At 33.7% G+C, this 72,089-nt stretch overlaps 2 long non-coding RNA genes across 5 annotated transcripts; both read right to left on the minus strand.

Moving 5' to 3' along the window:
* Nucleotides 1–408: 408 nt before the first annotated feature.
* LOC111095395 lies at nucleotides 409–9,774 on the minus strand. Its single transcript, XR_005356428.1, has 3 exons — nucleotides 9,685–9,774; nucleotides 7,788–7,983; nucleotides 409–534 (listed from the first exon to the last, which is right to left on the minus strand). It is a non-coding gene; the product is annotated as an uncharacterized LOC111095395 (long non-coding RNA).
* A 14,940-nt stretch (nucleotides 9,775–24,714) lies between these two features.
* On the minus strand, nucleotides 24,715–60,322 carry LOC111095396. Of its 4 annotated transcripts, XR_005356430.1 has the most exons (5): nucleotides 60,246–60,322; nucleotides 50,322–50,612; nucleotides 47,668–47,890; nucleotides 27,368–27,543; nucleotides 24,715–24,801 (listed from the first exon to the last, which is right to left on the minus strand). It is a non-coding gene; the product is annotated as an uncharacterized LOC111095396 (long non-coding RNA). The 4 variants fall into 4 exon arrangements; XR_005356432.1 differs by lacking the exons at nucleotides 24,715–24,801; nucleotides 27,368–27,543 and adding an exon at nucleotides 34,021–34,106; XR_005356431.1 differs by lacking the exons at nucleotides 24,715–24,801; nucleotides 27,368–27,543 and adding an exon at nucleotides 46,386–47,018.
* Between the last annotated feature and the right edge of the window lie 11,767 nt (nucleotides 60,323–72,089).

The following is a 72,089-nucleotide window of genomic DNA, read 5'->3' on the forward strand; positions in this document are numbered from 1 at the left end:
TCTTATCAAGAATGAATGTTGAATTTCATCAAACACTGTTCCTGAGTCTATTGAGATTATCATATGAAAATTCTCTTTTAATTTTTATTTGATGGACTGCATATAATAATTTCTCAAAGTTAAGATAGTGTTAAATAGTTGATACAAATTTAACTTGATTATTGTAATATATACATGATATGCAGGTTGTAATTTTCTTGGGATTACTTTCTTGGTTAATTAATAATAAATTCATTATTTTTGTATTTCGTGCTTATGAAGGTAACTGCTTTGTAATGTTCATTTCTCATCCTATTCAGGTAATACAATATGCTAAATTCTCCATAATTTTGGGATAAATATTGGGAAGAAATTTTATATGTTTGGAGGTATTAATTAGAAGTTTGTGTGTACTGACCAGTAAATCCATCTGTATCAGTTTTATATTTGAGAAATTATTTGATTGTTGCTATAAATCTTCGGTACTTTAGAATATTCGTGTGTTCTATTTCTTTTCTATTTCTTCTTGTGTCATCTTTGTCAAGTTTCATTGTTCTGTAATGTTAAATATTTCAAATTAGGTATGTTATATATATTTAATATTATTTTTAATACAGTTGCTTATGGTATCTATTTTTGTATTTTTTGTATTATTGAAATAATAGTATAGTAAAATGCACAAGTTTAAATATACAGGTTGATTATCTTAAAAGTTAGGTATAAAAACTTGTACCATCACAAAGATCAAAATATATAGTTTCTTTTATCTCAACAAGCTCATTCATGACCCTTCTTAGGAAAAAAAATTCTGATATCTAGCAAGACAGATTAACTTTTCATGATTCTGAATTTCATATAATGAACTCATCAAACATGACCTTTTGAGCCTTTTACTCTTTTACTTATTTTTCTTTTACTCAATATCATGTCTAAAGGCTATTTATGTTTTGTATATAGTAGTCATTTGCACTTTTTATTGTTCTATAATTTTACATAGATAACCAAACTTACCCTAATATATGTCAGTTTTAAAGAACTTATCTGAGGGGCACCTGGGTGACTCAGTCAGTTAAGTGTCTACCTTGGCCCAAGTCATGATCTCATGGGTCCTGGGATTAGCTGCTACTTGGCTCCCCTCTCAGTGGGGAACTGGCTTCTCCTTCCCTCCCTGCTCTGTTCCTTCCCATTGTTTATGCTCACAGGTACCCACATGCATGTACCTGTACTCCCTCTCTCTCAAATAAACAGACTCTTAGAAAAAAAAAAAAGAGCTTATTAGAAACCTCTGTTTACTAAATTGTTGTAGGAGTGTTTCTTTTTATTTTTTTTAAGATTTTATTTATTTATTCATAAGAGACACAGAGAGAGAGAGAGAGGCAGAGACACAGGCAGAGGGAGAAGCAGGCTCCATGCAGGGAGCCAGATGTGGGACTCGATTCAGGGCTGCCCTGTATGAGTGTTTCTATGGACTATTTCTAGTCACTTAACTTTTGCACACATTGTCTAATTTCCTGCCTCTGCATGGTTATATTTGAGAGACAGCCTAAGCATTTATATAAAATTTGTTCTCAGTGTGATGTGAACTAAGTAACTATAGTCCTTATTTTTTTTCCTCTCTCACTTCCTTCTTATCCTTTTTCCATCCTACCTTTTTTTTTGTCAGATTCCAAATGCAATTTCAAATACCTGATAAAATGCATATAAATAGGAAGATTATAAATACATATGGACAAGAAAGGAAATAAAATTAACAATGAAGGACTATAATAAATACAAAGATTATGTTTATAATTAAAGTGAAATTAGGGTTTCATTTGATGAGTATGTGTCAAGGACCCAGGAATAATTTACCTAAAATCAAGGCAACCCTATCCAAGAAATCAACAAGATTTAAAAAAAAACATATAAAATGTAGAGAATTGTTGCTGTAACCTAATCTTATATGTTACCATTTTTCTCTGGAAAGCTAATCTAATGCACAATCCTACAAATCAGTACAAAAGAAAATGAAATCACATACATTGATTGAAACAAAATGTTTTAAAAATCAATATAATGTGATCCAGTAATTCTATTGGAATTTTGGATGTCAAGCTACATTTATTACTTATTAAAATACATCTGGTTGTATGTAGGACTAGACCTAACATACTTTTACTGTGCTCATCTTTGGCTTATTTGAATTTCCAGAACATTAAAAATGCATTATAATCTTAGCTTTGCTCATATTGTCCACTACGCTGCTCTTACATGGTTATATTTGATAATGAGCCTAAACATTTGTATGAAATCCATTCCCAGTTTGAAACTGAATTAAGTAAACATAAACCCACCTGGCTATAAGGAAAACTTTTGCATCACATAAAGACACTATAAAAAATAAATAATACATAAAATGGTGTTTTTTCCCATTAGCAATATATATGTGAAAAATGTTTTCTACTGCAGGGAGTTTAAAGTTGTATTTGCGATCTACTAATCACTGTCCTTCTCCAGGGTAAAAAATCCTACGAGAAATTTAAATATTCATACACAATCATGACATTTTCATATGCAAATTTGATATTATCACAGGGCAAAAAATGGTTCTTCATTTGCTAACGCTCATCCCTCAGATCTCAGGTAAAAATCATTTTTTTGAAAGAGCCTTTCCTTGTAACCTCCTCTTAAGGATGTTTGCCATTTTAACTTTCCACATCCTGAGTGTTTTTCTCTGTACTTTATTTTCTCAATAGCATATAGCAAGTACTTTAAATATTTACTTATTTTCTTGATCATTGTCTCTTTTATATCCATGAGTTTGGGACTATCTTTGTCACTTTTATCTTGATAGCTCCCATGCTTAAATAATGTGTCACATATTTTAGTTGTTCCATAAATAATCATAAACTAATATATACACTTTTAAACATCCTTATTAAAATACTCAAACATTCAAGTGATCACTGTATAGTCTTTAAAAAATGGACTTAAATACAGCTTAATGGAAGGATAAAACTTAATTGACAAAACAGAGAAAAGGAAATTTAAGTATGAAGAACACATGTGTTCTAATTTTAAAGAAAATATAGGAATAACTCATGGCAATTATGGCATATAGGAAGCATGTCCATGGGACATTTAAAAACCCCAAAATAATCAGTTTGGAGATAGTTAGATTTTAGTAGCCTTATGAATATATTCAATGCTATGCTGAATGGAAACTTAAATAATTATTCATCTTAATCTAAAAATGAATTTGTTTTGGAGTGCCTGACTGGAGCAGTTCATTGAACACCAGATGCTTGGTTTCAGTTCAGGTTGTGCTCTCAGGGTCCTGAGATGGAGTTCCATGTGGGACTCCATGCTCAGCATGGAATCTTCTTGTCCTCCACTCCTCTTCCTACCCATGCTATCTCTCTAAAATAAATAAATAAATAAATTCTTTAAAAAAATAAAAATAAAAATGAATTTGTGGTTAGCTCTTTTAGTATTTGATTATAGATTATTGTATCATATCTATTGCATGACCAAAATAGGAGCCAATTTTTCCTCATACATCCTGTATCAGCATTGTGTATAAGGTAAATTAATTGATAGATGCCTATTCTGGCTTGGAAAATTTTGTGTGACTTCAGTGTCCCATATAATGTAATATACACACATGGAATCTAGCATTTACATTTCAGTTAGGCTGTGAGATGCCATTCTTAGTTTTTTTTGTATCCAAGACAGCATGTTTTCATATAAAAATCAGGTTCAGGGGCACCTGAGTGGCTCAGTGGTTGAGCATCTACCTTTGGCTTAGAGTGTGACCGTCCTCTGGGGATCCTGTTTGAGTCCCACATGGGACTCCCCACAGGGGGCCTACTTCTCTTTCTGCCTATGTCTCTGCCTCTCTCTGTGTCTCTCATGAAAAATAAATAAATAAATAAATAAATAAATAAATAAATAAATAAATCTTAAAAAAAACAAAAAACAAAAAAACCCAAAATGAGTTTCAGATTTTGGTGCATGGTGTAGAATTACCTTTATATAAACACGGTATTTATATAATAACATCAGTCCATTAAATTAATAAATTACTTAGGTATGGATATGTATATCCTTATTTCTATGTGTACTTCCTTGTTTTAATTTTATGTTAATATTAATTAAATATTGAAAATAATATTAATTAAAGGTTAACAGTGTAAAGGAAAGAGCATTTCATAGAGTATATGACTTGAATAAACTTAGATGAGATTGCAATATTTAACTTTCTAATCTAATTTTTCAGAAATAAAATAACATTAAGTCATGCAAAAGGACAATTTGGGCTTGGTGAAACATGCAAAAAAGAGTTTATGTTTAAAAGATTCTTTAAAATATTGACCTTTAAGCTAAATAAACCTGAGGACAAAACTCTGTTTTTTAATTTGCTAATTGTCTGACTTTGGCCAAAGGCCTTTCTGACTCAGATTCCCAACGTGGAAAAAGGTGATACAACTCTTCACAGCATAGAACTGTGAAGAGAATTAAAAGGAATAATATATGCAAAAAGCTTTGTCCAATGCCTGGTATACAGAGGGCCTTAGTGAATGGTCTTTATTATTATTCATAAAAATCACCTCAATATAGTATTACATTTGTTGAAGTTATTTTACTCATCTAAGATCTTCCATCATCTGGGGGAAATTTTGAATGTGCTTTAGAGCAAGACTATAAATATTATTATATTAAAAAGCATTTTCATTACTGAAAGTCATAAATTTCAGAGAAATAGAGTATAATCGTCAATTTTCTGGAAGCAAAGTTGCTAACTTCAGTGAAAATTTAAGCATTTGGAAATGTAGGCTATGAGTAACCAGCTTTGCCCTAGCAAGATATATCAAGTTGATTAACCTTGTTTGCATTGACCCAGTGCCCTTGTGTTTCTTTTTCACTCTCTCTTCCATCAAATTGACAAACTTATTCATGCTTAATATATTTTCCTGGGGATTTATATATAATTATTATATCAAATATAGGTAAATTCTATTAGAATAAGAACTTTAAAAAAAAAGCATAACTTGACAGAACTGTGGAAAAATAATAAACTGTGGGAAAATACATCAGATAAAGAGAATAGTCTTCTCAGTCTTCCTCAAATATTATTTTATAAGAGGCTGCTAGCTGCAAGAACAAATGACATAAAACTAGAAAGAGCTTTTGCATTAATATCAAAATTATTTGCTTAATTGTATAACTATTAACCCACTTCAACCATAACATTAGCCTCTCTTAATTCTTTCCTATTTAGATTGGATACTATAGATCTAATATTCTCTTGTTAGAGTCTTGAATTGCAAGTGCTTAATATTCAAGAATGTTATTGGAAGAAACAAAAACAGAAAACAGTTGTCTTTGATAGTTTTTCTCCAATATGATAGTTTCTTTGATAGTTTTTCTCCAATATGATAGTTTCTTTGATAGTTTTTCTCCATAATTACCATGCAATGGTAATTATGATCTTCGTGAAATCAAGTACTTTTTATGAGACACCCAAAGTAATCAAGGCTTACGTACCTTTAGTATTTTGCTTTTTTGTTGACCCTGGTTTTTAAGAATGAAATGTGGCTACCTTGCATCACTCATCATGTATGTACTTCATTCTTAATATTACATTTCAATAACATGTGGCAGAGACTTTTATTATATTTCTTTTCTAGCAACAACTGTGTCTTTTTGCATTTATCAGAACATGCTGAAATTATTAAAAATGATGATGCTTATTCAGCCTGTGTCTTCAATCATGTGTGAAGACTGTCATGGGGGAATGAACAAATTACTTAATTAAACTTGTTTTATGTAAACCACTTTTATAAATGACTTTTAATTCCTGAAAATAATAAAAGTTGTGTGTATTTGCAAAAATATTGCATACTAAATTAACTTATAATGGCCTTGTCAGATCCTAGAATGTTGGAAATATTTTACAAAGGTTTAATGGGCATGAGCTCATGACAGGTCACTAATGGAGTCTACTTAATGTAAGTCTTAGGAAGGTTTTTTTTTTTTTTTTTTTTTTTTTTTTTTTTTTACATTTCATATAGATCAACCCCAAAATAGATACTTTTTCCTATGATTAATCATGTGTAGTGAATACAACTAAATTAAATTGGAAAAAAAAAAAACAGGTTATACTTACTCTCACTTAACATTATCTATGCATAAATATAAAATTGATATATCCCAGAATCCTGTACTTTTGTGAAGAAAAAATTATAAAAAGGCTCTCTCCATTCTTAACTTCATCTTTCCCACTCTTAGCTTATAAGCTAGTTATTTTTAGAGGCAGAGGGAAGAACGATTGAGCAATTAAATGTTGACGGGAAACCAGAATTTAAAGATATACTATTGGACATGCAACTTTACAGAGAACATTGAATTATTTATTAAACATCAATGTCTTATTTGACGAGGTTCAAAATATTAGCAAGATAGCAAATAATATGCAAAGAATGAGTTGCTGTTTGGAGAAGTATTTTAGCTTCATTTTTAAATAATTACCTTGATTTTGTATACTAGTTAGATTGACTCTTAAGTTTGAGATAGCATACCCACGATTCATATGGCATACGTTTTTTTCTTTTACTTTGGAAAGATATCACTTCTATCATGTAATTCTGTCATATGAAGTCAAGGTAGGTTCCAGTCTTCTCAAAATAATGCTTCCAGAAAATGTTGCCAATGCATTAGGATTGGAATATGAAGTATATTTACCTAGGACCGTATAAAATAGATCATCAATTTCAAGAAGGGAAACAAATACTTTTACTAATTATTTTATCTAATAAACTACAATTAATATTTTTTTAAATTCGAGTTTGTGTGTTAGTGAACATTATTACTATGTATCCTGTAAGAGGTAGGGTGTTAATTATCAGGAGGTGGTGTAGACTAGAGAGAAAAAATTATTTAAGTTGCTGATTAATTATCTCCCTCCACCATGGAAAATTGTGCTGCCTCTAAGATTACTCTTACTATGTGAATCATTAATTTATTTTCTGCAATATAGATCACTTTAATTGTTTAAAAGTAGGTTTGGAAAACAATATTTGAATATTAAATGAGAATAAACTTATTAGATAAAAATTCAGGTGTTGCTTTACCCAAACTGGAGAAATTTATTTACTTATGAGAAGTACTTAATTGTGTCTTGTATGATTGATTAATATGTCCCTGTATTCTGAAATTAGAAGTGATCATGAAAATAATAAATTAAATCATCATGATGCCCTCAGAAGACATTTCAGAATGGAATTCTTTGCTATGCAGTCATTTCAGTGTAAATAAATTTCCAACAGAGAGTATGACTCTTTTTAGAGTCAAACAGTCTACACTTGGCCTCTTTTCTAATCTAAAATCATATGTATTTTAGACATACATATAATGAACATTCTAAAAGGTAGAAATAGAAAACCATTTAATTGTAAAATGATCTATGTTCCCTCACTTCACATTTCTAGTCAGAATTAAGTTTCAGAATACCAGTTTTTACAGTAAATGTCAGTAATTTAAAAGGGGGTTATACTTTTTTAAAGATTTTATTGATTTATTTGAGAGACAGAGATAACAACAGAGATAGGGAGAGAGAGCACAAGTGGGGAATAGAGGGAAAAGCAGGCTCCCCACTGAGCAGGGAGTCTCAGGGAGGTGGAGCTCAATCCCAGGACCTTGGGATGATGACTTGAGTCAAAGGGAAATGCTTAATGGACTGAGCCACCCAGGCATCCCAGATTTTTACTTTTTAAAAACGATCACTAAGTAAGAGTTATAAAGTTAGTATTATATGGTTCTTCACATACCTGAATTTGAAGGTGCCTATAAAGGTCATCTAGAAATCCAACCAAAGGTCAGGATAGAACTGAGTTGTTTTTCTTTGCAAATCATAATAAATTTCCTTTGGGCAAATATTTCTTTTCAAACTTTGTCTCTTTCAATTTGAAATTTTATTTCTCTACTCTTCTAAGATTCATCTTCATGTAATAAGCTGATAGAAGCCTAGAGATAAAAAAAAAAAGCAATAGTGCAAGAATAACATTCTAGCTAGAAAAAAAAATCCAAATACCCTTTAAAGTGAAATAGGAACAATCTGAATCTGAGGCAAAAGCAATAAAGCAAATAAGGCTGTCACTCGTTTTAACACGTTTTCTGTAACTAAGAAGATAAAGTTCTCCTTTAGCTTTAAAAGCTCAGACAATACCAGCAACGCCTGCTCTTAAACCTTTGCACATGAGTACAATTAATATATTATCATAATCTAAATATTCCCAGAGTCACCAGTAGAGAGGCAAATGTTTATGTCTCAGAAACATAGGAGATTTAGAAATGGAAGAAAAATAATTTTTTCCGAAAATTTTAATCCAAAAGCTCTGCTTAAATTTTATATTCTCTATTTTTTTTAAGTTTTTTCTTTTAATTCTACTTAATTAACAGATAGTTTGATATTAGTTTCAGGTGTACAAAGATATTTCATATTCTCTTACAGCCAAGATTCCTTCATCCCCTGCCTCTTCACTTACATAGGGGGAAAAAGGGATGATTTTGTGTGAGACAATTTAATAGGCATTTTCAGACCACCTGAAATTTGAAATCCAGCCCCTTTTTGTTACCCTTTTGTTGTTGTTGTTCTCTGTATTAGAATCTTTATTCTTCATCAGCTATATGAAGTATGAAAAAAGATAAATGCTTTCTAGACTTCTGGTTTCTATAAGAGCTTCTCATTTAAAGTACTTCTTTCATCTACTTAAGACAGAATCAAGTAAGATGTTTTTGAAATGAATTTTATATTATCAAGAATTTTTTCTTCCTATAACCATAGCTCTATTGAATAGAAATAAAATAATTTTTGTAAGAAAACTTGTCCCTTTCAACTACAAAAATTGGTATATCATAGTATATGTTTTATTTTATTACTTGTATGAGCTTTACTTAAGTAATTCAAATTACAACTGTGAATACAAAAAAAAATATGAATTATGGAATGTGAAACTCAGTGAAATGTGAAACTCAAGCTCAAAAATCACATATTCATGCCAAAACCACGTGGATAGAGTAGAATGTAGCTTATGGTTTGTGTCATCTACTAACACAATTTACCTATGTTCCAATTCCTTCAAAAAGACAATTTTACTTACCAACTTATAACAAAGTACAAGATATCATCCTCTCAAGAAGTCTGAGCATATTAATTGCAAATAATAACCTATAATCCTTCTAAAAGACTAGTTTCAACATCTGCAAATCTGCGTTTGCACTACAAATTCTCATCCTAGACCTGACAAGCATTTTATCTAATGCATTTGGCAAGTAACTTTAAGATTCTGTTCTCATATCCCTGGTTATGAAGTGAGAATATTAAACATTGCTTTGAGTGTTGTGAGAATTAATTATTTAATGTTTATAAAGTTCCTTCCGGCTCTAAGGTAGAAAAGTCACAGAAGCATTTCTTATACTCACAATGGATATTCTCATAAATACAAATCATGGAGTAATTGTTATTATTAACTATAATCAATATATAAAAGTCAGAATTATAAATGGGGTCAAAGATAGAGATGATATAATACACAATGTATATTTTAATTGTTTGTTGGAGAAGTGAGTTTCCATGTTCTATATTTCTTTTCTCTAACCATGCTAAATAACACAAAGTTAAGGTAAAGGTCAAGATGGCCTAATACAGAAAAGATGAGCACTTACTTCTGTGAACCCAAATGTATTCAATGAAAACAAAATTTTACATCAATAGGCTTACATAATATAACTTCACAATGGACACCTGTGCAAGTTGGAATCTGTAAAAAGGAAACAATGAGGAGAATGCTTATCTGAATCAGGCTTTGATTATATTCTTAAAACCATCATCAGAAGGTACATTTATATGTCCATTTGCTGGTCTAAATCTATTGCTAATCAATGGCAATTTGTTAATTTGTTCCTTTGTTTTTGCTGATTTGTTTTAGTATGTGGAGAAAGAAGTAGGATAAGGACAATCAGGTGGATCTTAAAGAAAAATTACTTTTCCCCCTAAGATTATATTTTCCCCACTTTTTCAGTTTAAATTCCCTTTTTAATTATTTTTTTCTGGTTTACTGAAACAGGATTAACATTTAATATTGTGTAAGTTTGAGATGCACAAAATGATGAGTTGATACAAGTATATATATTGTAAAATGGTTACCATGATAAGGACAGTTAACAAATCCAGCACTCTATATTTTGTGATGAAAACATTTAAGATCTCCTTTCTTAGAAACTTTCAAGTGTATAAAGAGTATTGATAACTATAGTCACCAGGCTGTACATTAGATTCCCCAGAACTTATTTGTCTAGGGACACCTGGGTGGCTCAGCGGTTGAGTGTCAGCCTTTGGCTCAGGGCATGATCCTGGGACTCCAGGATCCTGGAGTCCCACGTCGGGCTCCCTGCATGGAGCCGGCCTCTCCCTTTGCCTGTGTCTCTGACCCTCTCTCTGTGTCTCTCATGAACAAATAAATAAAATCTTTAAAAAAATTATCTGTCTTATAACTGGAAGTTTGTATCCCTTGGCCAGCCTTTCCCTATTGTTTTCAATCACACAATAGTAATAAAATATACAGTAATATTCTGTTGTATGTTTTATGTCCTTTCCAAAATCTTGAAAGATAAAATAGCAACTTATGGCAGTCTTTTACAGTTTTCATGTTTTGATATCCAAATGTCTAAATAATAACCTTGAACATACATATAAGTGTTCAAGGATTCTTCTATTTAAGTGGACAACACAGCACTATTATGGTTAGAGAACATTAAAATTTTATTACTAAAAATGAAGATACCTGAGAATTGGCTCTATGGATTTTGCATCACATGTGTAAATGGACTGTGGTAGAGAGAAAGGACAACATAATTCATTTATTATGAGACTAATTCAAATATTTTTGGAGACCATGTCTTAGAAGTCTAAAATTTAATTTTGTAGGAATCATTTTGAGTATCTTATACCAATTAAAATAAAGTAGCACTATGATGTTTTTTCTTATTGCTGCACTGTATAGAGAAACTTATTTAAAAAAGAAAATTAAATACAATTCATATTCCAGTATTTTTCAAATCCCAAAATACATTTGAAAAAAAAATTAGAAGCAATATATTGAATTGACATATGCAGTTTGGTTATGCCAAAGATTTCTTTGGTGAGTTGATAAAAGTGTTAACCTTTCTCCTTCAACCTTTTGATTGGTAAAATAGGGTTATGTTATCACGTTGAACTTTTAGAGTTATAACTTTAAGAATAATCAATAATGGGAAGCCGGCAGTGCTTATGCCATTGCTATTTCAAAAATGATTGATGGAAAGGGCTGGCTCTAAAATACTAAGCTGTCTAGTTTTGCTCCATGACAAATAGCATCAACATGATTATATCTTGAATAAGAAAATAAAATTCCTCCCCAAAGCTTAAGGTCCGTGCTAAATAAAACACTGGGAGCCATTCAGTATTTTGTGTTCCTTAATGACCAAAATTCATAAAAGCAAAATTGATGAAAAAAGGGAAAAATGGCTATTTTAAAAATCAGATTCAATTTAAAAGGCTTTTTATCAAATATCCAGCTTTGAGCAACAAATATTCCCTACTTGGAGAGTTTGTCAAATATCTTGCTTTGTATTTGGCCACTGAAACATGAAAGTGCTTATGTTGGCATTAAAACTAAAGAAGATTAATTAAGTTGTATAAACTAATGTAAACATTCTATTGTCCAAGAAAATCAAATTTGGTTTAGTTTTATTTTCCCCAACTACTATGGTCTCCAAAATGCTTACTAGTTACAGATGTTTTATATAAATTAAAAACTGAGTAAGCTCCAATTAACTAATGATACATACCGCTCTTTTATTTTTAAAACAAGCTATCTACTTGAAGACCAGTCCATTTGTCTCATCTTTCTTTTATGAAGTCCAATAAAAACATAAGTAAAATTATATTTATGTTTTAGATACTAATGCTAGAAGTGTAATTGAAACAATCTGAAAACTCCTAAAGTGTCCTGCTAAATTGATTAAATTCTTATCACTATATAAGAGATTTTCTTTGATAAAATTTGTTTAAATATTAAATATTTTGCCATTTTTTATTGAGTTTTTTTTGTTGCTGTTGTTATTGAGTCTTAAAATTTTATTGCACATTCTGGATAAAATGTGTTTATCCAACATATGCTTTTAAAAAAAAAATTATTCGTGAGAGACATAGAGAGAGAGAGAGGCATAGACACAGGCAGAGGGAGAAGCAGGCTCCATGATGGGAGCCCAGTGTGGGACTCGATCCTGGGTCTCCAGGATCATGCCCTGGACTGAAGGTGGCCTAAACTGCTGAGCCACCCGGGCCGCCCCCAATATATGCTTTCTATTTTCCTTCAGTTTATTTTATTATTTTATTTTATTTTATTTTATTTTATTTTATTTTATTTTATTTTTATTTTTTATTTATTTTATATTTTATTTATTTATTTATAAAATATATTATTTATTTATTCCTGAGAGACACAGAGAGAAGCAGAGACATAGGCAGAGGGAGAAGCAGGTTCCTCATAGGGAGCCCGATGTGGGGCTGAATCCCCAGATGAGGATCACGCCCTGAGCCAAAGGCAGACCTCAACTGCTGAGCCACCCAGATGTCACTGGATGTTTTTTATTTAAATTTTTGTTTAGTAAATCTATATGGTAAATTGGCTTTGAGTGTAGAATTTAGTGATTCATCACTAACATATAATACCCAGTGCTCATCACAAGTGGCCTCCTTAGTATCCATCATCCATACCCTGCTGACCTCCCTCCATCAACCCTCAGTTTCTTCTCCGTAGTTGAGTCTCTTTTTTTTTCTTTTTTCAGATTTTATTTATTTATTCATAAAAGGCATACAGAGAGGGAGAGAGAGGCAGAGACACAGGCAGAGGGAGAAGCAGGCTCCATGCAGGGAGTGCAACTTGGGACTCGACCCCGGGTCTCCCGGATCACACCCTGGGCTGAAGACAGCGCTAAACTGCTGAGCCATTGGGGATGCCCATGTAGTTGAGTCTCTGATGGTTATTTCCTTTTCCCTCATTTTTCCCCCTTCCCAACTATGTTATTCTGTTTTGTTTCTTAAGTTCCACATATAAGTGAAATCATATGGTATTTGTCTTCCTCTGACTTATTTCACTTAGCTTAATATACTCTAACTCCCTCTACATTGCTGCAGATGGCAAGATTTCATTCTTTTTGATGGCTCACTAATATTCCATTAATCAGTTGTTGGACAGTTGGGATCTTTCCATACTTTGGCTATTGTTGATAATGCTGTTATAAACATCAGGGTGCATATGACCCTTCAAATCAATATTTTGCATCCTTTGGGTAAATACCTAATAGCACAATTGCCAGGTGGAAAGATAGTTATATTTTTATTTTATTTATTCATTCATTCATTCATTCATTCATTCATTCATTCATTCGAGACACAGAGAGAGAGAGAGAGAGAGGCAGAGACATAGGCAGAGGGAGAAGCAGGCTCCATGAAGGGACCCTGACATGGCACTGATCCCAGGACCCCAGGATCATGCCCTGGGCAAAAGGCAGGCACTAAACTGCTGAACCACCCAGGTACCCCTGGTAATTCTATTTTTAACTTTTTGAGAAAACCTGCTATTTTTCGGAGCAGCTGCACCAATTTGCATTCCTACCAACAGTGTTAGAGGATTCCCTTTTTCTCTGTATCCTCACCAACACTTGTTTCCTGTTTTGTTAGTTTTAGCCATTCTACAGGTATGATGTGGTATCTCATTGTGATTTTGATATGGAATTACCTGATTATGAGTGATGTTGAGCATCTTTTCGTGTATCTGTTAACCATCTGTATTTCTTCTTTGGGAAAATGTCTGTTCATGTCTTCTGCCCATTTCTTAACTGGATTATTTACTTTTTGGGTGTTGAGTTTGTTATTTATAGATTTTGGAGATAAACCCTTTATCAGATATGTCATTTATATCAGATACATATATATACACATATATGTATATATATTATGTCATAATATCTTCTTGCATTCTCAAAGTTGCCTTTTAGCTTTCTTGATTGTTTCTTTCATTGTGCAGAAGTTTTCTATCTTGACAAAGTCTCCGTTCATTTTTACTTTTGTTTCCATTGCGTCAGGAGACATGTCTCATAGAAGTTGCTATGGCCATTGTCAAAGAGGTTTCTACCTGTGTTCTTCTTTAGGATTTTAATGGTGCCCTGTCTAACATTTAGGTCTTTCACCCATTTTGAATTTATTTTTGCGGATGGTGTAAGGAAGTAGTCCAGGTTCGTTCTTCTGCACGTTGCTGTCCAGTTTTCTTGGCACTATTTGTTGAAGAGACTATCTCTTTTCCATTGGATGTTCTTTACTATTTTATGAAATATTACTTAACCATAGCATTCTGGAGCCATTTCTGGGCTTTTTATTCTGGTCCATTGATCTATGTATCTGTTTCTGTGTCAGTACCGTACTGTCTTGATCACAACAACTTTGTAACACAATTTGAAGTCCAGAATTGTGATGCCTCCAGCTTTGCTTCTCTTTTTCAATATTGTTTTGACTATTCAGGGTCTTTCACGGTCTCATACAAATTTTAGAATTACTTGCTTTATAGCTCTGTTTAAAATGTTGGTGATATTTCAATGGGGATTATATTTAATGTGTAGACTGCTTTGGGTAGTATCGACATTTTAACTATATTTGTTCTTCCAATCCGTGAGCATGGGACGTTTTTCCATTTCTTTGTGTCCTCTTCAATTTCTTCCATCACTATTCTAGTTTTTAGAGTACAGATATTTTAGTCCTTTGGTTAGGTTTGTTCCTAAGTATCTTATGGTTTCTGGTGCAATTGGAAATTGAATTAATTCCTCGATTTCTCTTTCAGTTGTTTCATTATTGGTGTATGGAAATGCCACAGATTTCTGCCATTGATTTTGTTTCTTGCCACTTCGCTGAATTTGTGTATCAGTTCTAGCAATTTTTGGTGGAGTCTCTGAGATTTTCTATATAAAGTATCATATCGTGTGTGAATAGTGAATTTGACTTTTTCCTTACCAATTTGGATGCTTTTAATTTCCTATTGCTGTCTGATTGCTGAGGTTAGGACTTTCAGTACTACGTTAAATAACAGTGGTCAGAGCGGACATCCTTGCTTTTTTTCCAGACCTTAGAGGAAAAGCTTTCAGTTTTTCCCCATTAAAGATGATATTAGCTTTTGGGCGTTTTGTATATGGCCTTTATGATGTTGAGGTACATTCCCTCTATCCCTACTTTGTTGAGGGCTTTTATTAAGAATAGATGCTGTTATTGTCAAATGTGTTGAGAGAAGCATATGGTTCTTATCTTTTCTTTTATTAATGTAATGTGTCACATTGATTTATGAATATTGAACCAAAACTGCAGCCCAGGAATAAATCCCACTTGATAGTGGTGAATAATTCCTTTAATGTATTGTTGGATTCAATTTGCTAGTAACTTGTTCAGAATTTTTCCATCCATGTTCATCAGGGATATTGGTCTGCAATTCTCCTTTTTAGCGAGGTCTTTGTCTGGTTTTGAAATCAAGGTAATGCTGGCCTCATAGAAGAAGTTTGAAAGTTTTTCCTCCATTTCTATTTTTTTGGAACAGTTTGAGAATAGAATTAACTCTTCTTTAAATGTCTGTTATAATTCCCCTGGGAAGCCATCTGGGCCTGGACTTTTGTTTGTTGGAAGAATTTTGATATTGATTCAATTTCTTTGCTGGTTATTGATCTGTTCAAATTTTCTATGTTTTCCTGTTTCAGTTTTGGTAATTGGTATGTTTCTAGGAATTTATCCATTTCTTTCAGATTGCCCAGTTTGTTGGCATATAATTTTTCATAATCCTCTCCTATAATTGTTTTTCTCTTATGTTCTTTTATTCATGATTTTATGTATTTGGGCCATTTTTCCTTTCTCTTTTCTTTTTGATAAGTCTGGCTGGGGGGTTTACAAATTTTGTTAATTCTTCCAAAGAACTGCTCTTAGTTTCATTGATCTATTCTATGTTTGTTATTGTTGTTGTTGTTTGTTTCTATATCATCTGTTTCTGCTCTAATCTTCATGATTTCTCTTCTTATTCTGGCTTTAAGCTTTATTTGCTATTCCTTTTCTATCTCCTTTAGGTGGAAGGTTGGTTGTGTATTTGAGACTTTTCTTGCTTCTTGAGGTAGGTGTCTTTCTATGTAGTTACCTCTTAGGACTGTCTTTGCTACATCACACAGGATTTGGACTGCCATGTTTTCATTTTCATTTGTTTCCATGTATTTTTAAATTTCTTGTTTATTTCCTGGTTAACTCATTCATTGTTTAGTAGGATGTTCTCTAACTTCCATGTATTCATGGTCTTTCCAAATTTTATCTTGTGGTTGATTTCAAGTGTCATAGCATTTTGGTCTGAAAATATGGTTTGTATGATCTCAATCTTTTGTACTTGGTGAAGATTGATTTGTGACCCAATATGTATGATCTACTCTGAGGAATGTTCTGTGTGCACTCAAAAAGAATGTGTATTCTGCTTCTTTAGGATGAAATGTTCTGAATATATCTATTATGTCCTTCTGGCCTAGTGTGTCATTCAAAGTCATTATTTCTTATTAATTTTCTGTTTACATGATCTGTCCATTGCTATAAATAGGGAGTTAAATTCCCCTACTATTATTGTATTATTATCAATGAGTTTCTTTATGTTTGTTGTGAACTGATTTATATATGTATGTGCTCCCAAGTTGGGGACATAAATATTTATAATTGTTAAATATTCTTGTTTGATGGACCCCTTGATTATGATATAGTGTCTTTCTTCATTTCCTGTTAAAGTCTGGCTTAAAATCTAGGTTGTCTGATATAAGTATGGCTACTCCATACTTCTTATGTCCATTAGCATGATAGATAGTTCTCCATCCTCTTACTTTCAATTTGGACGTGTTTTTTGGTCTAACATGCTTATAAACAGCATATAGATGGGTCTTGTTTGTTTTTTGTTTTTTGTTTTTGTTTTGTTTTGTTTTGTTTTACCCATTTTGATATTCTGTGTCTTTGGATTGCAGCATTTAGCTCGTTTACATACAGAGTAATTATTGGTAGGTAAGAATTTAGTGACATTGTATTACTTGTAAAGTCTCTGTTTCTGAAAAAAAAAAAAGTCTCTGTTTCTGGATATTTTCTCTGCTCCTTTCCAGTCTTTGTTGCTTTTGTTTCTTCTTTCCCACTGGAAGTTTCCCCTTTAAAATTTCTTGCAGAGTTCATTTAATGGTCACAAACATGTTTAGTTTTTATCTGTCTGGGAAACTCTATCTCTCCTTCTATACTGAATGACGATAACACTGGATAAAGTATTCTTGCTGCATATTTTTCCCCTTCAGCTTGTTAAATATACCATGCCAGTCTCTTTTGGCCTGCCAGGTTTCTGTGGATAGATCTGCTGCAAACCTGATCTGTTGTTCCTTGTAGGTTAGAGATTTATTTCCCCTGCTGCTTTCAGGAGTCTTTCCTTATCTCTAAATTTTGCAAAACTTTCTATTATATGCTCTGGTGATAGCTGGCTTTTGTTCAATTTGATGAGAGTTCTCGGTGCTTCCTGGATTTGGATGATTGTTTCCTTCCCCAGATGAGGGAGACTTTTAGCTATGATTCACTGAAATAAACCTTCTGACCCCTTTTCCCTCTCTTCTTCTTCTGGGACTCCTATGATACCAATGTTATCACACTTTGTGGAGTCACTGTGTTCCCTAAGTCTACATTTGTGACCCAATACTTTTTTTTTCTACTCTTCTTTTCAGCTTCATTATTTTCCATAATTTTATCTTCTATACCACTGATTCTTTCCTCTGCTTCATCCATCTTCATTGTTATTGCAACCATCAATTTTGTATTTCTGTTATAACAATTTTTATTTAAACCTGACTAGTTTTTAGTTCTTTTATCTCTGCAGTTAGGGATTCTCTAGTGTCTTCTATGCTTTTCTCAAGCCCAGCTAGTATCCTTATGATTGTTATTTTAAAATCTGCTTCAGGCATCATTCTTATATCTGTTTTCATTAAATCCCTGGTTGTATGCCTCCCTGTTCTTTCTTTTGAGGTGAATTCCTCTGTCTTGGCATTTTGTTTAGGTCACTATTGTGTGTGTGTATGTGTGTGTGTGTGTGTGTGTTAGGAAAGCCTGTTATATTCCTGCTTCTGAAAGTAATGGCTATACTAAGAAGACATCCTGTTCTGTCTTGGGCTTGGTGCTTCAGGAAGTGTTTCAGAGTGTGTGCTCTTCTGTTGTGTCTTGGCTGTCCTTTCCCTCAGGTCAGTCCTCTGCAGAGTTTCTCCTTGCCTGCAGTGCAGAGTGTTCAGCTTTTTGTCCATTGTCTGACAAGTTTTAACCAAGTCTGTTTTGGTCTGCTTGTTAAAAGAGGCTAGATCCTATTTCCCCTAGAGCTGAAGCTTTGCAGCATTCTGTGATCAGTGTACTTGGTGTACTAGTGGGGTTGGTGCTGGTCTTCTGGGGAAGGAGCCTGATGCACTGGGTCTCAGGCCTACTTGCCCTAGTAAAGATGCACCTGTAGGGTACAGTAGGGGAGGAAAGTAGTGTTAGCAGCTCCAACCTCCACTGAGGATGCTGTGGTGCCCATTGATGCTGGTTAGTGCTAATGAGTGGGGGAGAAAATGGCCTTGCCCATTGTTTCCTCCCAAAAGCAGGGAGTTTGTGCCTGCTACTCTTCCAGAAACCTTACAGAAGAGTAAAAAGTCTCCTCTCTTCTGTCCCTGGCTTTTGTCAGATTCCTGCCTTCACTCTGTCTGTGTCTGAGCTGTCTGCCAGGGGGCACAGTACTACTGTGTTTTATCTCAGGCATGTGGCTGGGTTTCAAAACTCCAAATTTTAGGGATCCAACACAGCACAGGCCCACTCTGATTCTCTGGGGGAGGGTCTTGCCATGCTGTGGCTGGTGCCAGTTAGTCCCAGAAAAACCATCACACAACCACTCACTGGTTCACAGTTTATGGTAAAGCACAGCAACAAGCCAGCACCAAGGTTTGCAACCTTTAGCAAGTGTCTCTGTTCCTATGCTAAGGAACAGGGCAGCACATTGATGCCTGCCAGCTTTTTTGACCCTAGAGAGGCTGTGTACCTTATCCCCAGTCCCCTCCAAGAAGGGGAACTGTCTTTTCCAGTGTGACCCAGGGGATACTCAGAGCATGCTGTTCCTTCCAGGGCCTCTGCTCTCCTCCTTACAGGAGCTATGCCCCCAGGCTTCACCCAATGGTGATATAATCTTCTAATACTTCAAAATTTCAGCTCTCTGCCTATAAAAACTTGTGACAATCAGCCACTCTAGTTTTCCCAGACAACGGTTTTGGGGAAATGTTTCTCTTGTGCAATATGCTGCACAACACTTTCTCTCTGTTTCTCTATCTCTCTTTCTCATCTCTCGGAGATCAAGATTCCTTTCCTTCCTCAGCATCTGTGATTCTCCTTTCACTGGAATCATGTTTCCACACCTCCTATCTTCCATGATGTAGCTCCTTCTCTCCCTCTAGTTCTGCAGTTTGTTCTCTCAAAATTCAGATTTCTTGGGTATTCTGAATGATTTGACATTTATCTAGGTATTTTTGAAAGACAATGCAAAACTAGGGTCCTCCTACTGCTCTGCCATCTTAACTCCACTATCCCCAATGTCTGGCTTTTTCATTTTTCTAACCTTTTGACATGGTCCTTCAAACTATCTTAATATTTATTTATTTATTTATTTATTTATTTATTTATTTATTTATTTATGTATTTATTGAAAGACAGATTGTACCTTTGGTGTCATAGCTAAGAAATCTCCCCATAATCCAAGATCACGAAGATTTTCTCTGTTTATTTTCTAGAAGTTTTGTAGCGCTAGGTTTTAACATTTAAGTGGTTAACTCATCTTCAATTAACTTTGTATATAGTGTGAAGTATGGATTAAAAATCATATTTTTGCAATAATTATTCAATTGTTTGACCATTATTTGTTGAAAAGACAAGCCTTGCTCATTGAATTGCTGGTTTACTTTTGACAAAAACCAGTGTCAACTGCTTACGGGAAGTCTGAAATAGACTCATGTGCGTGTTTCTGAGCACTCTATTCCACTGATCTATTTGCTTATCTTGACATCAATATCACACTGTTTTGACTACTGTAGCTTCATAATATGTCTAAAAATTAGGTTGTGTTACTCCTTTAACTTTGTTCTATTTCAAAATTATTTGATTATTTTAGAGATTTTAATTTCTGTGTGTTGGCTGCTTCTAAGTTTTAGAATCAGCTTTTCAATTTCTACAAAAATGCCTTTTGGGATTTTGACTGAGAAATCTACCTATAGATAAATCTGGAGAGTATTGACATCTTAATAAGGTTTAGTCTTCAAATCTATGAAAAAGCTTTTCCCTACTTATTCTAATATTTCTCCTCAATGTTTTATAGTTTTCAGTATGTAGATCATTCACATTCATAAACATGTTTTGCCAGATTTATCCCTAAGTGTTTCATAGTTTTGATGCTATTGTAAATACTTTAAAATTCAATTTTAAGAATTTAATTATTATAAAAATAGGAAATAAGCTTGATTCTATGTATTTCCTGGAAGATAATGCCAGAATGTGTTTATATAGGATATTAGAGCAAGAAATAAAATGATTTTAGACACAGATATTGTGGGAGAAGAGATATATTTTCCTCTACCCTCTGAATTCTGAGCTGAGCCCCTTTTATAATGTTAGATTAACAAGAGAAAACCAAACAGAAGTTTAACATGTATACCTGATGTATGCATGGGAGATACCCAGAAAAAGGAAGTCCCGAGGTGGTGTAGAATTCAGGATTAAACACCATCTTAATAAGAAAAAGGGAGGAGTTGCATAGGCCTCTTAGGGGAGAGTGAATGCTTTTTAGGAAAGATGAATGGGTCCATAGAAGACTGGATAAAAGATGTAACAGCTGTGACAAAAATTGTGTGCATATCGTGTCACTACTAGTCTCCTGTCCTGTGATAAGAATTTGTGAAACTCCAGGGAATTTATGACAACTGAGTTCCTGGTGGGGATCTGTCTTAAGGCAAATAAGGGGAGTTTAGAGAAAGTCTCTCCCTGTATTTGCTGTTTTTAAACTGCCTATACTTCAATATAAACACTATACCAAAGTGGCATATTTTGCTACTCTTCAATTTTTGTGTACCAAAATTTAGCCTGAACTGGAACGCAGTTGGGCATGTGAATAGTCAGTTACATAAAGTAGAAAAGCTGCACTGAGGGTGGGTAGGCACTAATGAGTTGTCACATTAACAAAACTAAACTCATCTATAGTAGCCTTAATACTGAAAGATGAGTACGCCAACAATAGGAATTGAAAAATAGAGAAGATGGGACTGTGGTCAAATGTAAAGTGAAAACAAAATTATTGAAGACAGAAGAAATTATGTAAAACATGGATGTATGTGGGCAGAGTCTGAAAAGAAATTTGTGGAAAAATGGAAGTTACTTCACTTAGAATATAGACATATATGATGTGGTTATTTTTCTTAGTTTTTAGGTGTAATGAATTTTATTATAGTAGGTTTATAATAATGACAAAAATAATGATAATATTGTAAAAGTTGGTTGTTTAAATATCTTTACATGGTAGGAATGTTCACTTAGGAGGAAAATTTCTGATTATGTTTATGTGAAACAATAATTCTTCTGAAAACTGGATTACTTTACATAATTCTACTTTCATTGGATACATATCATGTATTCAGAATCAAAAAGTAAAGTCCATGACTAGAGAGGGAAAAAAAACAACTATTAACAGTATCAGTATCAAAATGATATTCTTAAGCATATTAAACATCCTCAAATTCTTTTCCCTAAAAGATGACTTCTCAATCCCAAATTTATTTAGAGCCATGGATACCTGAGTAAATTTTAGTAATTTTAGGTTCTATTTCTGACCTTGATTTTCACTTTTAACTTCATTTATTCAAAATAATATTTGAAGGCTCAATTTTTAAAAACCCAAATAGATAAAAATCTTGAACAGCTTTGGGATAAATATTCTACAATTTTAAATGCATAGGATTTGCAATATTAGTATATTAAAATAATAATGCCATAAAATCGGTGATATTATATTTTATAAGGAAAACACAATGTATTAGATGCTATTTAGCTAAGATTAAAGGTAACATAAACTTAACGTGAAACAAGGGGATCCCTGGGTGGCTTAGCGGTTTAGCGCCTTCCTTTGGTCCAGGACGCGATCCTGAAGTCTTGGGATCGAGGCCCACCTCAGGCTCCCTGCATGAAGCCCGCTTCTCCCTCTGCCTGTGTCTCTGCCTCTCTCTCTATGTCTATCGTGAATAAATTAATAAAATCTTAAAAAAAAAACACTTAACAATGAAACAGTGGGAATGTCAAATGATAAATATATGAAATGTATATAAATTTTAATGTCATTCTATAAACTTTTTTTTTCTTTCGTATTTCAGTTAGTATGAAATAAATTGATGAGAAAGAGAAAGAGCATTTTAAAGTAAAATTAAAAGAGTAAAATATACTTAAAACATGCTGTTATGTACAAAATTTTCAGTAACCATTTTGCCAAGACTGAGAGCAAAATGATCAATGATTAAAGATAGATGTGAAAATATTCAGAATTTTTATATTCAGCCAAGAAAAAAGTGAGAGTTGATTTTTTGTGTCTATTATATTTCAAGAGTGCTACAAATAGTAAAAATAAAGAAAGAAAAAAAAAGAGAAAGAAAGAAAGGAGAAAAGAAGAATTTTAAGAAATACAGTAAAATACAGAATTTTTTTCTTATTGCTAGAATGCTTGGAAGTTATAACCAAAGAGCTCTTGACCTCAAGAGCACCTCTATCTTTTATGAGAGCAAAAATATCTCAAGTGGCACAGTGCTTCTTTTTCCATCCCTGGTTTCATTAATTTAGATATACAGTAAATGTTCTTTTTCAGTGTTCTTGTTTGGTCAAGTCAGAAGAGACAGTAATAGCTGTAGGATTGCAGGTAAAATGATGAAGGATTGGTGAAAGTCAGGTACATTGGTGTCTGTCAGTGGAGATGAATCAGGATACAGTAGTCTTTTGCTTTAATTTTTTTTTCAAAAAAAGAATTTTATCCTTGAAGCAACTACTTTCTCCTCCTTACTATTGATCTTATTCATTGTTAATGTATAATCACAGCTCAGGAAATTCTAGAAACCAAGTTTACATTTCAAACATTTTTAGTTAAATGTACCTGGCATATTTTTCAACGGGAAAATTCTTGTGCCTTTCCAAAATTGACAAAAATTTGGGAATGCATTATTAGGAAGTATATATTTTCATGCAAAAAATTAGGTAGATACCCAACCACAATTAACCTATTAATTTTAAGTAAGAAAATAGCAAGTGGAATAAACCTCCAAATTTTACTTTTAGCTTAACTGGCTAAATAACAAAAAGGACTTTTTATTTCCTTTCACTACTCTACAATTCTGCTATCATTCTCTTTATTTTGTTTTCTTAGCCCTAATACAAGAAAGAGATATAAAACTAATCTAAGTTTCTAACCTCTTATCAAAGTATATAAAATCTCTCAAAATTAACAGCCAGATTGTGTTCTAATTAATCAACTAGAAAGGACATTCTGATTTTTGTTTTCCAAAATAAATCACTTTGAGAATATATACAACACAAAACAGTTTCTAAGTGATTTGTTCCTTAAAGAAGTATTTTTTTATACTTTGTCACTGATTTACAGTTTTCTTTGCATATAAATTTTTTATCAGCTTCGTGGATAAATGATGATTAAAAATTGCATATATTGGGGCACCTGGTGGCTCAATGGTTTAGCTCAGGTCATGTTCCTGGGGTCCTGGGATCAAGTCCCATATTAGGTTCCCATAGGGAGTCTGCTTCTCCCTCTGCCTATGTCTCTGCCTTTCTCCCTGTGTCTCTCATGAATAAATAAATACATAAATCTTTTAAAATATGCATATATTTTAAAATATAACAGTACGGTGTACAACTTGATGATTTGATATACCTATACACTGTGAAACATTTGCCACTATAAAGCTAATTAACATGTCCATCATCTCACATAGTTACTATTTTTCTTTTTTCTTTGTGTGTCTGTGTATGTAATAATACTTAAGATCTATTATCTCAGCAAATTTCATGCATACCATAAACCATTGTTAATTATAGCCACATAGTTGTACATCAAATATCCAGAACTTATTTTTCTTCCATAACCAAAACATTGTGATTTTGCTTACTTTTTAATCTTTCAAGAATTTTTCACTGTTTCTGAAGCCAGTGGAGTAAGATAACTATATGAAATGGGGATTTTAATACTGATATCAAGCTTCATAGGTTTGTTATGTGCTAAAGATTTAGCATACAGTGGTTTTTATTAAAAGTCAAACTACATAAAAAGTGAGAAGAGATTAATAGTTAACCACCCTGATAAAAACTCTATCTCTGGCTTTATCTTACTTAAAGATAAAGTTCTAAAGAGTCAATTAAATCATCTCATGTTTTACTTTAAAATTTGAAATTTTCCAAGTGCATGATGGTAGTAATCTTTTGACATAAAGAAGGAACAGTACTTTTTCTGAGAGCTGTTTCTAAAAGGTATAAACCAATTCTTACTCAGAAGAGTAAATTATTTGACTAATTGTGAAATGCTCTGTTCCTGTGAAATTGTGTTAATTAGTAATTACTTTTACCAATCTTATGCCATCTTAACTCCAAAACACTGAAGTAGATTGAATCTAAAAAAAAAAAAAAATGAATTGAATGAGAATGTACTCACCACTCATTTTAACTCTATTGAACTTGGAGAATTGATTTATGGCAATTCTGAGCAATTGCCCAATTTAAGGGAAATTATTTCAGATCGTGTTCATTGTAATTTTAAAGTTACTGTCTTTCCTAGAGGTTACTATATCATTGATAACTGAGATTTTTCTCAGAGCTGTTCCATTGCAAATAAACAATTTGAGCTTCACTTTATTATTTATAATTCAATGATGTCAGGAACAATGAAAGAGATATTCATCTACTTGGCAGATTTCATAGAAACATGCATTTATGAAATACTGATTTTATATCTGCACTGCATAATGGCAATATGTACTCAAGAATAACCTGTTTGGAAGACTATTGTATTATAATCTCAGTTCTCTGGGGAGTTATTTAATCAAAATAGCTCTGCTTAAGTGCACTACAAGAGGAGACATGAAAAAAATGTCAAAGGATCAAGGAGAGACAAAGGACTAGAAATTGTAATACTAAAAGTAATTTAGTGCCTTGAGGAATGGTAATTTATTTTTTTCTAAAACTTGAGGTGGGAAAAGCTCAGATAAGTCAGAAATATCAGAGTTACAACTGAGATCTCAGTGAATGGTAAAATAAGTTCTCATACCCATGAACAACTAAACACCTAGATAAAATGTGTTAAATCAAAATGGAAATGTAAGTCACACTGTGCTCCTTAATAATCAGTGTCAGTGAAACACTAATTAGTACCATATGATTATAAGCAACCATATTGGATCTTATTCCTCTATCTTTTTAACTCTTCTTTGTACAGCATAACTTCAAGTAGGCTTTCCAGTTACTTTATGACTTAAATTGTGGTACTGTTCATGATTTTCAACAATGAGTTAAACAGCATAATGCCTTTGCATAATAAATCAAGTATTAAGATATACACTCTTACCTTACTGTGGAAATATATGTTAATTATTCTATTAATAAGTACTATGTGTTTAACAAATATGCCTAATTACTTTAAACTTTGATTATTGAGCTTAAAACAATATTGGAGGCATAGAATGTTATAGTTTTCTCTTATTTATTTTTATATGCAAATTCATCATTGCCTCTCTCTACTGTAAAGGCATCTTATCAAAATTTCCTAAAAAAAAAAAAAATTTCCTCCAATCTATGATTTCAAGGTTCTCCTCTTGTAATTTCCTCCTGTAATCTAGTACCAATGTTTCTCCTCCTTGTTGTTAAAGTCAACACCTTGGTATTATACAGTTATTTATATTATCATTTTAATCTTTTTAAAGCATTCTATTTTACAGCACATACCCGCACATGATCATCTTTGTAAAATCTGTTGTCTACCTCAAAGTAACCAAAGATAACTTGATTACTTTAGCATATTATACACACACACACACACACACACACACACACACCTTTTTTTTAATTAGAGAGAGAGAATGCACAAGTGAGAAGAAGGGACAGAGAGAAAGAGAGAGAGAGTCTTGAGCAGACTCCACACTCAGCATGGAGCCAAAGGCAGGGCTTAATCTCATGACTCTGAGATCATGACCTGACCTGGAATCAAGAATCAGACACTTAAACTGACTGAGCCACTCAGGTGCCCAGTGAACAACATATCCCTACTAATACCTCAGGCAACTGCTAGTAGTAGGTGGGTTCTGGGGATCCCTGGGTGGCGCAGCGGTTTGGCGCCTGCCTTTGGCCCAGGGCGCGATCCTGGAGACCCGGGATCGAATCCCACGTCGGGCTACCGGTGCATGGAGCCTGCTTCTCCCTCTGCCTATGTCTCTGCCTCTCTCTCTCTCTGTGTGTGTGACTATCATGAATAAATAAAAAAAAAAAATTAAAACATAAATTCTGAATAGAATTTGTCTCTGTATTTCTGGCAGGTCTCTTTTGCCTGGTCTTCAAAATATTGCTTGCTTCAATACATCCCATCATTGCCCTGGTTTCAAGAGCTACTTACCTTACATGTCAATCAGTGTGTAGCCACTTATTCAAGCAAACATGATTCAAAACTTACCTCTGAATGACTATCCTACTACCATGGATGGCCATTTTTATGACAAAATCCACTTAGCATTGGTCTAACTCCCTTCTAGATACGCTTTCATATTTCAGTGTTTTACGAAAGACTTACCATTCCATGTAATTCAAAATGATTTCAAATGGTAGTGATAATAATATTAATAATGGATACCATTTTTGAACAATTACTAATTTTCAGACCAATTTCCATTATTAATTTCCAGTTGCTAAGTGCTCTGTATGAATTATCTTTTTTTTTCAGTGAATTATTTTATTTAATGCAGCAACACTAAGAGGTGAGGATAACTCTATTCATTTTTGACAGATCCCATACAACTGGGATCTCAATCATGTCTTAGGATATGAGAGCTGTCAGCCTCCAGTAATAAATAAGAGTTCAGCTCAAAGGTTACTCTCGAGGAGAGGTGTTCCCCAACCACCATATACAAATACTATCTCTGCCATTATAACAACCTCTTTTCTTTTGGCAAATGGTAGATAAAATTTACCTACCTGTGGCCAAGCCATTGAAATATGACTGGATTTTCTCTTTATCATTTCTGAGTAAGAGAGTTTAAGAATGAGTGTGTGGTTTGCTTAACCCTCATTTCCTTGCTACATTGGCAGCAATGTTTATGATGGTTCAGGATCCACCAGCTCCTGAAGTGAGAAGACATAAACAGGAACCCCTAGCAAATGCAACAAATAAAATGTTATTATAGCTACTATGGTATTGGGTTTATTTTTCAAATAACTGAGGCTGATTATACTCCATTAATTCACGTATTCATTTTTTAACAACCATTTTTGAACACCTGCTTTGTACTAGAAACTGATTCAAACACTAAGAGAATTACAGTGAACAAACAAAAACCCATGCTTTTTGAAGCTTATTTTCAGAAAAAAAAGAGACAGCTAATAAAGAAAAACAAACACAATATTTTTTTAAAGTTGTCTATTAATGGTGATAAAATATTACAGAAAGAAGAATGAAATTATAATAGGGAGTGATGGGGATTAGACTGGGTAGTCAAGGAGTGAGGATCTGATACAATGATATTTGACCAAAGAGTTGAAAGATAAAAGGAAACTTGGTACACAGGTATTTGAAAAAGGAACATTTTGGTGAAAAGTAACAACCTTATGCCACTCTGGAATAGTAAGTAGGCTTAACATAGTAGGTGCAGAGCAACGGAGGCAGTGCAATGAAAGATGAACCATAGAATCACAGGGGGACAGAGGAAGACTTAACTGTGAACAATTCATGATTGTTGAACAAATGAAAGAACAATCTCCAAAATAACAAATTTCCAAATGTTCCACTTCATTCTGCCATGAACCAAAAGAAAAACTTACAGTTGAACTCATCAGGTCCATATCAAATAAATACAGATGCTATGAATATGCATTTGCATTGGCTTGGTAGTTATATTCTTAGTGGCTCAAAATCTTGGTGAAAAAAAAATAGTGATATCTATAAATATGTTTTTCTTTAGTTATAACTTAACCACTGATAATAAAGCACTATTGAGTAGAATGGTATACCAGATAGCTTCTGGAAAATATTTTTATAAAAATTGTCCTAGAAGAAGAATGAGATTATCGATAATTATTTTGCACAAATAATCCATGACTATTTTGAAAAGTAGCCAGCTGTGCTTTGAAATATATCTTTTATGAATCTTAACATCTTTGTTTCAATTACCTAATATTGGGCAACAAATCATACAAAAAGCTTACTGTACTATTTGGTCACCATATGTGAATCAGCAATTTGGGCTGAAGTTCACTGAGTTTCTTTATTTACTTATAGAAGAGTTGTTGGAAGGAATGGCTCCTGATTTTTCACATGCCCTCCTCTAGATGCTAGACTAGTTCTTTTTATATTATAGATGCATTCAGTTGCCTATGAGAGACAATTCTGCATGAATCCCTCATATTTCTGTGGCTGGTTTAAAAATGTTTGTATAAGGAAATATAAGGTAGTACTTTGCTATCAGATATTTTCTTATGTTATAGAGTAACAAATACCATGTCTTCTTTGGAACAAAATTTGGGTAAATTTCTTAGCGGCACATTATGAAATCCAGGGTTTTCTAATCTCAGGGTTTCAAAGCTGGACACCAGTTAGCTGTGTGCTCAGAATTCACCACGGCCCATTTTGAATCATCCCTACAGAGCTTAGGGGACAAGAAAGATTAATGAAAGCATGAAGTTCAAGTTGCCTGTTATTCCAGAAGTTACAAACTGTAAAATCATTTGGTATGGTTGTATTCCCAGTGACTAAATTTGTGCAAATGTGATGAGTCCACCTAGCACCTGCTAAGCAGCTTTTGGACTACTTGATTGCAAGGCTTCCCAAATAGTAGACTTGAAAGTCTGGTAAAGTCTGGTAAAGTGTGGTAAAAATATAAAAATGTGCATAAATCATAAATATATACAGCTTGATGAATTTTCATAAATTACCAACAGCCTTGTCACTAGACCCTAGATCAAGAAAAACAAATTACCAGCATTCTCATAACCCCCTTATGCCACCACCTTGTCATTACATATTTCCAAAACATGAAGGATAATTTTTCGTTTTTGAACTTTATATAAATGGAAACATAGATATGTGTTCTTTTGTGCTTTCTTTTTTTTTTTTTTTTAATTTATTTATGATAGTCACACAGAGCGAGAGAGAGGCAGAGACATAGGCAGAGGGAGAAGCAGGCTCCATGCACCGGGAGCCCGACGTGGGATTCGATCCCGGGTCTCCAGGATCGCGCCCTGGGCCAAAGGCAGGCGCCAAACCGCTGCGCCACCCAGGGATCCCTCTTTTGTGCTTTCTGACTTTGTTCCACATATGTTTGTGAGAATCATCTATGTTGTGACTCAATGTAATTTCTCTGGACAGAATGCCACTATATGAGAAAACACTATCTAAAAGTTAGATTTTTTACAAACACATATTTGAAATTTAGAATACACTAATAAATAATTTATATCAGATAAGAACCACACTTAAAATTAGAAAAAAATATTTATAATCAAATATTTTAAAATTATTGTTTCTCCAAACTTATGAGATGATGCTAACTTGTTACTGTATGAGAATTTAAACATACTTATATATAAGAAAAGAAAAATAGCAACAAATTAAGTACTAGGCATCGAAATTGTTAATTAGTTAACTATTACTAAAATAACTCCAGAAAACCATAGAAAGGAAATAATAAAAACTAGACTAGAAATAAACAAAACAGATACACACATAGAATTATAAAGATTCTCAGAAATAAGTTTTTTTCTTCAATGATTAGTATGCAGAGAATACCTACCAAAATTAGTAAAAACAAAAAAAATTACAAAAATATCCTGTATTCTACATCCTTCCCTGTAGCAATTTTTTTTTTTAAATCTCAGTTCAAGTTTAATAGAAACAACAAAAGATCAAAAGTGATGCCCTGCTACTATACACATCAGTTGGCCTGCCCCATAGCACAGCTCAGGCCATTTTCTCCAGAGGAAGAAAGGCTGGCCTCCTCAACCCCTTCAGGAAAGGGCTGTTCTGTCCTATACCACATCTGCACGGAGTCTAAAATCTTGTGTTTTAAGCATGATTATAGTACAAAAAAAGAGTTTGTTTTCATGGATGCCCACTATAGCCTGGCCTTAAAATGGTGCTCACTTCTGCTTATAGAAATACTCTTTGCTCTTCTGAACATCAGGCTTTCATAATATTGTAGTTGTGAAAGAATTGGATCTTCTCTTCTGAAACTGTGAAGTTGGGCTGGCTTTGTGATTTGCTATGGTCAGGAGAGTATGGAACAGTTGACAATATTCCATTTCCAAACTAGGGGTCCAGGGATCTTGTGTTCTTATGTGCTTTATCTTGCTTCTCTGACTTCACTTGGAGGACAAGTAAATGAAAGCTAGCCTTCTAGACAATAGGAGACAAACTGGGGAAGAGCTGAGGTGTCTTCATTGAGGCCCCAAACAAGTGAAAGTCCAGCCAAGAAAACAAAACAACAAAACAAAACAAAACAAAACAAAACAAAACAAAACAAAACAATTATTGGTTTCTTTAGGTGAGTGACTGCTAATCACAGATGTGCACCTGGATATCTCTAGGCCCTCTGAGACCAGGTAATCTCCCAGTCAACCCATTAATGCGTGAGCTTAAAAGAATAAGCTTAAAAAAACTTATTGTTTTAAGCATATGTGTTTTGTGGTCGTTGGTTACAAAACATTATTGTATCAACAAATAACCATATAAAGTCCATTATAATAGCATACTATTTGATAAGCAATGAAAAAATCTCTTCTTAATTTTAATACCTAGGTTGATATAAATAGCACCAATAAGATTTGCAAAAATAAAATAATTCATGAATATATTTATTTTAAAAAATAAGATGAAAAGATAGATGTTCAACTTAACTCAGGTTAAATTTTAAAAAGTTGTGATATCTGCAGTTAGCAGTTAAGAATGTTTATGGAGATCTATTGTAGTTTAACTTACAATAAAAAATACTGAGCAATAATAATGACACTTTTGGAATTCATTGCTGGGATACATAATTGTTATATATATGAAATATTTAACATCTCGAATAGCTAAAAGGAGTTTAAGAAATGGTATCTTTGTGGGCTGAAGTAGTCAATAGGTACCAACCCCCTGACCCCCCAAAAAAACAAATGGTGTCTTCACAGCTCTTTCTAAACATGTAGTTAGCTGGCAGACCAAAAAGATTTCAAGATCTCAAGAAACTAAATTTTAGATGGCAAAAAATAGGCAGGTAGAAATATGACTGCCTTTACCACTAAAATCAAAATTTAACATATGGCATGAAAATATAATTGACAGCACCTATGAATAGAATTTAAAGATAAATTTACAAAAGAGACCAATCTATTAAGCAAGGTTTTCACTGGTGAGAATATGTCAAGGAAATAAAGATTAGATTCATAGATTAACAGATTATTTTATGCTCCTGAACAAAATATGGATATTCTCATTTGCAAATCTTGGCCAGGTTTTCTAGGATCAGGACAAAGCTCTTCTCCACTGGTCTTGACAAATACTAGTAAGAATTTATTTACCAATCTCCAGTTTTTCCTCAACCTAACACAGGCTACAATTGCTTCTTTTCAGGTGAGCAGGAACAAAACTGAAAATCATACGATTGCTGTTGTTTTGATTATATTCCAGAAATTACTTTCTTTAAAGTATATTATTTCTGGGATTAAAAGAGAAAGTTGGATACATTTCTGGCAAAGATCACATATGTATGTCTGTGATATACATATGTATATGTATGCCTCACTATGCCTCACTACACCTGCTTTTCTTTATTTGAAAATTAGAGTATTTGGTGGGACCATGCAAGTTTGTTATAAGCATATATGAGAAAATGTATGTGAATAGGTTGGCACAATATCTGGCAAATAGTAAACAATGACAAACAGTTATTTATTATGAATCATTCCTGAAGGAGAAGCATTTCTGGATATAGTATATCCTGGTTAGTAGATGTTGCTTTTTAATAATTTTTTGTTTTATCTATTTTTTAGCAGATTTATTTATTGATTTTAGAGAGTGAGCATGAGCAGAAAGGGCGAGGGAGAGAGAATTCCAAGCAGACTGCGCTAAGCTCAGAGCTCAACATGGAGCTCAGTCTCACAACCCTGAGATCATAAGGTGAGCTGAAGCCAAGAGCCAGAGGTCCAACTGATTGTGTCTGCCAGGTACCCCATATAAGCTTTTGTTTAAAAGATGACTTATTCTTATCTTCACTTCTCTGATCCTTAGCAGGGTTCTGAATCATTTCCTATACAAAAATTACATTTTCTACTTCATCAAAAGAGAACTAAATCAAACTGTGTTGCTAGATTCAATTAATCAACAAATACTTACTGTGTATTTAATGCATCATAGCACTCTATCAAAGATTACTCAGATCTTGGGGATCAAAATCATATTAATTTTTCAGACTCTTTAACAGTTATCCACCCCAGTATGCTCTTGATGAACAGCACAACCATAATTTTATTCAAGGCTGATCTAAGATGCGACCTTTCCATGTCTTCCGTGCTCACTCCAGGCCCACGTTATCCCCTACTCAAGTGAATTCTCACAACAGCTTATCTATGCCACCATTATAATACATACATCTCATTTGCTATGTGTGCGATGGTCTCTAAAAGAATTGTTTGGTCTGTTGTTCAAAATATATGATGAGAGATTGTGGAGAAAATATGGCCTCTGCAATTTACTAGTACAAGCTTATAAAAGGAAAAAAAATAAGAGCAAAAGAAATCATTTTATTCACTTCAAGTAAGAAACTAATGGAGTGCTAAATACACTAATGAGAAATACTGGGAAGTAATAACAATCTGTATCACCAAGGTGAAGATATCTTCTTGGAAAACAAAACAGAGGTAAATAACAAAACACCACTAGGTGTCACTGGGGAAGGGAAGGAGAAGAAACAAAGAAGTTTAAGGAAAAGTTAAGTTGAAGCCTTACCATGAGTGCATTATTTATGGAAAGATGCATAACAGCTTTTATAGAAAAGATAACATGACATCAACAGTTCCCAAGAAGAGCAAAGTAGAGAGAGAAAGGAATCTGGCTTCAGTAATTCTGCAAGCAGCTGTTGAGATAAATCAAGCCAGAAGAACTCCAGCTGCTGGTTCTGTGAGCAGTGCCAAAGGTTTCACACTCCAAGTATGTATCATAACTCCAGGAGAATACCAACATCTAAAATATGTAATGAGGAGAAGCTAAAGTCAGAGTTAACAGAGAGAAAATGAGATTCTAGTCCTTTGAGAGGCATTTACATTAAATTTAGTATTTAGTTCTAATATTTGTTGTGATTTTGTAACTTGCGGCAAATTACTTAAAAGCTACTGCTCCCTTCAGTTGAATCTTTTATACAATGAGAAAAGAAATACAGGACCCACCTGTTTACAGGTTGCCTGTGAGTGTAAGAGCAGGTATTCTATACAACACAAATTACTCCCCTAGAATAAATATTATTTTCAGTTTTGCTCGTTATTATAAATTAATATATATATATATTTAAAAGAGAAGAATGAACCATTTTCAATTGTTATTTTAATAAAGAGGCATTTCTTTTTGGAAAACAATTCATGTTTTGAATCATAAAAAGCATGACCTTAGAACTCACGTAGTTGGAGCCATTTGGAATTCATCTCCCGCCATGGTTTCTCTCTTACCTTCCAGAAGCCCTTGTTTCCTTAGCTATTGTTATAAAAAGACATTGGGAGTTGGGATGGAGTAAGTTTGCCAGTTTTACAAAACAAGATTTTTATGCAATGTATCAGTAAATTGCTGTACTAAGGAGACCTTATTGCTCAGGATATGAATTCTATTTTCGAATCATTTAGTGATACTTTCCTCAAAATAAGCATCACTCCTTTTCTAAAACTTACCCAAAGTTCAAACACCATCTTCTCCCATACCCAACCTGGGGATAAGCCAGGTATAACCACTCTGAAGTTGCTTTTGTGTTTTTTATCATAAATGACCTTTGCTTCAACGCTGTGCATCCCAGATTCTAGCCTTAGATGCTCTGCGTTGCAAGTTTTGTCTGTTATGTATAAATATCAACACAGTAAGACCATGTTCTCAGGCTCTAATATGTACTACATGACCCGTGACCTGATGATCTCATCCCCTCATTTGACAGAGGAGGAAATAGAGACTTTTCATGAATTAGTCAGCAATAACAATACTGTGGAAACATATATAAAAGATAATTTATCTCCATGAGGGACTACTTCATTTTTTTTTTTTTTTTAGAGATTTTATTTATTTATTCATGAGAGACACACAGAGAGAGAAACAGAGACAGGCAGAGGGACAAGCAGGCTCCATGCAGGAAGCCCGATGTGGGACTCGATCCCGAGTCTCCAGGATCATGCCCTGGGCTGTAGGCCGTGCCAAACCGCTGAGCCACCTGGACTGCCCAGAGGGACTACTTTAAAGACTCCTTTGAAACTCCCCTTGAGTTATGTTTCTAAGAAACAAACAAAAAGCAATCTTGTCCCTTTCCTTCATAAACACACAAAGAATCTTCTTAGACCTACAGAATCTGACTTCAATTCATCCACTCAACTGTATCTACATCACTCATGTATGTGTTTATTGAGAAGCAGGAGGCATTGAGATAGCTGATGGGAATAGAGTAAATGATACAGAAATATTCCCTGCCTTCAGGGCACTTAAAATTTAGTAGATGAGTAAACGTTATGCAGATTATCACAACTATGTCATCACACAAATGGTTAGCTGATCTTCCGGCTTTCTCCGACACACATCTTCAGCACCAGTCATACCACTCTCCTCACACAGTCTTTGACCTTTCCTATTCTTGCTCACTTGTGTCCTATGGCCTTGCATTTGTCTTGAATCTCTTAGTTTCTTTAGTTCTCTGGCAAACTCCTTCTTATTCATCCTACTCAATTATTACGTTTCTGGAAGCCTCTCTACCAGAGCTGATTGTTTGTTCTGAGGCCTCAGGGCACTATATATTTTGGGTAATGTGTTATTTTGCAGCCAGCTTTTAATAAGTGTGTTCCATTCACTGCTTAAGAGCAAAGTTCTAACATGCATGCATTTGATTGAGCCTTGTCTGTGCTAATTTCTCACTGTGCCCTTGAACAAGTAATTTAACTTCTCTGATAGTCAGTTTCTTTATGGTTAAAATGTGGTTATAATAGCATTTACCTCTACATGTTGGAACAAGGGAATGAGTTAGTACCTGTAACATATTTCAACAGGACTTAGAAAATACTAAATGCTTCATTAATATCAGCTTTTGATATTATTATCAGGCCTAATTTCCTGGCTGACAGTAGTTCTCAGTAAATGTATATTGAAAATGTGAAAATAGGACTTTGCCTACTGAACTTTAAATAGATTTAAAAAAAAAAAACAATTAAAAACTAAAATTAAGTCTAGGACTACCAACTCAAATATAAACAAGTATCCAATGAGAATCGAAATTATTTTAATAAGCAGGCTTTACAATTCTAAGCATATTCAATGATGAAAAATGCTACAGATAATTAATTTTTTATATTGCATTCATTTGTCTTAAGTTGACTTGGGTAGTTTTAATAAGGTAACCTTTTATGGTTTGTTTCAAATTACTTTTCCTTCACTATTTGGTTAGGAGTCTAATGAAGCAGCACAACAGTGCTTCAGTTTTTCTATTCCTCAAGGGACAATTCATTTAATCATCTGAACACTTGAAACTCCATTGTGGTACAAACAAACAATTACGTAGCATAGCTCTAAAAAATACTGAATATTTTACCCAAAGAGAAAGAAAATGATCTTGAAATGAATTTAAGAAAAACATGTATCTTTTGCTGTAAAATTATATCATCCTACTCATGTATTACTACATGTGCACCAAGATTAAATATGTAAATAAATAAAAGGGAAATGATATTGCCATTCCAAAAATGCATATTTCTGTTCTGGTGGTCAAACAAACAAAACAAAACAAAAAACTATGACAGCAGTTATGCCTCTACATCAATGCCACAGTGTCTCATTCTGGAGGGCAGTTGGCACCCTAGGAAAGAAAAGATTGCAGATTGCAATGTCACTGGTCATACACAATGCATCTGGCCCCCTGAGGAATGATTTGCACATTTGGCTGGAAATTACCACCTCCACCTTGTGCATTCTCCAACATCTAATATCAGGTTTCAAAATCACATATTTATGGATTATATTGTTCAGATTCTGCATTACTATGGTATGGATCTGAAAGAGAGAGAATATTGCCAGGCATTAAGTAGTCATCTTTGCACCATTACATTTAAAGAGAACAATGAAAAAAAGCCAAATATGGACAATTTAAAGAATTTTGGTGATAGCGGTATAAATAGTGTTTGAATAAATCTAGTCATTTATAAAGTTGAAAAGCACTTTCAAGTAAGTGGATAGAATAATGTATTGTGATCGTTTCATCAACATTTTTCAAAAAAGAAGTTGATGACTTGAGGGCTGAACTAAAACATTAATTAACAATGAGGCAAAGAAACTTTTGAGATTACATTTATAGAAAATGATGAAATATATTGGAACGCCTGGGTGGCTCAGGGTTTGTATGTCTGCCTTCAGCTCAGGGCATGATCCTAGGCTCCTAGGATTGAGTCCCATATCAGGCTCCCTGCAGGGAGCCTGCATCTCCCTCTTTCTATTTATCTGCCTTTCTTTCTATGTCTCTCATTAATAGATAAATAAAATCTTAAAAAAAGGAAAATTATGAAATATAGCAGGAATATGCCAGTCAATATTAAGAATCCTTCAGTATTATTTCAGGAAAATTATAGGCAGCTTAACATACATGACAGTTACAGGACACCATTTTTTTTTTTTCCCAAGAATTATCATCAGCATCAGGGAGGACACAAAAGGACTATCACATCTCATTCTGATGGCTGATGGCTCACCACCTCTTATATTGACATCAACAATGATGCTCTACCTTCCACCTACCAGGTGAAGTCAGAGGAAAAATAATACCAATTATTATAATGTGGACAGCATCCATCTTCATTTGTTCAGTGTTCACTTGGTAGATGCTGTTCTCCTCAACATGATCATCACACATTATCCCTGCCTCTGCACCAGCATACACATCTTAGCAGAGTCACCATTTTCTATACACTAGATGGCTTAAACACCAGAAATTTATTTTCTCACGGTTCTAGAGTCTGGAAGTCTGAGATTAGAGTGCCAGAGTGTTTGGGTTCTGATGAGAAGGCTCTTTCTGGCTTCCAGCAGGCTACCACTTCTCTCTGCCCTCACAGGTTGGAGAGAGAGATAAAAAGCATACTCTCTGGTGTCTCTTTTTGTAAAGATATTAGTCCCATCATGAGGGCCTCATTCTCATGACCTCGTCTCAACCTAATACCACCCAAAGGTCCTACCTACCTCCAAATACTCTCATAATTGGGATGAAGGCTTCAAACTAATTTGAGGTTTCCATATTCAGTCCATAACATAATCCTAAATGTTCAGGTTTGCTGTTTTCCTTTCTCATTCTTTAACGTCTCAAAAAAAATCACATCGTTACATTTTCATGCATGAAAATTATTGAATATGAACTGTGTTTGACCAGAGAGGTCATTAGAGATTTAGAAAATCAAGGTTGTTACCCAGTAAACTTTACCAACAATATCAAGAATACAACAAATTGTGATTACTGATAAAGCGCAGGGAGGTATAAGACCATAAAAGCAGCAACTCAAATCTTTCCTTGACACATTAGGGCATTCTCTGGGCCCCCATTAACATAAAAGATAACTAAGCTCCAGTTCTGATCACATCAGTTGTACAGAAGGGAGTTGTTTGGGTCATGAATTATCTTCATTTATATTCTGATATATGCATTGCTTAGATGACATTTTCCACATAAAACCATAGATAAATTCAATAACTAAAACTTGAAACCCTTGATCATTGTGTGTAGTTAATTGAGTCAAGTTGAAAAGTGTATTTTTTTTTCAGAAAAGTGAAATTTATTAGCATTGTGCTACAGACATAAGAAATTTAAAGATTTGTCCTTCATGATCCACTGACTTGAAACTGTAAGATCCTGAGAGAGAATAAGTATTGTTATAAGTCATTTTATTACAGCATAAAATCATACCAGTTAGGTTTTGTAAGATGTGGAATTCTATGCCTACACAAGAAGAGCGACAGATGATACTTTTGTGAAATTGGCAACTGTCTTCCCTGGAAGCCCTGGGAAATACAAGATGTTTTGCATGGTATTAGTCACAAAGGGCATTTGTAGACAGCCACAAAACAACTGTCCCCAAGGAAACACAAGAGAGGATGGAGAACGCATGAGAAAGGAGGAAGACCATTGGTCAGATGGCACGTCTGACAGGAGGGTTGACTCAGGAACATCAAGTCCTTATGTCTCAATGGATGAGGGACAGGGATCAATTCCCACCACCAACCCATATACAGTTCCAGTGCATCAAACCCCAAACAGAGCTGGGAAGATCTAGCTCCACCTCTCTGGAAGCTGAAGGCTGATGGCTCCACAGAGAGAGGGCATTAAGGCAGCAGTGGGGCCGGGGTGTGTCCCATGAACTGGAATGAAAAAGTCACTCAACAGGTTCAGAGACTCCTTTACATCTCCCTATCATGAATTTTTAAGTGTTTTGTACCTCCCTAATGTAACGGAAGTCTTTCTTTCTAATATCAGTGTTTCTAGCAAATTTATTTTTCCCCATAAATCCATAGATTTGCTGCTTGATTATGGTAAATCAAGGGTTGTTTTTTTTGTTTTTTGTTTTTTTTTTTTCTGCAAAGGGCCAGACAGTAAATGTTGCAGACTTTGTGGGCCACACATAGTCTCTGTTAATTTTTGTATTCTATTTTTACAACACTTAAAAAAGGTAAAAACATTTTAACTCATAGGTCATAGTTTGCTGGCCCCCACATAGGCAACTGTAGACAGATAAATATATCCTGCTAAAAGCATGTCTTAGATAAGGATTCTCCTGCCAGAAAATGCGATTAGTTCATTTGTCTAGTATATTGTATATATATTTTTTATTTTCTGTGTACTATGATATTTTGACATCTAAAAAAAAAAAAAAAAAAAAAAAACTTTCTGGGGTGGGGAAGAGACTGTCCCTTCAGAGTTAGCCTATTCTTAGAGATAGTAAAGAATACAACCTGGAGAACACCTTTGATATGCAAACTAAGCAATCCAGATCCACACCTCCTCTATCTTGTTTATAGAGCCCAGGAGGTAAAATCCTTGAGCTTTAATCATCCCAGGGCCAGATTCTAGGCACCTAGAGAGGAGTAGCACACCCATAACCTAAAGTCAGCTGAAATTATTCAAAGTACCCAACCCTAAACTATTTAGCTGGCCTTTGTCTTTCTTATAGAAACCCCAAGAAAGGTCAGGTCTTTGTGCTTCCCTCACCCCTGCTTCAACTTCCTTCCCAAAATCTGGTGTTCCTCCTTTGACTTTGTGTGGTGAGCCATGGCTCCCATTTCTATGGGAACTGTAAGTATCATTAAACTTTTCTTTCAATAGAATCGAACTCTGTCTATGGCCACTCAGTCATCTTTGTAAATCAAGACCTGGGTACAACGCACAGGAAGGTCTGACGGCATGTTTACAAGATGATTTGAGGGGGGTACATGCTGTCTTTCTTTCCAAGGAAATGTCACCCAGTAAAGGGAGGGAATGGTGTGAAGTGTTTTGCTAAACATTTCCTTTCCAGTACAGTAGTCTACACTTCATATATTTTCACTTGCACAGTACTAATTGAGTACTTTAAAAATTAAATTATAAATACTATGCTTGTAAGGCTTTGTTAGTGATTTTTAGTTTGCTTCTTTTTCTCTTAAGTCTAACGTTATATTTATTTCAGGTTTATTTTTATTCTGCAAATTCTCTATATTTAGAACTTTTGGGTCAAGTGGAGATTCTAGCTCTACCAATAGACTAAATGTTTTCACACTTGTGTGCTTCTGGCCCCTTGGTGGTTTTTGTATCAAAGCAACCTGACTGATTCACAAACCACATGGTTCACCAATGTACAACGTGGTACAGAATTTAAGAACACAGACTCTGGAAAGAGATGTACCTTATTTTTAATCCTATCTCTGTTATTAAAAATATTTGAGGTCTTCTTCTAATACTTCATTGTTTTAAGTCTTATTTCCTTCATAGGTCACATAGAAATTCAACCTATCCTAGAGCTATGATTAAATAAGATAATACATGTAATTTACCTCGCACAGTGTCTGAAACATTAGAAACAGTCAAGTAAGGTTGCTGTTATTCCAGCCCTAGTACTTGTCCAGTATTTGCCCAGGAGCTTGTGACTCTCATCCAAAAATAAAACTAGGGCTTTTCTCTATTTTATTTAATCTTTCGTTGGCAATGTTTCTGGCAAAACACTTAGGTTAGAGAGCAAAACTCTTCTGCTACCTTGGGAGGGACATAACACTTAAAAATGCATGATCATGTTACACTTTTCAACTTGACTCTACTACACACGCTGATCAGGGGTTTTAAGTTTTACTTACTGAGTTCACCTTTGTATCTAACCCCAGTTGAAGTTAACACCATCCTTTTGCTGCGCTGGCCACTGATGAAACAGAGTCCATTCTGGCATTCTTCCCAGGTGTACCTGCTACAGTTCAAGGTCAATCTGCATTCCTTAAAGCCACCTGACACTCTTAATAAAGGTTGTTTCGCTTTGCCTGGGTCTTTTGCCTAGAAATTCCCTTAAACTGCCTTCTTACTGGCCCACAGCCCAGGCCAGTTCAAAAGAGGCTTCTCTCTTTTCATATCTCTTCTTTAGTTTCACTTTTTTCTATACAGAAAAAGTTTCTTCTAAGTAGCTGCTTGCAGATTTCAAGTCATTGCGGCTGATTTAAAGAGAGCAGCTACCTTTTCAACTATCTCTTTTATTGTGATTTTTAATCCATTTTCATTTACACATCCATATTCTAATCTATTGTAGGACTGTTAAAGCATCTACAGATTTTAGCTGATTTTAATGTCATGTTTATGTAAGTTTATATTAATGTAGTTTTATCCCTTAGTTTTAAAGTGTTGAAATGCTTCCAAGAGCTTTCATAACATAAATAAGGGGTATAGAAAATAGTTTGCTTAACATTGGGGTGTGGGGATAGTACAAATATAATCACCCAATGTTCTTTCCTATTAGCACTAATTTCAGTTTCCTCTTAGGTATTGGATTACAAAGAAATCCCTCCCTCCATCGCCTCTATATGGACTCTCTATGAGCGGACAAGATCAAAAGGGGAACCATGTCTGATGCATTTAAAATTAACCACTCCATCTCACCTGGTGTCTTTGGTTCCAAAAAATTTCACAGAGATCCCAGCCTTACCAGTGACAGAACATTTTTGATTTACATCTCTTATATCATTCTTGGCTGTGGCTGAATTGTGCCAGTTCATTCTCAGCTCTGATGCTATAATACTATGAACCGTCTCCCCTTTGATATATCACGACATACAAAGTTAATCTCTTGTCTTTTCACTGGGCCCCTGTGATTTACAAAGTATCTACTGAGTGCCATGTCATTGGAATGCTCCAAACTCCCAATTGCAGTGACCCGTAGCTGGTTATTTTCCCCTTCCAGTTGGATGTTAGAAACACATATCAGTGAGTTTTCTGAATCTAGAATCTAGAATCTATTATTTTCTTCAAATGAAGTCCTAATGATCTCAGTTCCTTCCTGAATTGGGAAGTAGGAAAGGAGCAAGTTCTTATTGTGTTTTCTCTCTCAAACTTGAGGAGATAAAAGCAAAAAAATTTATAAACCTTCTGCCTATGACACTATATCAACTCAGCCACTTTATCCCATACTCATTTATCACATGTGTGTGTATGTGTGTCTATAGTAAAAGGTATGATGGTAATCATAATATTTTTTTTTCTCCAGTTTTCCTTTCTAGAGCAGCCTGTCAGGCCAAAGTTTAATCACTCATGTTGTCTTCACAGGTGTTAGGGTAGATTTAACTTTTGATTTGGCTATTTGGTCCCAAGAAACATACAATGAAGTATTATGTTTGAAATAGTACTTGAAACACAGACATTTTCTATAACAATGAGCCCCATTTTGATACAGAACTATCCTACTTGTATTCATACTTATGAGGATTAGAAACATGGCAAGCATTCTAAAAATCATATAAAATGGGACACCTGGGTGACTCAGCAGTTGAGTGTCTGCCCTTGCTCAGGGTGTGATCCTAGAGTTCCAGGATCGAGTCTTGCGTCGGGCTTCCCTGCATGGAGCCTGCTTTTTTCTCTCTCTGTGTCTCTGCCTCTCTCTCTCTGTCTCTCATGGATAAATAAATAAAACCTTTTGAAAAATCATATAAAATAAATAATTTCACAATGCACATTTAATTCTGAAGCAGAATGTTTGGTATCTGTTTATTATAGTTTGGTATACTTGTACATCTAGCAAACCAATATGAAATAAATGAGCCAGAGAGGCAACAAGATGCCTCCTTTGGCCTACTCTAAAGTAAGAAGGAAAGCACACACACACGATTAATCACTGCTAAGGTTAAAATGAATAAATTTTTAAAAAATAAAAATTAAAAGAAACTATCTAAATATGTTAAGTGGAAAGTAGTCACTAATTTGCTGATAAAAAGTCTTTATAATCTTCATACAGAATGATTATGATTATCTTCATTTATTTGAGCACTCACTATGTGCCAGGCACTGTGCTAAGAACTGAGGATATATCTTGCAAGAAGTTACTGTGGCCGAGTTCAAAAAGGGTGTTGCCTGTGTTCTTCTCTAGGATTTTGAGGAGGGCGGGGGGTGGGAGTGAATGGGTGATGGGCACTGGGGGTTATTCTGTATGTTAGTAAATTGAACACCAATAAAAAATTAAAAAAAAAAAAAGAACTGAGGATAAAGTTACGAGTGGCAAAACTCATCTTAATATTCAAATTACAGCAACGTATGTTTCAAATAAAATATTAAAATCAGCTTAATGTTCCCTTTTTAAAATAAGAGATGACAGAGATAAGAAATGGCTGTTCAAATCTGTGTTTTGAATTCTGTCCTTGGATGACTGAAGCATACTAATATTGGGATTTCTTTTATGTACCGTGAGTATAACTAAATAGAAGTGTTTCACGGATGTGTAATACTCTGTAACAATTTAAAAATCAAAGGAATTTGTGTTGGGCTATTTATATTTCTAATCAAATCTTTAGCTTTGATCCTGCTGAGTCTAATTTTATTTGGAATTCCTAAAAAGACTCCTTAGAATAGTTTATCTGTGTCATGTAGTCATGAGTTCCTACTACATTATAAGTCATTTAAAATTTTAGATTCACATTCTAATGGGAAACTTCCAGCATAAAAGCCACAGTACTCAAATTATTGCTGTGAATACCAAATTATTCATATTACCATATTCATATCAATAAATTATCTTATTTTTCTACCCAAATCAATTTCAATTAATCTCTCATCAGGGCAATCAGAACTGTTTTGTCATTCTAGAATTAGAAGATTTGCCAATGTGTTCTCCATTTTCATCATCTTTACATTTAACCTTCCTTTGAAATGTTATATCTAGAGCAGAACAGGTTCAGGAATAGTTGAGGAAATCAAGCAGTATTGATATGAAATTGTCTGTCTAATTCAAGAAAAGAATTTTTAATAAACTAAATGCTCCTTTACAATCTTCTAATAGGTGTTTTGCACCAATTCTACCTCTCTCTTACAGGCAATTAAATAATTTCACACCTTGCTTTCTTTAAAGCAGAGTTTTCTAACCATGGCACTACAGTGTTTTGCACCAGATACATTTTATGGTAAAGGACAATCCTGTGCATTGTAAAATGCTTAGCAATATTCTTGGTCTCCATTCAGTGACAATAGCGCCTGCGCAGTTATAGCATTCAAAACTGTCTGCAGACATTGCTAAATGTCCCCTACAGAACAAAATCATCCTGGTTGTATTACAAAGAAATATAATTAAATGTAGCATAAAGAAAATAAAACAAAACAAAAAAGATTAGTTGAGCATTCAGCAAATTTTGAATAAATATCCATCATATGGTAACCACTGAAAAATATACTAAGTGCATAAGGTTTGGACTGCAAGTAATTTTAAATCTTAGTAGTAGACAAGATTCCCTCTAAAAGTAAGTATATTAATAGTAATTTTCAAGTTACTTACAATTATATTGCTCTAAAAATTTCCATTTCTTCAATTCTTTTGAATTCTCTTTCCTAAAATGCTTATATGTATTTTATTTTTAGAGGTATTTATTTATTTAGTTAGTTAGTTACTTTATTTTATTTTTTTAATTAGGAAGCCTGGAAATTTCTTAATGTTATGGTAGGTGAAGTCTGTATAATTATCTCTATTTTGATTTTTAAATTTTTTATCCATAAAAATAGTATCCACTGTATCTTTAAAACTCCTGGTACAGCATCTGTCCTTCAGACATGCAGTTCCTATTCCAATGGAAGATAGCATAGAGCTTAAATTCTACTTAGAAAGCGGGAATTTAGATTAGAATCCATGGAGACTTAAGTTCCTAACTATTGGTTCCACTTTTTAGATATGTTCAGCATGTGATCTAAAATACTTCTAAAATTACGCATGCATTCTGTTACTGCCCATTACTAGAATTAAGGAGGCATGCTCAAAACACCAGAGTTTTTCATGGTATCATTTCATGTATTCTGCTTCCATTAATCCTTGGAAGAATAATAAGAAAAGTCTAGGGACACCTGGGTGGCTCAACAGTTGAGCGTCTGCCTTCAGCTCAGGGCATGATCCCGGGGTCCAGGGATCCAGTCCCGCATCAGGCTTCCTGTGATGAGCCTGCTTCTCCCTCTGCCTGAGTCTCTGCTTCTCTGTGTCTCTCATAAACAATTTTTTTTTTAAATCTTAAAAAAAAGAAAAAAACCTTTAAAAAAGGTCTAATTATATCTGAATATTACTGCTGCAAGATTTTTTTTAAGTCATTTAACATCATATTAAATACTTTTCTTGTTTTACTTTATAGCATCATAATATCTTTAGATTTTCAATATATTTTATACAGAAATGCCTATATATAAGTATATACCATATAAATTAATATATTCCATATTAATATAATTATTTACATAAAGTTTATTCTATGTAATAAAATCAAACAAGTACAGTTTGTATGTACTCAGATAATTTGCAAGAATACTATTTTTTAAAATTTTATAAAGTTACAAATCCTCACTTTTCTTACATATTTTTTTTCTTATAAAGTTGATTTTATTTTGTCAATATATAGAATTCTGACTGGTTATCAGGGTTACTTTACAGAAGCAATTGCTTACCATGAAGAAAGAATCATGGTGATATCTAGGAAATCAGGTAAAATGTTTCAAGAAATGACAGTATAATAATTTACAAGCATACTTTTTAAATTAGGGCATTTCTATCTTGATTTTACACTCATTGCCAATCATTGGAATAGCATAAAAATACCCTATTTTTGTGAAAGTGCCTGCATTGAGCTCAGGGAGTGATACACACTTAACCTGTACTCATGAAAATGTCTTCAGGCTGTGATTTGATTAGCTTATGATCCTTTTAGCTTCCATGTACCAAATGCAAATTAAAGACACAAATGTATTTTGTATTAATCTACAATTGATATGGGACTCAACTGGCATATCTCTATCTTGTTATTGCTGAATTTCCTTGTGCTAATACAGACTGAAAATATATCCTGAAATCCAATGTATTTAAAAGATAACCTATTACTTTACCTTGTACTGAACACTATCGTTAATGTCACATCATCAAAATCATGAATTTTAAAGCCAAATTCTACTTTGGTGGCCATCTACTTGATCTAAATCCCTTATTATATTGCCTAAGTCAGAGTAAGTATTGCATTATTTTTCTATCACTGTATAAAAATTGCCACAAAACTAGTGACTTTAGACGTATTTATTATCCCACATTTTCTGTGGATCAGGAATCTGGGCATGGGTTAGCTGGATCATTTGATCAAGGTCTCATCAGGCTGTAACCAAGGTGTGAGGTGGGGCTGAAATTTTGTCTGTGGCTCAGGGTCCTCTTCCCAGTTTTCATGGTTATTGACAAAATTCAGTTCCTTGCAGCTACAGAGCTGGGATCCTCTGTATATAGAGGTGGTCCAGAGTTCCCTGCCATGTGATCCTCTCTACTTCATGCAACTTTGCTTCTTCAAGGCTCTGGATGGCTAAATTGGAGTCTTATTTAGGGTAACATAATCATGCGAGATTCATCCTAGTGCCTTGTTAAGGTTAAGAAGTGAGTCACAGAGCCAACCATACTCAAGTGGAGCAAATCAACACCCATTGGGTATAACCTTAGGGCATTTCTTCTGTAGTGCTCCCTCATATCCCCAGTGATTCACATTTCTCATACCTGCAGAATACATTCACTCCTTTCCAAGTTTCCTGAAAATTTCATACCATATCAGCATCTATTTATTGTTCAGGATCTCATCACATATGTCTGATACAGATACAGATGAGGCTTCTGAATGTAATCCATTAAGTTCATCTCCTGCAGAAAAATTTCCTTATCTATGACCTGGAAGCTAAAAAAACGAGATGACTGTCCTCAATAAACCCAACATTCAATGATAGAATAGATGTAGGATAAAAGCTTTCTATATTCCAGATAAAATAAAAGCAAAAGAGTCAGTCTTCACTGAAGTTCTGAAATATAATCAAGCAAAGGTGAGGGAGTTTCTTACCCTGCAAGGCTTCAAAGTAGTTCATTGGTTCTAGGCTCCACCTTATGGGATCTTGCTCCTACCTACTTATTTATTCTTTCTTTTTCATGGAAAATGACACATGCTTGCCACTGAATAATTTTATAAATTTTCTTCTGGTTAGTAGAATTTTGGATTTTTTAAAAATGTGTATCTTTCTGTCGTTTTTAATCCAAATTGGCAGTGTTTCTGCTGAAACTATTTTCATAATACTGTATTTGGATATTATAAAAATAATAATGAGTGTATTTGGATATTACATGGATTTTGTTAGCTTTTACTTCATGAGATAAATGCTACCATCACATATCCTTTCTTCAATATAATCTTTTTTTTAAAAGTGGTGTTCTATTGAGATGGTTCAAAAATAGTATTCTCAAATATTCTAGTGCTCCAAAATTTAACTTATAGGTTTAAGGAGGTATACCCTTAGTCTATTAAAAAGGCCCTTTGTGTATCTAAACATGCTGACCTTGAACTTTTGATTTTATGAAGTTTCTGCAAGAGGTGGTATGATCACTCTTTTGGCCTTTTCATATCTTTTGCCACTTGGAGAAGCTGATTTTTCAAAATCATCAAGTTCTGGTCCCCTTTGGTTTACAAATTATTTTTTCAGTTGATCTCTCTCTTCTAGTACTTTACTGTTTTTTCCTTGAAAGAAATAATTATCTTCTATAGGTCCAGAACTAAGATTGCTGAAAAACAAATCCAAAATCACATTCAGCAAGTGCCTTAATTACAATGCAAATTGAATATTTAACCTCACAAGGTATCTGTTGCTAAATTGATGGCATTTGCTGGAAAGAAATGTGATTCTAAAAATCGGAATGAGGACAAATGAAAAGACCCTGATGAAACCAGGGATATTAAAGCCCAAACTTTGATGAATCTTTGTAAATAGAATTAGCTATTCCACCTCTGAATGATCAATTCTGCTTTCCCCAAGTAAATTGAAATGGTATCTCAAGAGATTGTTGCCTTGCAAGACATTTCTGATTCTCCTCAAAACCCATACCAACACCTCTTTTTCCTTCTAGACCTATAACTAAACACGAGTCACATGAAGGTGAGGTACAATATGTGACCCATGAGGAAGTATGCTACACTCCAAAAATCCACATTATTTTTCTCCAAATATACAAAAAAGCCTTGGGAATATGTGTACAAATAGATATTGAAGATGTGGGATAACAGTGGAACATAAATTTGAATCAGGCTGAATTTTTTGATATGGGACCACTGAGCAGAGATTCTGGATTTAATGTTGCAGTTTGAGTGGTTAAAAAACTATAAAGATTGGTTTGTTTGGTTGACTCAAACATGGAACAAAAGGTGGCCTAAATTAAATTAAGTTAAATTGTCAAAATTGCCTTGGTATACCATAGTGGATGAGATACAAAGGCTTAGGGAGATTGCAACGTTAAGGTCACTATATTTAAGGCTCTGGAGAATATATATTTTACCATGGCTGTGAAGAATAAATCTGTGAAGTGAACCCCAGAAACTTGAAGACCTCTGTGATCTGTGATCACTCTTTTTTTTTTTTTAAGATTTTATTTATTTATTCATGAGAGACACAGAGAGAGGCAAAGACACAGGCAGAGGGAGAAGGAGGCTCCCTGCAGGGATCCCAATGTGGTACTCCATCCGAGACTCCAGGATCATACCCTGAGCCAAAGGCAGACACTCAACCGCTGAGTCACCCAGGCATCTAGAAGTTCCAATGGGAACTCCTGTCACTGAACTGGTAAACCTGAATGCAATGGGAATAATTGGATCCCTGAGTGTCAGGGGCTAAGTGGCAGCACTTAGTCCCCAAAGGCAAGGTAGTTATGGTACCATAATGGATAGCAGAATAAAATCAGAATCAGAATAGTCTGATTTGAGACGCCTGGGTGGCTCAGCAGTTGAGCATCTGCCTTTGGTTCAGGGCGTGATCCCAGAGTCCTGGGATGGAGTTGTGCATCAGGCTCCCCGCACGGAGCCTGCTTTTCCCTCTCCCTCTGCCTGTATCTCTGCCTCTCTCTGTGTGTCTCTCTCATAAATAAATAAAATCTTAAAAAAAAAAAAAAAAAGAGTCTGACTCACGAGACCTATAGTGTTGGTTAGTTGATCATTTTAGATACTACATGGATTTTGTTAGCTTTTACTCCATTAGATAAATGCTACCTTCACATATCCTTTCTTCAATATAATCTTTTTTTTTTTTAACTTGGTGTTTCTAGAAGTGAAATAGATGGAGATTCTTTTAAATTCTTGTTTGATCTGTATGAGCAGAAAAGTTCTAGGACAAGTGAACAAGTCTAACTTGAATCATAAAAACAGAGTCATGGCCCTTCAATCAATTCCCAGACATGAGCCAATTTATAGAATCTCTTTAAATAAAGGGGAGGCTAGGTCTCCTTAAGGAAAGGCCTCAAAAAACTGCCCAGAATTCACACTGTTAATCTTTCTTTTAGCCTTCTGAAAAGGGACACATAGACATTTGCCAGAGTCATTGTGCATTGGAGAAAGAAAATAATCACAGTTCAGTAATTACTGCACACTGGCTCTGAATTGACAGTAATTCCAGGAGACCCCAAATGTCACATGGTTTATCAGTCAGAGTAGGAGCTTCTGGAGGTTATCTTTTCAGTAGAAGACAGCTGAACACACAATACAAACCTGACCTGTTTTTCTCAGTAGTGAGAAAATATGAAAGAGAAAAAAAAATATGGGAAGACTATTGATGTGTTTCCAGTTGAATGAATTATCTGGAAAAAGATTCCTATGTTCTTGCTGGAATACATCCTTGGACCATGTAACCCTGGATATAAACTTGAGTTTGACCATAAGTTTAGTTTAAAAATAAACATCTGACACAATATGAAGCTGGATCTCTTATTGTGTGTATTGACATTTAACATATCTGCTCCACCAAAGAGTGAATATAGAATCAGGTTAATTTCAGGTTTTTATCAATCAAGGTACATATTTCTTATCTCTGGAGAACACTACTTAAAGAACTGAATTTAGAATAGAGAGTAGAGAAATGAAAGCCACGTTCTCTGTAGGTACATGAGGAGATAGTATATTTTCTCTAATAATATTTTCGTAATCTTGAATTACGTAATTAAAAGTACTTACATGTTTATTTCTTTCTCTCACTTCATTGTTCTCATTTCGTCACTCCTCTCTCTTCTTCAAGCATGTAGTTTCCTCAAGGTGTTTACTGTAGTGAGAATTACTGGTGAACCCTTGAGAACAACTTGGTCCAGTGCTTCTTGCTGAGAATGTCAGTGCTGTTTCCAGTGACTTTCTTAGGTATTTGCAGATTTCTGAAGCTCTTCAGAGAAAGGTGTTCAGAATGTCTTTGAAATACAGAACAGGACTTAGTAGTTTCAGAGTCCCGAGGAGACATATATTGGAAGTATGGACCTGATAAAGGGAGAGGTACTATATTATATACCCCAGGTTCTCAGTCAAAAATTTGGAAGGGTACAGTGCATTCTAAGAGTATTAATAAAACAGAATTACACAGTCTTTCAAACTCTGCAAGCCCAAATCGAAGTAGCTCTTTAGATTGAAATTATCTTCTCACTATATCTTTCTGGTTGAACTTTGAAGAAAAAGAACATGGTCCCAAACTTCCATAATTTTTCTGAAAAGTCCATTGTAACTGATCAAAAATTACACAGCACTCAAGAAAGAAGATCTAAATATTAAATACAAAAAGTAAAAATGTAGTTACAGATATCCACTGATAAATAAGGTTTTGGAAGTATCAGACATAGTTTAAAATATCTGTGATCAATAAGCTCAAGAAAATATAAGTCCACATAAAGAATTTTATCAAGAATTATAAAAAGAATTATAAAGACATTCTAGAACTAAGTAATATTCGAAGACTATAATGAACATATGTGTAATTAAAAATACAAAGCCTTGCCATTTGTTGTAGCAAAGGATACTATAATCAAAAAGAACTATAAATCTTCTCAGAAGAGGAGAGTTGAGGAAAATATATCAGGGTTTTTGGATTTGGATGTTTTATAGTCTTAACTTAGATTAATCAAAATTAATCAAATAATTAATCAAAAGAAGATAAGTTTCTAAAGAATTCAGCAGTTACATTAAAATATGTAAGCGTGGGGATCCCTGGGTGGCTCAGTGGCTTAGCACCTGCCTTCGGCCCGGGGCATGATCCTGGAGTCCTGGGATTGAGTTCCGCTTCAGGATCCCTGCATGAAGCCTGCTTCTTCCTCTGCCTGTGTTTCTGCCCCCCTCTCTCTCTCTCTGTGTGTCTCTCATGAATAAATAAATAAAATCTTTAAAATTTTTTTAAGTAAAATAAAATATGTAAGCTTATACTGAGTTACTGTTAAATCAAGTTGTTTGTGACCCATTCTCATAAATACTTTTCAGAGCAAACTGGTGTAAAAGGAATTTGAACTCAATCTGTGTTGTATATCATAGATTGTTTGGTATAGTGTTGAGACTCTTGAAAGTAGTTTTGAGAAACAAGTACAGTCCACTTTGTAAGTTGTTATTTTTTATTTAACTCCCATTTGCTATAGTCTGAAGCAAAAGATATCTTTAAAAAATTCTAAAGGAAAAGCAAGGAATGTAATTGTAATAAATGATAATGGCAAAGGTCTTGATGACTTCCAGATTTATCGCTTTACTGCCAGGAATGATCATTGAATTAATTAATATAGAAAACCCATAAAGATGTCAAGGTTAAGATTAGAGAAATAGTCAATAATTTTTAATATGTAAATTTTGGTGTTGTTATGGCAGATCAGGTAGCAGTTTGGGTAAGAAACTAACTCTATAAATGGTATCTGGTATGAAGATGGTATATACAAATTTATTTAAGTTCACATTGCTTATTTTAGCCAACTAGAAGCTTTCTGTGTTTAGATTTTCAATAAATGAATTTTTCATATGTTATAGTTATCAGTAGCCCCATGTAAATTTGAATCTTTTTACAACAAATCTATTCTCGACTTGCTTTATATCTGTTACTTTTTAATAAGGCATGCAAAAGCAAAGTTTATATGAACTAAAGCAAAAATAAACTTATCTAGATATGGGAAATTCTTACAGTCTTCTTCGAGGTTTTAAGTAATTCCTAAATTTTGTTTACTTGATTATAAAGTGTCCTATGGGGTTTTGATAATGAAGTAAATCTGTAAGACTAAGGATGACATGCTGAGTTATTAAATTAGCCTCTAAATTAAATTTTGAGTGTATCTTAGCTTGACTTTGGCACTACATATGTTTATTAAGCTCAAAAGTACATTCAAGTATATTTAAAATGATAAAATATTTCTTTGGGAATAGTAAAAAAATATGTAGGATTTTACTTTATTTTTCTTTTAAAATTTGGAAACCAGTGTCCACTTATGGAGCTTGACTTATTATCAATATAAAACAAGAAGCCGGATATCTAAAAACTGTACAACTATTCTCTTGTGGTGTAAAGATCTCTTTGCAATTCATATTTAATTATATTTAGCTAAGGATATGGATAGTTTCTTTCTGTTATCCATCTCCTTCCATTTAATCTTCTTTTGAGTTTATTCTTTTTTTTTTCTCTTGACTTTCTGCTTATTTTCCTACATTATTTATTACTCTTTTTTCTTCCATCCCATTTTAATCTCACTTCAAGAAATAGTCAACTACCAATTACTCAGAGTCCACCATCTGAAACTATGTATAGGAGTCACGGTTGAAAGATATAAGAAAAAGTCTTTGCTTTTAACGAACATACGAACTAGCTGTACATAAAGAGCATGGGCTCTTTAGCTTTCTCCACATGCTCCCAAAGCAGAGCACAAACAAGTGCAAATATACAAGGTGAAAACCATACTCATGAATGCCAGAGGCATCCAGAGGAGAGTGTGAACAGTTAGAAACATCTGGTTTTTTAAAAAACATATTGGGGAAACTTGAAAGAGAGTTGGATTTTAAAGAAAGAGACAGAAGAATATCAAATGGGCAAAATCACATGCACAATGGTGTCTAGCACTGTCTCACAAATGCCATCTGTTTGTTGAATTAGTTGCTGGTGGCAATGAGCAGGCAATATCATTCAAGTGAGTCTGTCTGGAGCTGGGAGTCTTCAATGGGAAAACAAAAATTACAAGGTAAGTTTGAGAAAATTTGGAGAAAACTCCAACATCTTAGAAAGATCTATGTGGATTTTGTATTATTAAAGGATCCAATTAGGAATATATTAAAATTTGTATTTTAGCTGGATGTTTCAAAAAGAAACAAGTATTCTTATGGCAATCTGTATCTAAAGTGTTGCAATTCTAATAGAAAAGTGCTGTGACAGCAATATTTTGATTTTATACTTGCCTTAGAAAAGTATTTCTGTAAGTAGTAGATTGACCTACAGGAACAAAAGGAATTGAATTTAAAAATAATTCCAGGGGATTCCCTGGGAGGCTCAGCGGTTTAGTGCCTGCCTTCAGCCCAGGGCGTGATCCTGGAGACCCAAGATCAAGTCATGTCGGGCTCCCTGCATGGAGCCTGCTTCTCCCTCTGCCTATGACTCTGCCTCTCTCTCTCTGTCTCTCATGAATAAATACATAAAAATCTTAAAAAAATAAAATAAAAATAATTCCAGGGGTACCTGGCTGGTCGTAGAGCTTGGGACTCTTTATCTTGAGATTGTAAGTTTGAGCCCCATGTTGGGTGTAAAGATTGCTGAAAAATAAATCTTAAAGAAATTCCAATTAAACACTATCATTATCAAGAATAGGTACAAAATTATATTTAAATCAATGCAGAACAATAAGTGAAACCCCACGTACTTGGTATTAATTTAAAAATTACAATATTGTTTGAGATTAATACTGGTTTCCAGGCATTTCTGTAATGTATGGTGTTGAAACAGTCACACAAATACTACATAAACTGTAGTGATACAACAAACTCATCCCAAAACTCCTGGGTTTCATTCTAAAACTCCTTTTAGAAACACTAGCTCTCTAGTGTTTAGACCTCAGATTACTTATTTAACCTCTGTGCCTCACTTTTCAAAATCTGCTAAATGGAGATACTAGTAGATGTCTCATCAAGTTTTTATGAAAATTAAGGAAATCACTGCTTAGAATTTGGGATATCTTATCACAGAGTAAGCTACCAACAAATGTTAGCTATTGTTGCTATTGATAAATATTAACTGATTCACAAAAATACATAAAGCACACAATTTACTCTTTACCCATAGAAAATCACCTCATTCTCCTTTTTGAGAACAAAGAAGAGTTGGGTTTATTTCTTTTATCATAAATTTATCCCCAACTTATGTGTTTATGCATTGTTAGCCTTTTAGTGTAAATTGAAGTCACACTGTATGTGTAGTGATGTCTTCTTACCTCTTCGTGTGCCAGAACATTTTATGTCAACAATAAAGCTTAAAATAGCTTAACATTTCTACATAGTTCATAATGTTCATGTACCATAATTTATTTAATCAGTTTCCTGTTAGTGAGTATTTAGGATCTTTTTTTTTTTATCATGAGCAATGTTGCAAATCATATGATAGAAAAAACTTTTAGCAAGCAGTGCAGGAACAAACCAATCAGAACAGTTGATAGATGAAACAATTGCATATGAAACAAATAAAAAAAACTAGCATCAAAAAAAAAAAGATAAATATAAATTCTGCCAAGGATTTCTGAGGGAAATTCCAAGATGTAATTAGCTGTTTAAAAAACTGTAGTGTTTAACAATCGTAAACATTCAATCATATCTGTCCTTCTAAAGGTATTTTATTAAAAAAAAAAAAACTTATAGGGATGTAAGTTAACATTTATAGACACTAAACTATACTGATAACAAAGAGAGTGATAAAGAAGGAATCACAAGTATAATAAAAATTGGCAGCAATTTTTAACATAAAATAATGAGCTTGGGACACCTGGGTGGCTCAGAAGTTGAGCATCTGTCTTCGGCTCAGGGTGTGATCCTGGGATGAGGGATCCAGTCCCACATCCAGCTCCCTGCTTGGAACCTGCTTCTCCCTCTGCCTGTGTCTCTGCCCCTTTTTCTCTGTGTCTCTCATGAATAAATAAATAAAATCTTTTAAAAATAATAAAATAAAATAATGAGCTTGTAGAATCCATTATTGACGTTCTTTATTGATGTAATGATGGCAAAATTAAAAGAAATATAATAAAATATATGTATTTGGAGAGCATTTTATTGTCTATAAAGCACAATTCAAGGTTTATATTTGTATAGTAAAATCAGTGATCAAAAAATTGCTATAGTATTTCTTTAAAAAAGAGTGAGATAGGACTTAACTCTCTATAATTCAGACCCACTCCTTAAGCCAATAGGGTAGTAGTTTTTTTTTTTTTTAAGACTTTATTTATTCATTCATGAAAGACAGAGAGAGAGAGAGAGAGAGAGGCAGAGACACAGACAGAGGGAGAGCCTGATGCAGAACTCGATCGATCAGGGAGCCTGATGCAGAACTCGATCCCAGGACCTCAGAATCACGCCCTGAGCCAAAGGCAGATGCTCAACTGTTGAGCCACTCAGGCAACCCCAGTAGTAAGTTCTTCGGGGGCATTTTATATCTCTGTATTTTCATGAAACAAATTCAGCAGTGGCATCACCAGAGCTAAGTAGTGGTTTTTCAATTGGAATATGATTCAATGCAACATTTGACAAATATTGATTGAACTTGTTTTATGTCCTTTGTATGATGCTAGATTCCCATGGATTCAATGGTGAGTAAGACACAATGGCTTCCCTCAAAAATTTAAAATCTACAAGAAGGGATAGATATATAAATAAATTAAAGTTTATTGTGAACCATGATGTTGAGAGAACGATGAACAGCACTTAACCAAATATTAGATGGAAAGTCAGCAGGTTAAAGGATGTTTTCTGGAAGAAATAATTCCTCATCAGAGATTTAGAGGGAGCTGGGTGATAAGCTGGTTGAAGAATCATAAAAGTGACTGTTTAGCCATGAGTCTTGCAATGGCTAGATGTTGATTCAATTATGCAGGTGTGAAGTAACAAGTTATACATTGTAAAAATCAAACAAATTAACTGTTGAAAAGGGGTCTTGCACGGAGAAAAATCTAGAAAATTCAGTTATAAGAGTATGTTTTGAAGGCACCTGGGTTGCTTAGTTGGTTAAGTGTCTGCCTTTGGCTTGCATCATGATCCTAGGGTACTGGAATCAAGTCCTGCATCAGGCTCTCTGCTCAGCAGAGAGTCTGCTACTCCATCTACACCTCCTCTCTGCTCGTGCTCTCTCTCTCACACACACACACACACTCTATCTCCCTTTCTCAAATAATTACTTTTTTTTTTTTTTTTAAGGGATGTACTTTGATCAGAGTCCTAGCAGTTCTTGTTGCTACTAGCAAATGAGTGGAGGACATATTATGAAATGGAGTTGGTAGGAAAGGAAGCCTAAGGCCAAGGTGTTAAGCACCTTCAATGTAATTTTTAATTTTGCTTTGTGGAAGATTATGGTAATTGTTGAATGGATGACCTGAAAAAATTCTTCCTATCTCTGTTTGCATGGCTTGTTGAAATGTGATTTTGCCTAAATCCAATCAAAAGATAACATTTATTTTACCCATGCTCGAATCTAGGCTTGTGACTTGTTCTGATCAATAAACATGAGTTGATTTAGTGTTACTGCCAAGTCTAAACATCAGGAAGTTTGAAGCTTTTGCTCTCCATCTCTTGCTGTCCTGGAATTGCCACAAAAGAAATCCCTATCTGTCTAACTGGAAGCTCAAAGGCTTCTGAACAGGGAAGTCCAGCCAATAGTTAGAACCAACTACCAGATATGTGAGTGAGACCGTCTTTGATCATTCAGTTCCATTGAAGCCACCAGAGAAGTGCAGCCAGATATATGACTAGGAGACACCAAGAAAAGACCAATCCAGAGAAGCCCAGCCCAAACTGACCCACAGATTTGTGAAGAAATAATATGATTCTTATTTCAAGCCAACAAATTTGAGATAGTTTATTACCCATATATGGTAAAATCTTGAAAGGCTTTAAAGAAAGAGAGGAACAAGGAGTGACCAACATCATTATAGAATACCATCTGGTTACATGGAATTAGTTGTGAGTGAAGACAGTTGAGATGATGATGAACATTTGAACTCAAATGGTAGTAATGGAAATAAATGGATAGACTTGAGAGATAATAAATAAGTTGGATAGATCCTAATGATTAATGGGGTCCTGTTAAGGGAGAGGGTGCATATGTAGTAATGAAGGATGGTAGTCAGTTTATAGTGGGAATCTGGATGGATTTTTGAGTAATCACTGAGGTAGGGTACATAAGTAGCCATTGTCTTAGAGGGAGCATTGTGAAGATTATTGACTTATTGATGGCTTTCTTTTAGATTATTTTCCATTATGAAATAAGAGGCAATACTGTTTTCTGCTATGAATTCACGATGATAATGAAAAGTTAGCTACAATGATCTGGACCAAGAAGAAAAAATGTGGCTTTGGGAAACAACTACGAATGGGTTATAGTTACTCCAAAGGGAGATCATAGCAGGAGTAGATGAAAAGACTAAAAAACACCAAATGTAAATCTAGAGGCTTACAGCAGGAGTCAAAATTTAACCAGAGATATCTGTGAACAGAAGTAGTAATAGTCCTGCTGCTGTTTTCCAGCTTTGTGGATACTATCTTACTATCTGATCAATATTTAGCTACACTGCCTCTTCTGTACTCTAAGGTGGATGTGATACAAAATTCTTTACCCAAATTATTCTCTCATAAGCCAGCATTGGTCTGCCACATATTTGTTGAACATCTGCTATATTTTTAGAACTTTTTTGGCTTTCTGGGTACAATTCTGCATGAAATAAGAAGTTTTGCTCTCATGGCAAAATTATACATATACAAATAAATAAGCAAAAATAAGAAATAAACATATGAAAACATATCAGGTGGTGACAACTACTATGCAGGAAAAAAATGTAGGATAGGAAGGTACAGAATAATCAGAAAGAGGTGCTATTTCATGTCAATCATGTAAAAGATAGCTTTGAACAGGTGACATCTGAACAGAGATCTGAATAAATATGTAGAAAGAAAACATGCCAATATTGGAGAGAGAACTCTCCAGGCAAAGAAAGAATGCAGGCAAAACATTTTAAGGTGGAAATATACCTAGCATGCTCGAGAAACAGGAAGAAAGCCGTTGTGTTTGAATCTCCTTGCAGAAAGAGCTTAGTTGGTGGAAAATGTAAGCTTTATAGATAACAAAGGAAATTTTGGATTTCAGTGAAACTCTGATAGGAAGCCTTTGGAGAGGTTGAGATAGGTCAATGCCAGTATTTGATTCACATATTGGGGATCCCACATAAAGGGTTCCCCAGCCTGCCTTATGGAAAATAGTTTTGACTAGGTGAAGTACAAGCAAGGAGATCAGTTGTGTCTACTACAGAGGGAAAAGATGGGATAAGTGAATAGTCTCAGAATATATTTTTAAAGACAATGCATTAGTTTTCTATCACTGCTTTGAAAAGCTACCACAAACTTAGTGACTTAAAAAACACAAATGTATAGGTTCATGGTTCTACATATCAGAAGCTTGACCTGGGTCTCATTAGGCTACAAGTCTGCAGAGGTGAGTTCTTTACTGGAGGCTCTAAAATCTACTTATACACTCACACCAGTTGTTTGCAGAATTCAGTTCATTGTGGTTGGAGAACTGATGTCCCAATTTTCTTGCTGTCTGTCTGCCAAGTTTGGTTCTGAGCTCTTGGAGGCCACCTGCATTCTTTTGTACTCAAGTCCTTTTGTCTTCAAAGCCAGAAAAGATGGCTTGAGTTCTTCTCATGCCTTTGTGTTATGCTTTTTCTTTGCCACATCTCTCTCGCTGACACCATGCCCACCTCTTCTGATTTTTAAGGGCCCATGTGTTTATATTGGGCTGTATATAATCCAGATAGTCTTCTCATTTGAAGCTCAGCTGGTTAGCAAGTTTAATTCTATATGCAAGTCCCTTTTGATATATATATATATATATATATATATATATATATATATATATATATGTATATATATAACATATTTACACATTCACAGTAGTTACACCCATGGGCAAAGACCATGGAACCAAAATGTCCTGCTTATCACATTTGGTCTGTCCACTATTAGCCGATATTTGAAATTGTTTCCACTATAAAAATGACAATATCATATGGTTTGACCTGATATCATTAAACAACAATATTCAAAATATAGTTAGGATACTCTCTTTCCATATACATATGTATATATTACAGCTTCAACTTTATTGATAGTAACAAGGACAAAAAGAACAATAGCAAAGAAGAGTTCATATATGGAAAATTGTGTTTAATTCTCACAGCGACCCTATGAAGTTGGCCTATGTTTCTTTTGTTTAAAATATTTTGGTTTCTGTGAAAAAATACATTTTCATTAAAAAACCATTTTTCCAAATAGTATATATAATATGCTGTCAATTCTTCCCAAGCAACACAAAACACACTTCCTTCTCACCTATACCTGCCCCCAATACTTATCTCCTAGACAGAATTACACATTTATTAATGTTTTGCTTCTCCATCCATAGTGCAGCTTTATTGCCATGAAACAGCTGCCCAGCCAGATTCTATATTTTTCAGCCTCTGAATATGGGTCAGTCAGGTACTGAGTTATTACCAATGAGATGTGAGATGATTTGAAATGAAATATTTCTAGGCTAAGGCACTTAGGGTGTGTGTTTACTTTCACCTTGCTCTTTCCTTCTTCTCTGCAGATTGCTTATGATGACAGTGCTGAAGGAGTCATGACATGGAAAGAGTCCGTTTCCCCCAGTCATCTTGTGGTGGAAAAGCAACTCTGGCTGGGATTGTCAAAAAGAAATAAGCTTCTACTAATACTTTCTTCATTGTAGTAGCTAGGGCTACATTAACTAATATAGAAATTGGTCGTTTGAAGGGAAGTTCTCCCTCCCCGCCAAAACAATCTAAAGTGGCATTGGCTAGGTAGTTGGGAGACAGGCAACAAGGAAATAGCTAACCCTACCTGGGATGATATAGACCTGTTGCTTCCATTATCTTCGTAGCAGAACCAATACCTGAGTCTGCATCTCTCAGGTAGTGTTCCAGAACAGCATTATTACATGGAACAGATCAATTCTGATGGCAACTATCCCCTTTACTAGGAAAGACTGAAAGGAAATAGAGTGCAGCAGAATTTTAGCTTCACCTTTTCCAACCATGAGGGCTTCTTTGTAGATAACAGCAAGAAATAATACTGAAATAGTTTTGATCCATAAAATAGAATTAAATGTATCAAATAAGAAAAGAGATCCAACATTGGGGTGAAGGTCATATTGGGGTGTAATCTTCCTATAAAACCCTACTGCTTACTATGCCTACGATTTAAGAAAGAGGACCATGAAGAAAAGAAGCAAAATAAGTAAATTAAAATGCCAGACATGAATATTGTGTATGGGAAAGAGTTACAGGGGCTATTTGACACATGAAATGACTTTGGCTTCTGCTATTCTTTCATTATTATTTTTGAACAGGGTATTTTTAAGGTTCATGAAGATGATAAAAATAACTTTTCATATTGAATACCTCTAAATTAACAGTACAAATACTCACTGAATACCTAATCACGAGGTGTTTTATCAATGTGATGATAAAAACACAATAAAATATATTTCATTTTATTTAAAGTCAATCCCTAATCAACTAAAATGATACAGCTTTTAGTAGTTCTTGACTGAAAAATCCCAAAAACTTCTTTTTAAACTTTGATGGAAGTTTTAAGAATTAGAATATCTGTAGTATTTGCTATTATTACCATATAGGACAAGAATGCCAAGTTCAGCAGTTTGACATCTCTGAGTTTTATGATACTGTATTATACACTTAGGACAAGTCAACCAAAAGTTCATTGTGCAAAACCAAATGATTGGAAAATACATTCATAAAACCTAACACAAATTCACTGAAAATTGTGTGCACAATCTTGTAACCCCCAGCATAAACACAGTGTATAATTTGGGGTCATTTTGAACTACACAGTGGACTTCTAATTCATAGGGGGATTGTGTGTCATAAAAAGAACAGTTCCCTCCTCCAAATTTTCAGCACTTGCCCCATACTCAGATCCATAGTTAAAATTAATGTCAAATAGAAACTGTCACTGTAGAAACAACTCTCAGTAATATAATCAGCAGAAAATGATGAAAATGTAATCACAAAATATATAGCCAGAAGAAAAAGATGTGACAAAGCTGACAAGCAAGTGGAATCCAACATAACTCTTCTCTGCGAGCCGCTTACTTGCGGACAGATAAAAACCAAGGAACAGCAACGTTACTGTCTCCCTTGAGCAGAATCATTGTCTTGTGGGAAACAGGCATGACACACATTGACTGTGTTCATAGATATGCGAGGCTGTAGGGTCTGCTATGTATTTTGAAAGGACACAGATGTATAACTGACAGTATAAGAGCCCTAGATATTTCCAGGATAGGGCAAAGGTAGACAAGCTTGAGAATCGATTTGCCCAGCTACTTTTAAGGATAAAAGTGAGTAAAATCAAATGAAGCAAACAGCATGATTATTTACTGGAAAATAAATTATTTAAAACTCTCTTTTTTCTTGTGTTCATGAAACAAGCTCCCACGATCATGAATTAATATAATCTGAAATGCATAGGGCAATACTGGGCGATTAAAAAATAATTTGCTCCTTGGTGACTGACATAAGAAGGATATGTAATTACAGTAACCAAAACATAGTAGACCATAGGTTCCATAAATTTATCATTTCCTCTAATAAATTTGCAGTTTTAATGTGCTGATAGTAGGCCCCTAAAAATAGAGGTAGAGCTCATCAGGAAATACGTTTGGAAAAGTAGAACGCTGTTAATTTTGAATTTTTCTCTTTGCTTCATTAGAAATAAAATTCAAGGAGAGTATTTGAATGCTTTCTAAAGACTTTAAAATGAGAGTTAATTGCACCATTTTTTGGTGGATTTATATAGCTTTTTAAAAATAATAAGCATTTTTTAAAGATTTTATTTATTTATTTGAGAGAGACAGAGCGTGAGTGAGCATGAGCAGAGGGAAAGGGAGAATCAGACTTTCCTGCTGACCAGGGGAGCCTAACATGGAGCTCGATCCCAGGATGCCAGGATCATAACCTGAGCCAAAGGCAGATGCTTAACCACCTGAGCCATCCAGGTGCCCCTAAGCATTTTTTTTCTAAAGTAAAATCTTTAGGCAACAACATCATTCATGTGTACATACATGTGTTTGTGTTTGTGAGTATAATTGTGGTCATAATGGCCCTACATATAACATTATTATTAAATATATTGACATATTCAAAAATTAATTTGATGATTGATTCATTACTACATATTAAGACTGAACTAATTTATAAGAATCTGCATGTGAGTGTGTGTTTGTTATGGCATAAATTAAAAGCAGAGTAGTTAGTCTGTGCTTTAGTCCAAATTCAGGCTGATCTTAAGCTCATTTTGTGTTTTTGGACAAGTTGGTAATCATTTTGAAAAGATGTGTTGACATCTATGAAATATCTGTGATAATACTTAGTAGATTCTTGTGAGGATTAAATCAAATTATCTGGGTAAAATCTTTAGCATGTTTCCTGTCATATAATTTACAATTATAAAAAATATGTTTTGAATAAAATAATAAAAGATTAAGATTCTTCTGCTATAGTGGGTAAGATCTTGACTTCCATGACCTTCACTGCCCGATGTTACGCATGTGAATATGTTATCTTCCACAGCAAAGGAGACTTTATAGATGGAATTAAAGTTGCCACTGTACTTCTGACCTACAAAACCGTGAAATAATAAATTTATATTTTTCTAAACCACCACATTTGTGGTAATTTGTTACAACAGTAATAGCAAATGAAAGCATCCACCTTATATGCATACATATGCATATACAGATATATAATCCCATAAATATGCTTTTTTGTTTAATTCAAGTACGTAATAAATGATATCCCAGAGGACTAAAAAAGCTAATTCCTCTTCAGTTATTTCTCTTAGGGAGTATATTGCATATTAGAATGTGATTTAATTTAAATATTTCAGGCTACCTACAGTTTCATTGTTCCTTAGGGGTAACTGATTTCACATCTTTTGACGCTCATTTTGCTTCAGAGATGGTGTTTTTGCATTATTCATGTTTGTCTGCATCTATCTACCCTATGAGAATTTCAATAGCTCTGTGTGTGTATGTGTGTATGTGTATTTGAATACTTTTCTCTGTTTAACTCTAGAAAAACAAAATGAATGAAACTATTTTATAGACCTCTATTTACAGTGACTACCAGCTAAATTTGTAAAATAGGAATCCAAGTTGAATTTTAAGTATGTTCTTGGTAATATTGAGAATGTTTACTGATACCATGTTACCTACAGAAAAGTTGTACAGTAATGATAGGAAAGAGAAAATGACACTCTTCAAATAAGTCATCATGGCTGAACTACTAAAATATTTAGAGGGCAGTTATAGCAAATGGAGGAAGTTTAGAAGAGGATATATATATAGAAAGTTCCAGAAAGATTGCTAATAAGTATATACAAATAAAAGTTTAAATTATAGTTTATTTTCAAACAAGTGATTAGAGTAACTAAAGCATACATTTCAAAATATTATTATAATTTCTCTTATTAAGTAATAATTAATCTATTTGCTTTTGAAAGTATATATGAGGAAATAACCTTAGGCATATTGATGAATTTTATTGAGCAGTTATTATGTAACTTAATAAATATTATGATTTACATTACTTAATTGTACAGTATTTCTATGAACTGTGTTCTTTTCTTTTTTTCCAGATAATACCTATGTAAAAGGGTTGTTCAGAATTCAAAGTGAAACAGATAATAATTGATATTACCAAGTGCTGGCAATTTGAATTCAGAGCTCATAAGATTAATGATGTACTAAAAAATATGGTACAATGTAAGAATTTTGGAATAAAAAGAGCCATTTAGTGCAGTTATGATGATTTTAAACATAGTTCTGTATCCTTTAGTATAGCAAAAATATTCCATATTTCAAGATGAATGTGATATATACATACATATATATATATATAAGCACAAGTAGTTTCTAAGAAACATTCATAAGCTTTCAACCAAAAAAGCATGCTTTCAAGAAAGTATTAAGACCAAGAAATTTTTTCATAAATATTGTAAGAACTATGACAGAATATTAAATGTATATTCAACATATTTAAACTTTAGAATCATGTATATACATGCAAACAGGCATTTGGAAAAGTAAATTGTTTTTAAAAGATTTTATTTATTTATTCATGAGAAACACAGAGAGGGAGAGAGAGAGAGAGGCAGAGACCCAGGCAGAGGGAGAAGTAGGCTCCATGCCCAGAACCCAAGGCGAGACTCGATCCTCGGTCTCCAGGATCATGCCCTGGACTGAAGGCTGAGCTAAACAGCTGAGTCACCCAGGCTGCCCAGAAAAGTAAGTTTTTTGAAAAACGAAATATAACAGTTGTTTGTTAACAATGTTTATCCTGGGATGTGGGATAATTATTGATTTTTCCATTATATATTGTTGTGTTTTCCAATTTTTTTACATTGAACATAGAGGTTCTTAAGATATTTTTTAAACTTCTATTTATGAATAAACACAAAGCAAAGGGTAATGTCAGTCCCCATTTAGTGAATGATACTTTGTACTAGTAAGTAATGCTTTACTAAGAATTTACACAATCTCATTGAATTTTCAAGATTTAATTTCAATTTTATCAAATTGCATCCTCTCTCCCAAAGAGGTAAGTCTCAGGAAAGAGAAATAAACAGGGGGAACAAAGGCAAGAATCTTAAATAAAAGCAATACTGTAATAATGGGAATCAGATTAAAAATAATATCAATATAATAAAATCAGTATGCACATAATATATATATTGATTACAACATAATATAATCAATATATATGAAAACAGTTTAGTACTTCATTTAAAATAATGTTCCTAATCAGTTTTAACTTCCTCTGGTAACCATAATTTCTAGCACTGTTCAAAAAAGTATGTTTCCCAGAGAGATTCTTTGATCATAAATTTGTGTTAATTTGCTGTCCAAAGCTTAGGTTTCTGCACTCCCTTGTTTTAACCCTTCCCAATTTCCTAGACAATCAAGTATAAGTTTTTCTTCATCATTTTTAACTTCTCTTCTTCCTCTTCCTCTTCTTCAACCTTTCTGGTTTTGAATTTGTATATTTCAGATGGATTGGAGTTAAGAGGAATACAGGGAAATTTTGTATACGATATGACAAAATTCTAAAATTGACGGTATCTTAAAGAAAGCTGGACTTCAGCATTGTAGATGATGTATATAAATATTTCATTTGTGTGTGAAAGTTCTGTGATTAGATCCCATATATGTATGTTGGGTTGACCATCATGTCATTTTTTTTTTTTTTTTCTTAAACTGTTGAATAACTGTGTCAGGGACCTAGGCTCATATCTTCTGCTTCGGCCCCTCTCGATTGCTTTTGCCTTTCAGGTGACTAGATATACAGCAACTACTGAATGTTGGCATCATGAATATGCCACCGTTTCAAACTTCTAACAGGGCATGACTAAGTTTATTGCTTTCTGTGGTGAAGGGGAACACACTATCCATGCTAATCTCAAAAAAGTGAGAATTTATTGTATTCTAATAGGCATTTTATAATTTTGTGATTAATCTAAGGGATTTCTTTTTTTCTTTCACTTTTATTTTTTATTTTTTTTAATGCTGGGGAGGAGCAATAGAGAGCAATCTTAAGCAGTGCAGAGTACAATTTGGGGTTCCATCCCACAACCCTGAGATCATGATCTGACCCCAAATCAAGAGTCAGACACTTAACTGACTGGCCACCCGGGTGCCCTAATCTGAGGGATTTCTTTACAGTCCCAAAGTGAGGAGGTATAACTGCTTAACATGCTTAAAGGATTAATTTCCAAGGATTCATTGATCTTGTAATAGTGCACTAATGATTATTATATACATAGTGTGTGTGTCTATATACATATCACTATACTGCACACAGGTATTTTTTCTAAAAGAGTAGGAAACATGAAGATATATGTTTACAGTTAAATGCTGCCTGGAAAATATACAGTCTAAATACAAAATGTCATGTCCCGCTCTCTTCAGTTATTTTGCTTTTTCTTAACACTTCTCCTTTGCCACTACTGTGATAGAGTATGTTCATACTCAGAACTAGAGCTTTTCACTTTTTGCTGTTCAGAGGCTATTTAATTTTAATTGCTCCCCAAGCATAGGCCAATTCATGATGGCAAGAGCAGAGCAAGAATCCTTCACAGATCCTTTGAAGTTTGAAGAGCTGCTATTCACATTGCCTCAGGCTTCCATTCCCACATTTGTGTGAAAATGTTAGCAGGCGAATGAACACCTCTGTCATACATGCCCAATGTTACTATAACTGAAAATACCTTCTGCAGATTTCAGATTTTTCTTTATCTATATAAGGTTTAAAACAAGGATAGTAAACAGATGTTGCTTTGCTACCTACATTTAAAATGGCATTAAAAATACAAGTTATGAAAGGATATCAGTGGTTAAAATAATCAAATTAAACACAGTATGTACACTGAATATTTTATGTATCTGTGTGTGAGTTGGGGTGGGTTTAAAGAGTTGTAAATCATCTTCACATTGGAGAATAATATCTTCAACTGTACCTTGTAACTTTGCACATATAATATATGCATAAATACTCTGAGTAGTACTGATCTTTTGTAAAAAGGAATAATAATTTCTTAAAGCATTCAATTTCATGGTTTTTGTCTAAGGCAAAAAACAAAAAAGAAAACATGAATACATTTGCCTGGGTGTTTAAATGCAAAACAATATGTATACTACTTATACCCTGTATTTGTGGAAGATGGAAGCTGAAAATAGATAAATCCCATCTAGAGCATATTGGAATTATAAAATGTATAAGCAACAATAGTGGTTCTTATTATTTTCAAAATCAATTTTAAAATAATTCAACAGAGGAGATTTAGACCAAGAAACACATGAGAGGGAAATAATTTGAGAGATGTCCTTGATTGTTCAAAATAAGTGATCAATTTCAACGGAAGAGAAACATTTGAAATTTAAAAACAAATTTTAACACAGGATGACAAGAAACTTACCAGAATCATTAGAGACTTTTCTCCCCACTGGCATCAAATTCTAAATTGTTTCTTCACATTTTCATCTAAAAGATAAATTGAGAAGAATAAATAAGCAACATGTATATAAATTAGTGAAGCGAGGCTTATTGACTCTGAAATTAAGTGTTTGAACTTTGTGTTATCACCCTTCCAAAAGCCTGAATTATTCTTTAGCAGGAGAAAATTAGAGAATTGTTTTGGTTAGCTTTTCCCTAAGTAGGACTTTCCAGGTTATAGTTGAAGTCTTTGATTTAGTAATATCTATGACATGTTTTCCCTCTTCCAGATTTTATTTCAATTGGCTATTCCATTAAGTTGCTACTTTTAAAGTTAAGGGATCAACAGAGCAGCCATTTATACAATGGACCCTTATCCTGCTTTGAATTTTTCTTTTCTTTCTGGTTCCTCATCTCTGCTTCTTGTGACATCACTGACAATAATCATCTTGATTCAAGTCCTCCACTCATGCTACTTTTAGGAAAAGGCCATCTAATAAAGGAGAGTCTCTCCAAACCCAGAAATTGCCATGTTCACCTGCTTGATTTTTGAAGACATTTTGTTTTGTTTTATTTTCACTATTTTGTTGTAAATAAATGCAACATAGGTAGAAAAAAAATCATTTCTATCATTCCACATGGCTGTTTTCTGAAAATATAGAAAGTATTTATTCTTTCAACAGTTTCTTCTTTCCTGATGATGGTCTTTTCATTCAGTTCTTTCTTGCCTGATTGATCTTTCATGCCAGCAATTTGAAGAGTCTTGACACACCTACCTACTCATTACTCAATCTTTACTTTTGGCTAAGCCTGTTAAAAGCAGCAATGGATTCAACATAGATATGGAAGAAAAAATAAAATTACTATGTAAAATATATTTTTAAAAGCCCCTTTAGAAAGAGCAAGAAAGTTTCTTTGCATGCAAAAATGGGAGAGCCTATGTTTATTTATTTTTTTTTTTTCTGAGAAGTGGGTTGGCTTGAAAGAAAATGTGAAAGACTGTATATCCAAACAAAACTCTGATATATTAGAACATTCTTTATGTTCCAAAATACCGAATTTGGCTGAGATGCAAAATACTGTCCCTTCTCCTTCCTACCCAAATAGTCTTCTCTTTTTGACCCATAGAGATCATGCATGAGAAGAAAGTGGTATCCTACGACCACTTCACTACAAGGCGATTTATATATATAAATAATTTTTAAAATGCAAAAAGCAAACAAACATTCCAGAAACAAATGATGCTGAACAGAGAATTAAAAGAGAATAGAAGCACCAAGTCATAGGCAGAGGTAACTGTGAAGATGGAAATGATGCAACACCCAACTCAAGAAGCTTCAAGTTATGGAAATAGAATAATGTCCATGCTGTGGAAAAGTGTTCAAATCAATTTTATTGAGATTTTACTTAACAGCCAATATCTGGGTTAAAATGTGAAATTTTGTCCAAGATTATTTATATTCTATCATTGTCCCCAACTGCACTTCAGATTAAATCCATACCCCTACTGGGTCAGATATGGACTCTTACCTGAGCTGCCAAATGAATAAGGAATGATTCAAGGGAATACAGTATTTTCATCCCAGGCAGGATCCACTTTAAGGATCTTACCACAACGTTAGGATGATGTGGAAAATGTTCAAAGAACAAGCACTGGCCTTTCAAGGGGTATATTAAGATTGGATTATTCAAACAAACAGATGAGCAAACAAAAACAAACATGTAGCATTCTGCGATATGATTTTAGTGATTCACCCCAATAAATATTCTTATAAAGTGCTAAGGGAGAAAGAAATCTGGATATCCAATAACACTGAATCAATAGAATAGGAATGAGCTACTAAGAACTATAATGTGTTCTTGATAGTCATAAAAGAATATTGAGATAAATGATGCAGCATTGCATAAAATAAATGGGAAGATAAATTGCAAAGTTTAATGGCATTCTGCTCAAAAATCACAATAACTTGACGTGGAATATTGAAAAGTAAACAGGAGAATGAATGCAAAAACCTAGCTTCAATGCTTTTGAAAAAATAGAGTGATTTTTTTTTACTGTTTTTAAAATGTACAAAATTATGGAGTTGTAATAACTCAACATTAGATTCAAGTTAGTATAACACTCGCAAAAACATCAGTATTATCTTATGAAACTGAAAATATGTACACTCTGAAAATTCCATTCCTAGGTATATTATCTACAAAACTCTTACAAATGTGCATGAAGAGACATGCACATCATTGACTGATATGGTAAACAAAAATAAAAATAAAACAGAAACACAAACCACTTGTTCATAAACAGGATGTAAGTCAAAAATTGGGGACCGTTTTTATAGTGGACTTTTATACACTCTTGAGGAAAAGGTAAATACAACATCCATGAATCTTAGAAACATAAAGCTGAGTGAAAAACAGTATATGACACTATTTTTTTTTTTAAAAATTAACAATATACTTAGAATTATATACAAATATGACAATTCAGTTTTTAATAGTTGCAAAAGAATAAATAATAAAAATTCAAAGCATAAAAGCAGTTGAATGGGATTTGAGAAAGGGACACAAGCAGCTTTGACTTTTTTTGTCTTTGTTCATTTTATGTTGTGATTTATGGCTTTTGCTGTGTTACATAGATTATGTTACATGTATAAAATATTACAATATAAACAATCCAAATCAAAATAAATAATAAGGCTGACTGCCTTACAGGAAACAGAGTATGTGAAAATTTAAAATATCAAAGTCCTACTAGATGAATTAAAAACATTGATGGACAAATCTGATGAATGCATTGTATGTTGAGAGCCTGAGTTGTGGCATTCACTAAGAAGTAAGTGTAAAAGGCCAAAGAGGTATAAAGGGTGAGAGAAAGGTTATGAAAAAGAGAACAGACTGATTTTCCTCATAACAATCTAAAAGCAAATTCATAATGAGAGGAAGGAAAAATGATGTGAAGGAATCCATTGTAATAATAAATTATAATAGTAGTAATAAGAACAAAGCATCAGAGCTACCTATGGCTGGAGGAATGAAATTTCAGACCCAAAGGCAAAAATAAAATCCAATAAAATAACAAAATAGAAATTAACAAATAAAAAATTAGAAGTCAAATTTTTCAGAAAGGAAAAGAAAGTTGTCTGCAATGTGTGGATAATCAGATTGGCACCAGAATTTTTTTTTTTTTTTTATGACCAGATGATAAAATATAATAAGTCAGCATTCTCCAGGAGACGTTCTTTACAAAGACTTCTAAACTTGAACTTAGCCAAAAGGCCGAGAAGTGATTTTACAAAGACTTCTAAGTCAAGGAAACCAAGTATTCAAGTCCAAAGGCAAAATATATTCTCATCCAGGCAAAGATTCAGATGTTTACCATGTACTCTGAAAGAATTATCCACAACTGTTCTGGAACAAAAATTTGAAAATCATTCAAGAAAGCAAAGGATGTGGAATATTTTTTAAATGATATTTTCACATCATAAAATACTTTCATCCAATTTATAATGTTAAAAATTTATCTTGTATAGCATAAAATATACTAATACTATATATTTCATATATTTATTTTATATATCATATATTTATATTTGTTTATATATTATTTTTATTTTTATTTTATTTTTTATTTTTTATTTTTATTTTTTAATCTATTATATTAAATATAACATTCATTTCTAATATTCACTCATAATAAGTTAGTTATCAAAAAAATATCTCTAGTCTGATCAGTAGTATTTTTGGAAAATACTAAAAAGAAATTCTAGTTGGAAATAAAAGAATAGAAATCCCTCCACTACATTCAACAGGAAATTAAAATCTTAGCCAAGGAAAAGAAAAGCTATATATACCATATAATCATCAAAAATTGTTTTCATCATTTGTAGGGTTGGTCTTTTTCGGGAAATAAGATACTTCTACACCTTGAAAACCCAAGATAATGTTAAATAATGAAAATTAAGAAAGTGGTACATATAGTATGTTATTTGCATAGGAAATCAACATATGATAAGAAAAAAATTAATAAAATAATATACAATATTTATTATGGGAAGGACAACTATTAATTAGGAATGAAACATGTTGGATTTATGAATAGAGAATTATTAAAATTAATCAAATAAGAGTTCCTGATAAATTAAGGAACATATCACAGCATTAAAATGGTGATATCATCAAAGTAATTTATAATATAATTAAATCCTAATCAAACAGAACTTTTCTAAAATATATGCACATGCATGGAAGCATAGTAAACTTATTCAAATGTTCCCCGGTAAGGAAAAATATAGCAGAAAAGCTGATAACTTTTTGAATAGGGGAAATAATGCCAGGTTAATTGTCATACTATACCTTAATCTACAGTAATAAAAAAAGGTATCACAAATAGGACAAATGAATTATCAAATACAAACAATTTGAAACCTAACAGCAAAGACAGAAACACGCAAAATAACTAATATCAGATATTAATATGCATTTATATATTTCATATATGCTATAAGTGGAACCTATGCACATACGAAAGAGTGACATGATATATAACTAAGCTGAAATTTTAATGACATGGGGAAAGGATGAGGGTTTTAATACGGATTAAAGATACTTGGCTAACTATTGGGGAAAAATCAAATTAGTTAATTTTCAGATTTAAAATAAAATATGTAAAAGG

This window comes from Canis lupus, chromosome 3 (assembly GCF_011100685.1).
Source record: "Canis lupus familiaris isolate Mischka breed German Shepherd chromosome 3, alternate assembly UU_Cfam_GSD_1.0, whole genome shotgun sequence".
Lineage (NCBI taxonomy): Eukaryota > Metazoa > Chordata > Mammalia > Carnivora > Canidae > Canis > Canis lupus.